The following is a 72,089-nucleotide window of genomic DNA, read 5'->3' as shown; positions in this document are numbered from 1 at the left end:
TCAACGTTCGTCCCCCACAGTTCCCTCAATTTTCAAACTGACTATTCGTTAAAACCTCAAGATGAGTCCAATCAAGTGATCCCTTCTTTTCGTTAACTTGTACCACAAACTTCTTTTCACCCAAATTTGATTCAGTATCTAGTCATCAGTTTCATTATTTCTTCATCCGAGCTTAGTATTCATCTGTAGGGTAGTATCGCTTCCTTGAATGTGCTTTATATCGTCCAAGTTTGAACCGCATGCAACGCCACACTCTAGATAAGCACCATCTCAAAAGTCTTCCTAACATGTATTACTATTCGATGTTAACACGTAGGCAAATCCTCAGCTTTTTTGGATAAGCTTATCTTTTACGACCTTCGGCTCCACTGACCGAGTATAAAAATAAACATGGCTAACATCAGTACTGCCAACATAAAGCTGTCAATTAGACGAATGACTCGTATCAGATTTTATGAAATTGGGTAGTGTTGTAGTTCACATCTGGCAGGAACCTGATGGAAGCAGAGAACGTGAGTTCACTGGCCTTGTGCTTCCCACAGTGCAGGTTATTACTGCACACAGTATTCCACCGGCGCTACCCAGAGTGGATGCTCAGCAGGGCGTCTCCGCCATTCCAGGACGCCGGCTTTGTCCGCAACTGCGCGGTTCCTATACACAGGTCTGCCACTCCGACGTAAGCTTGCATGAAGGGTACCTTGTCTGTCAGACGCAGCACCGTATCCTTGATAAAGGGATGCACTTGCACGGGCACGCGCCTCATCTCTCTTTGTGGTATTCCTTTGTCTGTCGAGAGGGTGTAATGTTGAATATTACCCTGACGTTGTAGTTGTGGCCTTCGGCCTGAAGACTGACTTGATGCAACTCTCCTTGCTTCTCTATGCTGTGCAAGTCTCATCTCTGCACAACTCCCGCAACATACAGTAATTTAATTTGGTAGCTGTATTCAAGCATTGTCTCCAACTACAATTTTTACCACACACAGTTCCCTTCATTGTCAAATTAATGATCATTTGATGCCTCAGGATGAGTCACCAAACAATCCCTCGTCTCAGTCAAGTTATGCCATTAATTTCACTTTTCCCCTGTTCGATTCAATCCCTCCACATTAGTCTTTGGATCTACCCAATTAATCTTCAGGATCGCTCTACAAAACCAATCTTCATCTCTCAACTGTGCACATGATCGACATTTCAGTTCCAAACCAGGCTAAACTCGAGGCAAATACATCAAGAAAAGATTTCCTAATACTCAAATTAACTTTAGATGCTAACAAATTCCACTTTCTCGGAAATGATTTTCGTGCTATAGCCAGTCTACGTTTTATATCCTCTCGACTTCGGCCATCATCTCCTATATTGCTGCCCAAATAGCAAAATTCATCTGCAACTATTACTGTCTAATTTCCTAATATAATTCCATCATCATCGACTGATTTAATTTGACTACATTCCGTTACTATTTCATTACTTTTGATGATGTTCACCTTACAATCTATATCCACTTCGTTCAACTGCTCTTCCAAGCCATTAGCCACCTCTGACACAATTACGTAAGCTTTCATTTCTTCTCCATGGACCTTATCTCCCTTCCTAATTTCTCCTTGGTTTGCTCACAGCTTGCTCAGTCCATAGATTGAACAACATTTGGGTTAGCCTACAACCCAGTCTCACCCACTTCTGAAATACGGTTTATTTTTTATGCCATTTGGCTCTTATAAATGCAGTCTGGTTTCTGTACAAGTTGCAATTAACCTTTTTGTCCCTGTATTTTATCCCTACTACCTTAATACTTTCAGAGAGCAGTCCAGTCAACTTCGTCAAAAGCTTTCTGGAAATTTACAAATGCTACATTGCGCACAACAATTAAAGGGTAACTTGTCCTAAATCCAGTAATTGCCTCCCACTGCGACGCAGAAGTTTGAAATTTGGCTGAAAAGTGCCTACAGTTTTTCTCTGTAATGGCGCAAATGCGTGGTGTCCAGCGACGTCACCCTCGGGATGGACAACGCTTTAAACTTCAAGACCAGTGCTGACACATTGGCACCAAATTTCACTAAAATTCTATCCAACATCACAGCGGAAGTATCGCACGATGGGAAGGTCGTCACACCTTATACACATACAAGTCATAAACACATTACACAGATTCTTAAGTCTCTGCGATGAACGTCAGAACCTCAATGCCTTAGGCTCAAATCACGCTGTCTTCTTTCGAGTAGCCGAGAAAAATATTTCAGACTCATCGCCGCTCAGAATCAACATGAAAAGGCCTCAGGTGGTGGCATAAATTGTGCCAATGAAACCATCCTCTCCCTCGGGACTTTGATTCCTATACACTTCGCTGTGTGGTAAGCAACAGGACGACTTCGCGACAATGTCCGATACTGCTGACACCTCCCGGACGATTCGTGCCTTCTATAAGGACGTAGTCTGATCCCTATGAAGTGTAGTGTGATCGCCATTTTCCTCTGGTAGACATCCTGCGACCACTAGGCAGAGTTCAAAACCATTCGTCGGAACTGAACGTCATCTGAAGTAGCGAGAGGTGTTATGCTTATTTAGTCCTTCTGTTTCCCGTCCGCTTATGGCGTGAACATTAGGGGCGTGGTGTTGGGGGGGGGGGGGTGGAAAACTGACACATCCGCCCCTTAACATCTCCCAGTTCGCAACACCCTCGGCACCAACTCAACTGTGCACCTTTCTGAGCACGGATGAGCACTTTGCAAATGTACCTGTACAAAGACTTTACACCCATTGAACTGAATGATACTCTGCTGCTAGTCTTGTCCCTCCTTGCACCCATACAGAATCTAACGGGTGTCGAAATTGTTGCCTGCTCTCTGGCACATCATAACAGAGGAAGGCTGAAGGCACATCTGAGTCAAATTTAAAGGTTCTGTGTAGCAATGGGAATCAATTACGGGGTTTCAAATATGTGACCCTCTAATTATGTTGCTCAGTGTATAAATATAGCCCTGCATTTCTGCAACTTGTGTTCTAGAAAAAGTATTCGGGTAAATATTGCCTCGTGTGTTCTTACATTTCTTTGGAGCCCAAAATGATTTTTCTCAAGGTCGGCTTCTACCAGATTATGTTCCCATGTAGTCCAACAGTGGACATTTGTCACATTCGAATGCCCCACAACTCTGACTGTTGAAGATTCGGCCAGCCGGTCAAATGCAAATTCAGAATGAGGCATCATTCACAATCTTTCAGGCGTGTTGATAAAGCAGTTTGACTCTAGCACGCTTCACCTCCATGTCCATTGAATTTTTGAATGAAGTTTGGTTTGGCTTTTCTGTATCCAGAATCTGTCCTTCTCAGTACCATTTCGTTTCGAATTTCTTTACATTGTTCCTCCAGTCATCTCACCTTACCTTCGCTGTACTTCCTATTTATTTAATTCCTAAGTGACTTATACTGCTGTATTCCTACCTTTTTTTAAGCATTTTAGTACTTTTTTCCTTCGTCGAGGAATTGAAGCAGTTTTTCTGTTACCGAAGGTTTCTTCGTAGTTATCTTCCTTGTATATGCATTTGTCTGTCCAATATCTCTAATTTTCCTTATTAGCGAAGTCCATACCACTTCAGTAGAACTGTATACTGTGGTATTCACTGTCACAGCAATTGCAGCCTCAGCAAACTTCAAATGCACCCCGTCATTTCCCAGTACTTCAGTATACCACTGTTGTTAACGTCTATTCTCCCCGATTTTTCTGTTTAACCACAGCCTTCTCTTCATCATTACTCAATTATGGTTTGAGTCTGTATCTACTCCTGGGTACGTCTTATAACTCAGTATGTGGTTTAGGAACCTCTGTCTCACCAATATGCCATCCAGATGGAATCGTTCTGTACGACCAGGCCTTTTACAAGTGTACCCTCCTCCTCTTACGATTTTTGAACAACATATTTCTTGTTACTACTCGTATTTTACTACAACACTCTACTAGTCTTTCTCCTATCTCATTCCTACTGTAGAGCTCACATTCTCCCGCAACACCTCCAGTACCCTCTTCTGCCGCAACTTTGCAATCTCCCTTGATCAGTAGGCTAAAACTTCCCTTTACATACCGAACTGCCCGTTCGGTGTCCTCATGTAATTCTTTTATCTCAGCATTTTCTGCTTGTGACGTCAGCAGGTACACCGGAACTGTTGTTGTTGGCGTTGGATTCCTTTCGTTTCTGAAGAGAATAACCTAATCGCCGAAGTGTTCGAAGTGACCCATCCTCCTTCCTATTCATAACGAATCATACTCCCTTTAAACAGTTTTCTGCTGCTGTCGATATTACCATATACCCGTCTGACCAGAGATCCTTATATTCGTTCCATTTCACTTCACTGGCTTCCAATATATCTAAATTCAGTTTTTTTTTTTTTTCATTTCCCTTTTCAAGTTTTCTAGGTTATAAGATCACGAAATGGTACAAGGACGTCCCATTACGTCCAATGCTGGGGTGCTTGCCAATATCGGAGAGCCCTGGCAGTAGTGACAATATGTAAGGGAAAAATGTGGTTTGTGGTGGGGAGGGTACTCAGCTTAGGTAGTTCTTGCAGCAATGTTGGCCATCGTACTGCGGTGGTGTAATGGTTACCATTTTTGCCTAGCAAGCAAGAACGTTCATTCACGTTCCAGTATACAGAATATTGCTCCTCCGTTTCATATTCAATCTTTCTCTCACTGTTACTCCCTCCTACCTCCCCTCTTGGTATTGTTTCTTCGGATATGCGAATAGAAAAGTAATCTGGACATTGCTTCTGGCGTGTCGTAAAATCTGTCAGGCGCCGACGACACACGGCAACACTCCACCGTCAGGTTGGTTGCTAGCTCAGACTCTTCGACTACACGACGTTCCCGCTCCGCCATTTGCAGCCCGACCTGCAGAGGGCCTTCGCGTGCACCGGACCAAAGCACAGACGGCGCGTGAAATAGCAATACAAGTCGCTCCTGCCACAAACCGTTTGCTGCATCCGCCAATGAACGCGCTGCCAATCGGGAGGAGTCGTACCACCGCTGTACGGATATTTAGGACCGCGTCCGCACCGATCACGGCAGTTGCGATGCCGCCAGCCCGAGGGAAGAAGTCTATTCCGGATCCAGCGCCGCCTCGACTGCATGGCTCTTTCACCGCCAAGGGCCCTCGGCACCGTGCTTGCGGGCCTGTTGGTGTTCTGTCACGCTTATCTGGCAGGACTGTAGATAGTGTGACCTCGTACAGATTGTAACTTGCGTGTTAGCTTGTTACAACATGCTCTGCTCAAGGAGAGCGACGACTTAAACATTTGGTAGTCAAACTAGTGGAAAACGAGCACTGACTGTAGAAGCTTTCATTGTATTGTTTCCTCAACCAAGACTTTTATCCGAAGTACTTACGTTTAGTTGTGAACTTATCTTCCTATTAGGAACTAGTTAGCACGTTTGTTACTTGTTTGTGACGGTCAACTAAGAACATTTGTGTTGAACTCGTTGTGTTTTTAAATATGGAGATCACCTACATGCCCGTGTGATTCTTGTGGAAGTGTTCGAAGTCCAGGATACTACAATTGGCGACGAGAACGACATTTAAACGAACTTTCTACGCAACTGTTGCTGGTAGTGCCTGTGTTCAGGCAGTTTCAGCCATGGCAACTAATGCGGAAGTAGTGGGCTTAACCCAGCCAGTGGTCATAATAATGCGGAGGATGCAGTACAGTAACCAACTCCTGGTGGAGCAACTCGCAACGACCGCCCAGTCGATGCCGGAAGTTACCGGACTGTCAGCGCCACGGGACGCCTCCAGCCGTAAGATCCGGCCGCCGTAAGGTAGATCTTTGGTCGTGCTACACTGCTCGGATTGAACAGCACTTTATGGTTCATGACATCCCGGGAGAGAGACAACAGTTTCAATTACAGGTCACATGTTACGTGGATTAGCCAACGGTCTTGACGCAGTGGTAACACCGGTTCCCTTCAGATCACCGAAGGTAAGCGCTGTCGGGCTGGGCTAACACTGAGTGGGTGACCATCCTGTCTGCCGAGCGCTGTTGGCAAGTGGGGTGCACTCAGCCCTTGTGAGGCAAACTGAGGAGCTACTTGATTGAGAAGTAGCGGCTCCGGTCTCGGCAAGTGATATACGGTCGGGCGAGCGGTGTGCTGAACACATGCCCCTCCATATCCACGTCCAGTGACGCCTGTGGACTGAAGGTGACACGGCGGCCGGTCGGTACCGTTAGGCCTTCATGGCCTGTTCGGGAGGAGCTAAGTTTTTAAGTTATGTGGATGTATGTTACTTAAATGCAGAAGCTTCTTCACGTTCACAGCTGGAAACTGCATTGGTGAACGATAAACACACATCTCAATACTTTTGGCATTCTAGGAATTAAAGAAATATTTAAAAATGTAGCTTGTACAAAAATGAAAGTTTGTTTCAGAGTAAATATTGCTCCTTTTCATGAAGCAAACCGAAAGTAAGGCAGCGAATATTCTAAACATGTGCTGTATGAGCATTATTAATATTTATCGTATGGCTAATACAGACAAATCAAAAATTAAATTACATATACACATGTACATATTGTCACACAAGGAACTTAAGTTTGTTTTTCCAACTTTACGCTGGGTTGGAGTCTCCAGATTTTGAAGTAATTATGCCGGCCGCGGTGGCCGTGCGGTTCTGGTGCTGCAGTCCGGAACCGCGGGACCGCTACGGTCGCAGGTTCGAATGCTTCCTCGGGCATGGGTGTGTGTGATGTCCTTAGGTTAGTTAGGTTTAAGTAGTTCTAAGTTCTAGGGGACTTATGACCTAAAATGTTGAGTTCCATAGTGCTCAGAGCCATTTGAACCATTTTTTGAAGTAATTATCTAATGCAGACAGGTCATTGGTTAGAATCTCTTCTGTTGCCTTCATTTCCTGGTGTCGGTTAGAGGCAGGTCATCAGCATAGAAGTATTTTCTGGACGAAGTGTCAGGTAGATCATATAGATACAGGCTGAACAGTAATCGTGAGAGAACTGATCCTTGAGGCAATCCGTTGTTCAGCAAAAGTGATTTCTTACACGAACGTATAAACGTGCATATGTAGCTATCCAGTTTCTCCTGCCCCTAAACTGAAACTTAGCGAGATGGCGCAGTAGTTAACACACTGGACTCGCATTCGGAAAGACGACGATTCAGATCCTCGCCCGAACATTTATATTTACGTTTTCCATGATTTCTCTAAACCGCTCAAGGCATATGCCGCGATGGTTCCTTTGGAAGGACAAGGCTGATTCCTTCCGCATCTCTGCAACTTTTCGAGTTCGTGCACCGTCTCTAATGCCATAGATGTCGACGGGACGTTCAACCATAATCTTTTTTCCCTCCTTCCTTCCTTGTAAACTGAACAGCTCAAGAGCGTAGGGAAAAGTCGGAGTACTCACTTCAAATTCGAAATGCGCACTGCTGTTCACCTCTTCCTGGTTTATCACGCTACTTGTCCTTATTTTATTACATAGGTCGACACTGTGATAATACAGGTGACCCGCCGTCAAACGACGTAAATTACGTATTCACGTAATTATGAAGTTACCGCCTATTAATAACGTAGGGCACGATACATCAAGCCATTGAGCGACTGCCGAAGATGTTGAACGATGAATCTAATGTGATTCTTATGTAAAGAATATACATAAGGAATCAAAGGAAGTGATAGGCAACTCTATCTCAGGGTGGTTCTGCCTAGCAATACTGAATATCTAACGAGAGAACACATAACGTTTTCCGTCGCTTGACAATTAGTCTGCCTCTGAAAAGAAAGATTGCAATACTCATATAAAGTTATAATTTTTATCATGAGATATTACTGTCATAACATATGATCAGGTCTGATACTGCAATTAAATTCCACCCACATATTTCCAGAAATATACCTTACATTTTATCTAAAGGTATGGTTCATAGGAAGTTGTGTGCTTATTCTGCAACAGCCAGACAAAAAAGAAGGCGTCACAAAATAACGAGAATAAATTAATTACAGTGTCATTTGTCTTACAGCGTAAGATAAAGAGGGTTCGTTTCGTTTGGTCTCCTTACCAACAGTTTCTGGCTAAACCTTCCCTTTTTATTATAATTTTAATATTAAAAAATTTTCTTTACACAAAAAAGCAAAAGCATAAATTCACCACATATCGCAAGCCCGGTACAAATATATTTCTAGAGGTATGCTTTCCCCTCACACTTTAAACAGTTATGTGGGCAATGCATATATGCACTTCATGCATATAATGTTGTAGTAGGGCAAAGTCGGAGTGCGCACGTCCTACTCATAATGCGTCCTGTTCACCTCGTTCTGGCTTATCACGCTATTTGTCCTTTTTTATTATACAACTCAGGCGCTGCGATAATACAGTTAGCCCGCTTGGGACATCCTTGTCTTTGGCCACACGTGTTCTTCGACTGGGACGGTTGCCAACTGACTGTAGGGATAAGGGTCGACGCAAGCCAAGGGTAACAGCAGTCTGAGAGGGCGACGTCTGATATAGCAACATAGCACCATATTCGTTCCTCACGGTTTTTATTTCAGTGTGCTCATTCATACTGTGTCTAAATATTTATTAAAAACCATTCAGCACCCAAGATCGCACGAAATATTTCTTTGTTCAAGAAAACCGGTTTCAACAGAATAAGCGATCACCTTCAGGTCTTAAAACCTTTTGTAGTAAAACATGTTCATTTTACGCTGACCTCACGCAGATGATGTCAAGTAGATAAAAATAGCACATTATAACTGCACGCAGAAGATGTCAAGTAGATAAAAATAGCACATTATAACTGGATTGACATCGCTAAAATATTTAAAACATAAAGCACCTTGTGTAACAGACTACGCGGCGCAGAAATTTGAAATTTGGCTCAAAGGTGCCTACAGCGTCTCTCTAAAATGGCGCAAACTGTGGTGCTCTGCGACATCACTCTGGATCGAGTCCACTGTTTAGAGTATGTCCAGCATACGCAGACAGCTGTACTATTGTGTACCGTGTTTGTATGATGGAGTAAGCAACTGTAAACAATATGCACATGCAGAAACATAAGGACGTGAATGATTATTGATGTTATTTTGTATTCAATATAATGTACTTCATCATGATCAAAAGCATGAGTTTCTTATTATTAATTACAAATGCAAAAGTTGTTTATGGATAACAGTAACGTGTTTTATATACGTTCGACGAAGTATTGAAGCGATGTTTTTATTATTTAACCTTTTTGTAGAGGGAAGTGAGTTTTTTTCCTCCATACGATAAATCTGTATTGTTTTCTATATTTTTACTACAATAACCCTGGGTTTCACTTCGCAAATCAACAATTTTCGAATAAAACATGAATTACTCATTCGAAATTTCGGTTTTGCTCTAAATACTGCTTATTCTTAAGTAACAGACATGCGGATAACTATGTAGAACAAACACATTCTTTGCGTTACCCGACCCTTTACGTATTCTTACTCAGTTTCTAGACGGTTCACTGCTTCCGGTTTCTAGGGGCACCTAGTAAAACATCGACTGCATATGTTATGGAAGCGAACTATACGAGGTAAAGCCTGATTGAAATGCAATACACCTAACTTAAAGGTAACGCAGGTACGACCTTAACTGACCAAAGATATTAGGAGAACTACTGTAGTCTGCGTTTACTTATGGTAGTCTACGGTAGCCTACGGTAGTTTTACGACTCTAATTGCATTCGAAGGCACGACAGCAGTCAACTTTGGAAATATTTTCATTGTGTTACCTATTTGCAGTTGCGCACTAATCCGATGCGAAGTTATTGAACGGATGATACGCCTACATGTTCTGAAACTCCTATACCCTAGTGAAATTGCGCCATTGTGCGTAGGCCTATCATACATCGAAAGTTGGAGAGCCGCACTCTCCACTGATACGTTTCATTTTGCTGTGAATCTTGTAATTATCCCACAGAAATCTTCTGAAATGCCAAGGGTATTTAAGACTAACACTGCATTTGGAGGTAAGGCGGAAGGTACGCTTCTAATGTACCGACTATTAGCGTTTTTCCAAACCTACCACAAAATGTCGGAGGGTGATTTTTATTTTCCTCTATTCGAAGTAGCGTACATCACGTGATCACGGAGACTTCCACAACCATTCTTGGCATATTGCCTACAGAGGTCCGTTTCAGGTTCTTCGACCAATTGTACTTTGACTGACATGTAAAAGGTTCCACCGGAAGGTGTCCCAGGCATTCTTGTTCCCCTATTGCTCGTGTGGGACTGAAGCAGAGCTCGTGGGTAGAAATGAGCGACAGTATTGGCTGTATATTCCCAAAACACATCATTGAGATAGTGTACAGACCGCCCAAGAAAGTCAGTAGGTTCCCGGTACTGGTCAGAGGCAAACGGGACTCCCTCGCAGCGCCAGAAACTTACTGCACAAGTATATCGGAATAACGGCACCATCTATTAACAACGGGATGGTGAAAATTACAAGAGATTGAAGGCTGCGACAGACGCTGAAGTTAAGTGTGTTTGAACACGTGTTGAGTAATGCGGAATACTATTAAATCATCCGAAATCCGAGCCTTATCTATGTCAAGATATTGTAGGATTAGTTTGTACCAACACACAATGCGGGTTGTCCTCCGACCATGCCACAGCGCGTTAGTGTAGTCATCTCCCGCAAAAACGTCTTCATTCCACCACAGGTAATAGTTCTGTAAGGTTTCTGTCCACTCTACACACTAAAAATGAAGCAGTCTGACGTAGGACTTGATATAAAAGACAAGATTTTCGTAAAACCGAGACACCCCAAAGGAATTTGTCGACCTAGAAACAACGTACGTCAGAGTCTCAGAAAAATAGGCAAGCTTTAGGAAAAGTTGGGTGGTATATAACGCGTACATGAAACAATTGTAGAAACTGTAAAGGAGGACCTCTTGGAGAATACAGTTAAGTTGGTTCAGATGTATTTAGATTGCTGTATTTAAGCACTTACGAAGAGGGTTACACAAGAGAGAGTAACGTGGAGAGCTGCACCATACCTGTCCTCAGTCTGAAGTCCACAACAACAGCAACAGCAGTCCCAGTGGAAACAACAACAACAACATGAAACAGAAGGGAACATTGAGAACTGAAGACCAAATGACAAGTGCTCGACTAAATACAATGTAAGACAGGGATACAGATTTTCTCCCGTGCGGTTCTACCTGAACATCGGAGAGTGTGATGGAAATAAAAGAATGGTTTATGATTGTAATTCAGATCAAGTGACAAAGGATATCAATGACAGGACGCGTTAATGACATTGTTATCCCCAGTGACTCTCAGGAAGAATCTCAGGACCTGCTGAATGGCGTGAGCAGTCTATTCAGCATGTGATGCGAATTGAAAAACCCAAATTCCGAGAAAAGTAATGAGGGATAGCAGAAGTGAGTTTAGCTTAAAGTTAGTGTCATAATTGAAGACCTCTTAGCAGATTATGTGAAGGGAAACTTATACTTAGCAAACAGAATAACACATTAGAGACGAAGTAAGGAGAAAAGAAGCACAGGCTGAAAGGGTATTGGCCACTAAAAGAAATCTACTAGTATCAAATATAGTCATTCATTTCCGCAAATGTACATTTGAAGAACACCCCTTTATGGAACGAGTCACGGACTGTGAGAAAACCGTAGTCCTTACAATGTGGTGCCACAGAAAGATGTTGACAATTATAGTGGGGTGACAGGATAAGAAATGATGCTCTCCGCATTATCTGCGAAGAAAAACATATCTGGCAAACACTGGATGGAAGCAGGGACAGGTTGACAGAATATCCACTGATACACCAGGAAATAATTTTTATTTTGTTATCGAATATAAAGGTTATTCTCTTGCTATTCATTCATTACTTAGCTGTATCTACTGTGTTTTATATATTTGTTATCGACTGCTACGACTTCACCTTCAGGAAATTTCAGAACTATGACCAATGTGATAGACCATCGCAGTTATATCCTCTCAATGTACGCCAGTCCCCTTTGGTTACGTTACTGATGGGTCTGTTCGATATTAGACAAAAGCGCCTCCCGATAAACCCGCAGTTGCTTCAACGTCAATAGTAAAAACAAATAAGAAACAGTAAGCATAGACGATTAAACGAAAGCCGGCCGCGGTGGCCGTGCGGCTGTGGCGCTGCAGTCCGGAGCCGCGTGACTGCTACGGTCGCAGGTTCGAATCCTGCCTCGGGCATGGGTGTTTGTGATGTCCTTAGGTTAGTTAGGTTTAAGCAGTTCTACGTTCTAGGGGACTTATGACCTAAGATGTTGAGTCCCATAGTGCTCAGAGCCATTTTAACCATTTTTTTTTTTTGATTAAACGAAAAATACTGAGATAATAGAATTTATTCTGTATAGCATAATATCGAATTCTATAACTTATTAATTTTTTTTTCTATAAAATCTTTTAATCATCCTGATCTCAATAGCATATTATTTTAAAATTTTTACTAGATTCGGTTCTTATACAACCATCTTCAACTGTGTGAAAGTAAAAAGAAACAGAAAATTGCCTTTAGGGAGTACTGAATATGTGATGTCCCCAATTTCCAGCATTATCGGAGCAACTAGGGTACTTTGACCTCCGTACTATAAGGTACCATACAGTGCTAAAACGGTAGTGGAAGACAGAAACCGAAATACAACCAAGAAATAATTGAGGTTCTTTGGTGTATGAGCTCTTCTGAAGTGGATAGGTTAGCACAGGAGAGTTAACTGTGATGGGCCACATCAAACCGGGCAGAAAGACTGAAATCTATGCTTGTTCTCTTAACATTCGTATTATTCAGCTGTGGAAGCTGATCAAGATTAAATGATATATTTTCTATAATAATATGCGAACCAGTTAAATAATACATTGCCAGTGAAAGCTGCAATGCTTATTTCCTAGATATTGATTACATATTTATACTGTGATAGCAAAATCCTCGGCTATGCACAACGCACTTACACTAACCAGAGTGATGTTTTGTAAGACTACTAAGACATATAATCAACCAACCAATGAATCAGTGGCAATATAGTCAAAGACCACAATTACAATGGTCCCATCTTTTTTCAGCGTAAACCACTTCAACCCTAGATTTCGACACTACCTTCCTCAAATTTCCCTCAATTTCGAGGCGTCTTCCTGTGTCCATCTTTTTCTCTTCTCTTTTCTTTTGCCAGTGTATCTGTGCTTAACTCGAAGGACTACCTTCTGCATGTTAGATTTTCTATGAAGTTCAAGCACTGAGTAAGCAATTTTGGCAAAAATAAATCCACTAAAGAGCCTATTTTGCTTTAATTTTGTTGCAGATGACTTAGAGGGTAACTACTCGAAACACACAATCCATAGATCCCGAGGACAGAAAACTCTTTGATGTGAAACCGTGATATATGTCGTAAGTCATCTGGTTGTTGTTAAGTTCTCATTACATTTACAAGTGTCTGCAGAAAATTACCCTGAATATAAATGGGCCCTTATAAACTGTGAATAATATCCTGCAAAAGTTTTATTTTAGTGGTAATTAACTCCATTTAAGAGCAGATTAATACAGGGATCACTTGCTATACACAACGGTTAATTAATGGGATTACATTAATACTTAAATACACCTCCGTATCATATCAACGAAGTAACCATTTGGCCTAACAGACGAAGCATGTGCCATGAGCATGCTTGATTCACAATTATATTTAAAATATTTTTCTGCACAAAGACTGAAAACGTTGAGTAACAGAATAAACAGTGAAAGACTCCCGCAAAATCGTTAGCTGCTTCGAAGCTCTCCATGTAAACTTACCTTCTGCAACCTCTATGAACAACAGGAAACGCTGACAACAATCTTGTGCTGAATAAATGAGCACCGACTGTGTGGTGAAAATCCCAGTGAATAATTTAATAAATACGTTTGCTGAAGGCTAATGATCATTGTACAATAACCACTATCGTTTCATTTATAAAGTTCATGAGAACATAGCATATTAAATAATATCATGAAATAGCTGCTATCAATTTAATAATGACAAGGAGCGTAAATAAATTCAGAGCGATAATGTGTAAATTACTGATTGTTGGAATTCATAACACCGCTCACTGCGCACGTAAGAATAGTGAGAGTTACATGAGCTACGTGAAATTCTATATCACTGCCTTGAAAAGGCTTTACTCATCAAACATTCATGAACCTGACGAATAGTTCACCTACGATCCAGATGCATAATAAAGAGGAAACGAGTTCTGGCATACGTGTATAGAGACCAGATGCCTCACAGTATAAAACTTGCTGAACTGTATCGCTCTTAAGGGCTCAATACAGACGTGAATACGTTGCACTAATACACCACGCCAAGCTCCACTTTGCACTCTGTTACCTTATAACTCGTGGCTCCTAGCCAGATAATGCAGGAACCAAATCTCATTTTAAGTTTCATACACAAAACTAAATTCCAACAGCCAGCTAGTTCTTCCGTTTACTTAAATCAGACACGCCACAGCTAAGGCTCTTTGTGTCCCCTGCGAATACTGAACACACATTCTTCAAACAGTCGCGTTGATTTCCTATTCGCAGAGACATACAGCTCGGCAAAGAGCATCGTTAAGCTTTCCATCTCGTCTGAGAAAAGGCTGCCTTCATCGCAGACATAAATTACCTAGCGCAAGTGTTTTCGAGTTAGCAGACGCGGAAAGTAAAACAGAAGAAACACAAGAAATTAACATGCCTAATTTGGTGTAGGAAACAAAACAGCTTGTAGTCATCTCGAAATGGATAAATACAGGTCTTGTGTGGTTTTCAAGACTTTTACGTTTTTCCCATACGCCGTCCTGCGTGAAATGTTGAATGTGCATCCACTTTACGCGCGACTGCTACACATTTTGATGTCATAGTTCACTGGTTCGGAATTCGTTTGTTTGCCAATGCAGTCAAAGAGGACGCCGCACTTAAAATCATTTGACGGCTTCCTGAATAGCAGAATAATATACCATTAAAACTAGTGTCGCAGTCATTTGTATCGGAGGGACGAAATTTTTAGAATGAAATGCATTACCGAGGAAAAATTTTCAGTAATTATTATGGTATACAAAGCGCATTGCGTACTAACGACATATCAAGGAATACTGGCATGTTCATACGCACAGAAGCGAAACAGAAGTGATCCAAAAAGTCCAAAAAATCCCTCCTGGATGTCTTTAAATTATAATCAAAACAGCGACTAGATCAATATAAATTATGCGGTTTCAGCCTCACGAGACAAAAACGCACACACAGAAAATGCAACACAATCATAAATTAATGAGAAGTGCGACGAGAAGAAGACAGTCATAGCAAGTACAAAAATCTTCTGCCTTCTAGGAATACCGCATGTCTCCCCCAATTATTTTTACTTTGGGGAAAAGTTTGCCAGCTCTAAATAATTCCAACACTATGCAATTGCTTCAGTGAAACAATGAAAACGCTATTTTTCCCTGATACCTCTTACAGTGCTGCTAAAAGTGATCCTTTTTAAGGGGGGAGGGGAGGGGTGGAAGACGGTAATTAATCCTTTAACTGGTCTGATGCGACCCCGCACGAATTCGTCTCCTGCGCCAATCTGTATATCTGAGAGTAGCGCTTGCACCGAATGTCCTCACTACTACTTGGAAATCATCCAATCTCTTGTCGTGCCCCACAGCATTTGCCCCCTACGCTTGATTGTCAATAGCAACCATTTTCAGAGTTTTCTGCAAAGATCATTGAACCTGTTGACCAGATCACCTTATTTCCTGTGGACTTTACATCCATTTTCAAGGTATGTTTTCATGTGAGCTCTCTGTATGACGTAAAGTGTACGATCAACTCACGTTAAAGTAACGAACGTCTATGTTCAATGTCAGTATGGAGTTAAGACTCACAAAAGGCAGATGGTAGCACTAGCACTGTAGGGTATATGCAGAGTGTCGGATGGGTGCGGATAAACGGTGCACTCGTTGTCGTAACGCAGAAACGGAGTGATTTATCTGACGTCCAAAGAGGCACGGTCATTGGCTTTCGGGTCAAGGGTGAAAACATTTTACAGATGGCTAAGTTTGTAAGGTGTTCGCATGCCGTCGTGGTTGTAGTACACTGCGCATGCAAAATGGCGCTATCCAGAACATCGCCGAGGCAACTATGGTGCCATAGATGACAGCGGCGAACGGCGTCCTTGGAGATATGCAACTGTTGAGAATCTGACCATCCAGATGAACGAACTACCATCAGCGTCTCCTCAACGACCGTTCAACAAACTTTTATGTGTATGGACGTCTGCAGCAGCTACCTGGTTCATGGTCCCATGCTGACTGTTGTTCACCGGTCACGAAGGCTGGAATCGTCACACCGGAACCACAACTGGACGTCAACTAAGTGGCCGCAGGTTGCCTTTTCAGATGGAACTCGTTTTATACTGCTGTGAGCAGGTGGCCATTGTCCTACACGGCGTGAAATATCGGAAGGATTCTGGCCAGAGCAGGGGGCATTGTGGCTTCGGGAATGTATTAGTGGCATCCCATGGCGATATCATCATTCTGAAAGGCACAGTGGATCAACACAAGTATGCATCACTCCTTCATGCAAGGTGGCATCCACCAGCAGGACAACGCAACGTGTTACGAAGCTCGCTGTGTACGTGCATGGTTCGAAGAACACCAGGATGACTTTAGATACTCCCTCTGCAGCCAATCCCCTCGGACTTAAGCCCAACCGAGAATGTTTGGGACCATTTCGTTTCGGCTGTTCGCGCTATGGGTCCTCAATCGAGAAACCTAGCGCAATTGGCCACGGCATTGGATCCGACATCCCTTCACATCCCGTAGATACCTTCCAGCACCTCAGTAATTCTTTTCCTGCCGCAGAGGGTGGTTAATCAGCCTTTTGACATATGGTCGCGTTAAAGTGACTGAGACAATGTTCGTCTTCTGCACAATAAAGAAACACATGTAATGAATTTTCAGAATAATTGCTTTATTGAGTAACTAAGTGTGAGCTATATCGAAACTGCTTGAGGGATTAGAGCTGTGTGCGAAACCGGGACTCTAATCCAGGATCTTTCATCTGTTGGCAACGCTCTTAGAGAACTTCCTTCTTTTTCTTTCTGTCTGTCTTATTATTAGTCGTTTAATCTTCAACTGTTCTGAGCAGATGGCGCATGACATGTCTCGACATCCATCGATGCGAACTTCAAATGGTTCAAATGGCTCTGAGCACTATGGGACTTAACTTCTGAGGTCATCAGTCCCCTAGAACTTAGAACTACTTAAACCTAACTAACCTAAGGACAACACACACATCCATGCCCGAAGCAGGATTCGAACCCGCGACCGTAGCGGTCGCGCGGTTCTTGAGTGTAGCACCTCTTCGGCCGTTGATGAGAATTTTACTCCGTGTTTTTATTACAGAGGGTTGTCAGTCTCGTGACTGAACACGCTTTGCTATTGAGGCGTCCATATCTATGCCTGCCCTCACAGCTCTGCTTCTCTCTAAAACTCTCTATTACTTTCCGAACTGGACAGGAGCTCTGCATGCCTTGTTGGACTAGTACCTTTGGGACAAAAGACACTGCTGAGAAAATATTGCGCCCCAGCCGAAAGGCCTGTTGTCAGAATGTATTTCTCACTCCACAGTGGGTTGTTCTCTGTTTTGAAACTTCCTTGCAGCTTGGAACTGGACGCCGGTTCGGGTTCGAATCCCACCCCAGAACACAGTTTGATACTGCCAGCAAGTTTCGTAGGTTTTTAAGCCGGTCATGATTCTTTTGGTTGGATCTGTCCAGGCAGTCATCGACTTGGTTCAAGAGAAATTTCGCTCGTTGCATTTGCTTCGAGTGCAGAGGAAGCAGTTAGTAGATGCTTCTTCAGAAAATGAGAACATCTGACGATCTGAGGTAGCCTACTTTAACAAAGAGCAAATTGTTGTTCGTATTGCGACAGGCTGTGATATTATTGTCCAAATGATTATACAGAAGACCTGGAGACTCACTTCGCTTTCACAGATTATGAAACGACATTCGATAAAGTGAACAGAAACTAGTTTTGTAACATGGTGGAGAAAGGCTGCTATACAAGACATTTAAAACAAACAATACTGAGTCTTTATCAGCATGTAGAAACCATATTAAATACAGATCAACAAATGGGAGCGGGCCACTCCTGCCACAGGTCCGTGTCCTCCTTCGGGCATGAGTGTTTGTTGTTCTTGGGGTAAGTTAGTTTAAGTAGTGTGTAAGTCTAGGGACCGATGACTTAAGCAGTTTGGTCCCTTAGGAATTTACACACATTTGAACATTTTAACATTTGCACTGATGGCAGCGACAAGGGTTTAGCCTTTCACCTGCTGTATTCAGTATCTACTTAGACCACATCGTTAGAAAATGAAAAAAGCAAGTCAAGCAAGGTGTCGGATGACTACCGGAATACATCATCATGAGCACTCATCTCTTTGCCGATAACCAGTGCTACCATCTTTAGGAACACATGGTGATTCAGGATGAATGTCACATAATTTGTGAAGTGATTCTACATGTGAAAATAAATCGAAAAAGTCCTACAAACATGTGTTTGATTAACTGGAGTGGTTGAAGACTACATACGTCTATGAATGAATGGATATGAAGACAGGTATGAATACTATATACCGAAATGCTGTGCGCGCACTATGGTGGAGAGAATAATGGTGGACAGGTGACTGATCCATCGTACAAGGGGTCGTTGACACGTGCACTGAGATGAGTTGGGGACTTCCTGAAGACCTCTTGTAGGCTGTATCAGTCATCTGTCCCGCCGTTATATCGTCCACCACAGCACCTAAGCACCATTTCAGTAAGGAACATTCACATTTGTCTTCATAATCATTCATGGATTTGTAAAGTCTGCAACCCGCTCCAGTTCCATAACGTTCGAAAATGGGACACATGTTCATAGGATTTTTCCGGTATATTTTCACTTACAGAGTCGCCAAACAAATTATGTTACGTTCCTCCTGAATCACTCTGTATATTAGCCAATCCCGATCATTACATAATAAAGAAAAAAGACGGATACAGTTGGTGGGAATGGAATTTTTATTGAAAATCAAAGTTAAAATACAGAGTAATATTTCAAGGTAAGAATTTTAGGTGAATTGTCAATAAAAAAAACTGTAAGGCTTCTCCAGGAAGTTAAAGAAGAGAAATCATCATTAATAACTGTCGGAAGTGACAATTGACGATGTAAAAGCTATTATATTACGAAACGCTCAATATTCACACCATCAAAGAAGCCAGGCGCTTCCTGACTTTTTAAAGGAGGTGAATGAAAATTTATTGACGACTGAGAATAAGTATCAGACCGGAATTCGAACCCAGAAGACCTTAATCACCGGTCATTGCACGCAGATTTTTTGAAACGGGATACACCTAGGTCATCTAGCAACTCCGTTTCCTTAGTGCTGATACATCAACAGACATCTTTTAAAAAGCTTTCTGTGATCGTGCATCAGGCTCAAGAAAAGATAATCACATCTATGTTACTAAACACCAAATCGGTCACCCTGTCGCATTGAAACGATTGCTGGATGCTTATCTGATGGATTCCAGGGAAATTAAAAACTTGATTTTCATGTTTCATGTAATTATTGATAAAATTTAAAAATTTAAAATCCTGCAGTAGTTTACCCATTAAGAGGCACACTGAGGAGCTAAAGAAACTGATATTTGGATGCGTATTCAGATACAGAGATATCTAAGCAGGCCGAATACGGCGCTACGGTCGACAACGCCTGTATAACACAATAAGTGTTTGACGGAGTTGTTAGATCGGTTACTGCTGCTACAATCGCAGGTTACGAAGATTGAAATGAGTTTGAACGTGGCGTTATAATTGGCGAAAGAGCGATGCTGCACAGCATCTCTGAGGTAGCGATGAATTGGAGATTATCCCGTACGACCATTTCACGAGTGTACCGTGAATATCAGGAATTCGGTAAAACTTCACATCTCCGAAATCACTGCGACCGGGGAAAGATCCTACAAGAACGGGAACAACGACCACTGAAGAGAATCATTCAACGTGACGGAGGTGGAATCCTTCCGCAAAATTCTGCAGTTTTCAGTTCTGCGCCATCAGCAAGTGTGAGTGTGCAAACCACTCTCCGAAAATCATCTATATGGGCTTTCGGAGCAAAAGGTCCACTCCTCTATCCTTGATGAGTGCACGACACAAATCTTTATGCCTCGCCTAGGCCCGTCAATACCGACATTGGACGGTTGATGACTAGAAACATGTTGCCTGGTCGGACGAGTCTCGTTTCAAACTGTATCGAGCAGATGGACGTGTACGGATATGGAGACAACCTCATTAATCCGTGGACCCTGCATGTCAGCAGAGGACTGTTGAAGCTGGTGGAGGCCTTGTAATGTTTCGGAGGCGCCTGCAGTTTCAGTGATATTGATGTGGGACCCCTGATACATCTAGGTACGACTTTGACATGTGACACGTACGGAAGCATCCTGTCTGATCACGTGCATCCATTCATGCCCATTGTGCATTCCGATGGATTTGGGCAATTCCAGCAGGACAATATGACACCCCGCACGTCCATAATTGCTACAGAGTGGTTCCAGAAGCACTCTTCTGAGCTTAAACACCTCCACTGGCTACCAAAATCCCCAGACATGAACATTATTAAATATATCTGGGATACCTTGCAACGTGCTGTTCAGAAGAGACCACCACCCCCTCGTAGTCTTACGGATTAATGGACAGCCCGCAGAATTCATGGTGTCAATTCCGTTCAGCACTACTTCAGACATTAGTCGAGTCCGTGCCACGTAGTACTACCGCACTTCTGCGTGTTCTCGTTGGCCCTATACGATATTAGACAGGTTTACCAGACTCTTTGGCTCTTCACGTACAATCTTAAAACAATAAGCTGAGTATTAAAGACAGAGACTGTCTTCATGCTTTGAGGCTGTGTAACGCACGGCACACAAATTATCTAGATTCTATTCATCCAGTATTTTTAGAATGACTGTACTTACCGATTTCCAAAAAAATTTACAGATAAATTCGAACCTTTCTAAACTTTTTCTCATTGACAGTTCCCAGAAAATAAAGAAAGGAAAGAAAAATTTTCGCTATTTATGCAGTAACTCTTCAGCATCATGCAAAACGTTGTAATTTATTACTTTTACTACTCATTTATAACTAATTCTGTTCGCAAACCATTTTCAGACAGTATCTACATAGTATCGACATACACCACTGTATATGTCTGAAAAATTGGATCATGGCGCCACATATAATTCAGAAGTTATGACGTTATAAACATTGAGATGTGTGAAAAATGAGCTTTTATTAAAACATGGGGTTTAGTTTGGCTACGAATACCGCTACGCATCTGCATAGGGATTGAATATTTCTGATATTCAGGAGATTAACTATCAGCACTTATGACCGTTTTGTTCTCATGTCATTTTAGTCACGGCATCTTCTTTGATTTTGTCGATCTATTCACTTCATTTCCACAAAGGAAAGACAAAAGAAAATTTCACATGATGTGTCACTATTAAATAACATAGCTCCATGAAACTTAAACCTTACAATAAAGTACACAAGGTAACTGAAACAAATACGCAATGAGGCTAAAAGCAATGACACTTTTATTCCAAGACAATAACTACACCGAACTCTCAGCGATTCACGACAGCCCCAGGATATTACAATGGTTCTTAAGACGGTGTGCGATCACCACGGACAGCAAAGTATATTCTGCAATGTGCTTCTTTCTGACAGCAACGTTGATAATTCAAAAATGTTCAAATGTGTGTGAATTCCTGAGGGATCAAACCACTGAGGTCATCGGTCCCTTCGGTCCCTAGACTACTTAAATTAACTTGAACTAACTTATGATAAGACCAACACACACACCCATGCCCGAAGGAGGACTCGAATCTCCTGCGGGAGGGGCCACGCAGTCCGTGACATGGCGCCTCACACCACGCGGCGTTGATAATTTCCTGTGGTGACAGCAAGGTATATTCTGCAATGTGCTTCCATTCTGACAACAACGTTGATAATCTCTTTTTGTAGTGCACTCCACCCCTACACTAGCGCGGTCTACGACAGCTGCTGGACGTTCGTTGCTCCGTGTCAACATCCCACGATCTCTCGCCAATGCATTTAGTGGCCTTTAAGTCGGGGGAACAGGCAAGCCAGTCCATTCACCAAATATCATCTTCCCACAAGAGCTGTTACACCTGCGCTGTCCGATTCGATCACGAATTCTCATCCCTAAAAATGAAATAAGGCCCGAATGCACCCCTGAAAAAACGCATGTGGAGGAGCAGTATAGTGTCACAATAACGCTTACCGGTGAGTGTCTGTGTTAAAAGTTTTGTAGGTCAGTACACCGACTCAACACTCTTCCTCCCCACACCTTAACACCTCGACCCCAAAAACCATCGTTTTCGACAATGTTACTACACTACTGGCAATTAAAATTGCTACACCACGGAGATGACTTGCGACAGATGCGAAACTCAACCGACAGGAAGAACATGCTGTGATATGCAAATGATTAGCTTTTCAGAGCATTCACACAAGGTTGGCGCCGGTGGCGACACCTACAAAGTGCTGACATGAGTAAAGGATCCAACCGATTTCTCATAAACAAACAGCAGTTGACCGGCGTTGCCTGGTGAACGTTGTTGTGACGCCTCGTGTAAGGAGGAGAAATGCGTACCATCACGTTTCTAACTTTGATAAAAGTCGGATTGCGGTTTATCGTATCGCGACACTGCTGGTCGCGTTGGTCGAGATCCAATGACTCTTAGCAGAATATGGAATCGGTGGGTTCAGGAGGGTAATACGGAACGCCGTGCTGGATCCAAACGGCCTCGTATCACTACCAGTCGAGTTGACAGACATCTAAACCGCATGGATGTAACGGATCGTGGAGCCACGTCTCGATCCCTGAGTCAACAGATGGGGACGTTTGCAAGACAACAACCATCTGCACGAACAGTTTGACGACGTTTTCAGCAGCATGGACTATCAGCTCGGAGACCACGGCTGCGGTTACCCTTGACACTGCACAGACAGGAGCGCCTGCGATGGTGTACTCAACGACGAACCTGGGTGCAAGAAAGGCAAAACGTCATTTTTTCGGATGAATCTAGGTTCTTTTTACAGCGTCATGATGGTCGCATCCCTGTTTGGCGACATCGCGGTGAACGCACATTGGAAGCGTGTATTCATCATTGCCATACTGGTGTATCACCCTGCGTGATGGTGTGGGGTGCCATTGGTTACACGTCTCGGTCACCTCTTGTTCGCATTGACGGCACTTTGAACAGTGGACGTTACATTTCACATGTGTTACGACCCGTGGCTCTACCCTTCATTCGATCCCTGCGAAACCCTACATTTCACCAGGATAATGCACGACCGCATGTTGCAGGTCCTGTACAGTCCTTTCTGGATACAGGAAATGTTCGATTTCTGCCCTGGCCAAATCTCTCACCAATTGAAAACGTCTGGTCAATGGTGTCCGAGCAACTGGCTCGTCACAATATGCCAGTCACTACTCTTTATGAACTGTGGTATCGTGTTGAAGCTGCATGGGCAGCTGTACCTGTACACGCCATCCAATCTCTGTTTGACTCAATGCCCAGGCGTATCAAGGTCGTTATTACGGCCATAGGTGGTTGTTCTGGGTACTGATTTCTCAAGATCTATGCACTCTAATTTCGTGAAAATGTAATCACATGTCAGTTCTAGTATAATATATTTGTCAAATGAATATCCGTTTATCATCTGCATTTCTTCTTGGTGTAGCAATTTTAATGGCCAGTAGTGTAGATGTATTACGTGTTCCCACCTCTGGCCATATAAGGGGGCATCCAGCATTGTCGAACATATTAGATTTTGTGGTCCAGGTGTTACGGTGTTAGGAGATGTATCTCTTCGTGAAAACACTGATCTCCATCTCTTTCAACACGGTACACTCACCGGTCAACAGTACTAGGAACTGATCTCCCTCCACATGTGCGTTTTTTGAGGGTGCAGTTGACCCTGATTTCATATTTATGGATGACAGTTCGCGACCGCATCATAGGTGAAGGAGCTCTTGGAACGTGAATACATTATACAAATGGACGGGCCTGCCCATTCCGCCAACGTAGATCCCATCTAGAACGTGTGGGATGCATTGGGGAGACATACTATAGTACTTCCACATGCACCAATGCACCAACGGCTATACAGAAGTCGTGAACCGCGCTGGTGGAGGAATGTAGCCTGCATAGGAGCACGTTGCCGAACATGGATTGCTGTCTGTGGTGATCACACAACTTATTAAGAACCAAGTACCGCCGTCTGTAATGACCAGGGGACGATCATTTATCACGGTGACTTCAGTGTTGTCTTTGAAGTGAATCTGAGTTCTGTCACTCTCACTGTGTATTTGTTTCACGTACCTTGTGTTCTATACTGTAGTAGTTCTTTCGGTGTATGGTCAAAGTTTCTCCGAGCTTTCTTGCACGGCAGTGATATATCATTATATAATTACTTTCATCCTTACGTTTCCTACACCATTGTATTAGGGGCGTCTAGCTGCAGGTGACAATACTGAGAAAACTTATGTCATTTCGCATTGCTTCACTCATCATAGACCATTCCAAGTATTGTTAGGATATGACATAAACGTGTGTTGTTGTTGGTCCAAAATCATTGTGAGGTTGTGTCTGAAGCGTCGCGATTAACGTAAGCCACACATAAAGTCAGCCGTCTGGTCAGTTAAAACTTATATTTTCCGCTTAGAACATGTCTATGGGCGCGAGGAAACAGCCTGCCATTTAGGTGAATACCTACTAGACACGTATGTTGCAAGATATACACAACCAGTGACGAATAACAACTCTAGTTGTTACAGAAAGAAAAAAGATGGCAATGGATTCGTCAACAAAAGTGTCAACCCTATCAAACACTTCAGAGATGTATCAGGTAACATCTCAAGAACGCACAAACCTCATTCATGTAAGCCACGAGAATTCCGCCACCTGAGCAAAAACGACGTATAACTGCAACCAAACTAAGACGTTTTTATCTGTATGGGGTGAACGAGGTTTTCTGTTTATACAACCTACCAGACACCGTACCTATTGTATAAATGCCTGAATTATACTAATTTCATCGTGGATGGACATAGGAAATCCGTAGTTTGTTTGAGTTTGCGCAGAATTTCGTACTTGTAAGTGCCGTTTCTTCCATATCCTTGAAAGACTCCAAGTTTCTGAAATAACACGTATTCTTCGCAGCTCGGGTCCTTAACGTGATAGAGAACTTTTTGTCTGAACTTGCTCTACGGCAATAAGCGCTCTGCCAATCCGGCGAGGGGAATTTAACTGCTCTCATCAACCATATAAAGCAGAACAATTTCCGCACTGCTACGTCGAGGCGCGTGTAACGAAACTTCATTTGTAACTAGCGGTTGCCATTCTTCCCTGCAGCGTGTCTATTCTCGAGGAGGAGAATGTTAAATTGATGCAACCGCAATGAACAATGCCCTTTGTAGAGATAAAGGTACCACCAGATATGTAAGGCTACGTCAAAGCATTGATGGAATTCTGCGCTTCATGTTACCTAATTACATCTGTAGCGTGACTCACCAGTGGTATTTTAAATCGCCGCTTACAACGATGTTCGAATAAGTACATGTGAATAATTTTAATTTATTTCCGAATCGCTTTGAAACAGAATTTGAAAATTAAATATTGTGAGTGAAGGCTGATTATTGTTATTTGAGTATTTTTAGTCGGAATGTAATAGTCACATGTAGTGGTGAGCAACGAAATATGGGAGTAGACTGCGAGCGAAATACTGTATGTGTGAATATGGCATAGTTTCTTATTACATTCAGTTACCAACAGGGTACAGCTTACGAATCTCTCTGTATTCAGACCGTACATCTTCCTGGACCTGAGCTCATGGTTTTTATAATGTAAAGAAAATCTAATACTCAGTGGCTCAATTGGAGGACTATATAACATCAACAACAAAGTTGAGGTACATACAAGAGATTTCCATTTCAGAGTACGGAAGGTATTGTTTTTTAATAGCCAGTAAATAATCATTGACAAGAGTCGATGATAGTTAATGCAGCCACAGCTGCGATCAAAACCCAGTCCACTACCATCGTCAGTGGTATAATGCCTCTAGACTTTTCGACGTGTTGTGATCTTAAGTTAGATCCACGACCGTAAAGACACTGAAATTAAGGAAAGCGGTGCATGTAACTAGGAGAAAGCTCCGGTTTCCAAGAGATAAAGAAGAGACAAAGGCGCCGTACTAATGGACAGCAGGTAGTCGATTTTCGAGGGGGCACACGAGAAACAGAAACGTGAGTAAAACACATACACACACATACACACATGTGCAGAACGTGATGTAAAGGCCCGTTAGGCAACAGTCTTGATGGACTATTGAAAGAGAACTAATGTAGATAGGCTGCTCAACAATAATACTGCAGACAGGGCGTCGAATCAAGGTGTGCTTAGCAATCGATGAGATGGATTACGGGAAAAAATATACTGGTACGTAATAGGCAAGCAAACTGGCCATGGGCTGGCCGGAGTGGCCGAGCGGTTCTAGGCGCTACAGCCTGGAACCGCGCGTTTAATGATCAAAGTAGGAGCATATGGACTATCAGAACAATTGTGTGATTGGATTGAAGAGTTCCTAGATAACAGAACGCAGCATGTCATTCTCAATGGATAGAAGTCTTCCGAAGTAAGAGTGATTTCAGGTGTGCCGCAGGGGAGTGTCATAGGACCGTTGCTATTCACAATATACATAAATGACCTTGTGGATGACATCAGAAGTTCACTGAGGCTTTTTGCAGATGATGCTGTGGTGTATCGAGAGGTTGTAACAATGGAAAATTGTACTGAATGCAGGAGGATCTGCAGCGAATTGACGCATGGTGCAGGGAATGGCAACTAAATCTCAATGTAGACGTGTAATGTGCTGCGAATACATAGAAAGATAGATCCCTTATCATTTAGCTACAAAATAGCAGGTCGGCAACTGGAAGCAGTTAATTCCATAAATTATCTGGGAGTACGCATTAGGAGTGATTTAAAATGGAATGATCATATAAAGTTGATCGTCGGTAAAGCAGATGCCGGACTGAGATTCATTGGAAGAATCCTAAGGAAATGCAATCCTAAAACAAATGAAGTTGTTCGCCCACTGCTTGAATACTGCTCCGTACCAGATAGGGTTGACAGAAGACATAGAGAAGATCCAACGGAGAGCAGCGCGCTTCGTTACAGGAACATTTAGTAATTGCGAAAGCGTTACGGAGATGATAGATAAACTCCAGTGGAAGACTCTGCAGGAGAGACGCTCAGTAGCTCGGTACGGGCTTTTGTTAAAGTTTCGAGAACATACCTTCACCGAGGAGTCAAGCAGTATATTGCTCCCTCCTACGTATATCTCGCGAAGAGTCCATGAGGATAAAATCAGAGAGATTAGAGCCCACACAGAGGCATACCGACAATCCTTCTTTCCACGAACAATACGAGACTGGAATAGAAGGGAGAAACGATAGAGGTACTCAGGGTACCCCCCGCCACACACCGTCAGGTGGCTTGCGGATTATGGATGTAGATGTAGATGTAGACCGCTGCGGTCGCAGGTTCGAATCCTGCCTCGGGCATGGATGTGTGTGATGTCCTTAGGTTAGTTAGGTTTAAGTAGTTCTAAGTTCTAGGGGACTGATGACCTCAGCAGTTAAGTCCCAAAGTGCTCAGAGCCATTTGAGTCCAACTGGCCATGCTCTGAGATTCAAACCACTGAGCTGAGAAATCTTGTACTGTTGATCCAGTGAAAGACCTGGCCACGAAGAGAATGTCTGCTCTTTAGATCAGAATGTCAGGAAACGTCTGACACAGGTGTCAGCATGCACGATGTACAAAGTCAGCTGGGCTTCCATCCTCATAGAACTGCATATATACATAAATACGTAAATACCAACAACATGTGAAGAATGTCTCTAGGAAATCATAACACACTAAAGGTGGAGGAAACAGATATGGCCTATTGGTCAATCTTTGAGGAAGCCCATCTGCAGATCAGTGTTGGTGGTTCTTAACAGATGCAGGATAGAGATTCTCCACAGCCCATACTTCACTGTTACAGCTACTGGGCATTACGTGTCTGATGGAACTGGCATCATCCGCGAGAAAGATCAACGCAGGAAAGTGAGATGACCATATCGCACTGCAGCATCAGTTGGTTCAACATGATATGAGGCTAGAAACGAGCAGGAGTCTCAGAATGGAATAGAAACAAAAATATCTTAAATGCCACCCTCTCACAATTTTTCAGTATATTGGCTTGGTTCAAATGGCTCTGAGCACTATGCGACTTAACTTGTGAGGTCATAAGTCGCCTAGAACTTAGAACTAATTAAACCTAACTAACCTAAGGACAACACACACATCCATGCCCGAGGCAGGATTCGAACCTGCGACCGTAGCAGTCGCTCGGCTCCAGACTGTAGCGCCCAGAACCGCACGGCCATTTCGGCCGGCTTCAGTATACTGTCGTCATCTTCTTCTTTTTCTTCTTTTCCTTCTTCATCCTTTTTTTCTTCTTCAACCTAAGATTTACTTCTTGCAGGAAACGAAGGTGTTTCTGGAATAATTTCAGTGAGATATTTAAAGATGTGCCCCGATTTCGTCTTTTATTATATCAAATGCAAATGAATCTTTTTCGTAAAGATTTGCCTAAGCGCAACATCAAGCACTAAATCATCACATTTACAGTCGGTAACATTCTGACATTTAGTGGTGCACGAAAATTCTGTCTATGAAATTCTGTCGGCATGGAAGAGAATACTCTGTATGTGTGTGTGTGTGTGTGTGTGTGTGTGTGTGTGTGTGTGTGTGTGTGTGTTTGTATGTGTCGGTGTGCTTGGGTGGGTGGTTGGGTGTATGTGTGTGTGCGTGTGTAGGAGATAGAGAGAGAGAGAGAGAAGACGGATCCACACCTTGTCACACGCTAGTAAACCTCATTATACGTCTTTTTAGAGCATAGAATTTTCATTTAAACCTTACTCGCCCATTAGTAAAGGATTTGTGTTATTTCAGTGACCTGTATGACCTGAATTTGCCTATTTAAATACTATGGAGCTTACAACAAGAAATGCAACCCTTTTTTTCCTGAAATCAGGTTGATTTTATTCAAGATTGCAATATGCTATATTATTCCGTACTATTTTGGTTACAAAAGACTACTTTTTAACATACTCTCCGTTCAATGCAACAGCCTTACACCACACTTCTTGTAGGGCCTGTATGCCCACGTGGTACCAATCCACTGGTCGACGTCGGAACCAACGTCTTACTGCAACTACAGCCTTGCCACCATCAGCACTGCTTCCTGCGGAGTACCTCCTTCGTTGGGCTAAACAGACTGAACTCTAGAATGAGATTTTCACTCTGCAGCGGAGTGTGCGCTGATATGAAACTTCCTGGCAGATTAAAACTGTGTGCCCGACCGAGACTCGAACTCGGGACCTTTGCTTTTCGCGGACAAGGTTCGCAGGAGAGCTTCTGTAAAGTTTGGAAGGTAAGAGACGAGATACTGGCAGAAGTAGAGCTGTGAGTACCGGGCGTGAGTCGTGCTTCGGTAGCTCAGATGGTAGAGCACTTGCCCGCGAAAGGCAAAGGTCCCGAGTTCGAGTCTCGGTCGGTCACACAGTTTTAATCTGCCAGGAAGTTTCATATCAGCGCACACTCCGCTGTAGAGTGAAAATCTCATTCTGGAAACATCCCCCAGGCTGTGGCTAAGCCATGTCTCCGCTATATCCTTTCTTTCAGGAGTGCTAGTTCTGCAAGGTTCGCAGGAGAGCTTCTGTAAAGTTTGGAAGGTAGGAGACGAGATACTGGCAGAAGTAGAGCTGTGAGTACCGGGCGTGAGTCGTGCTTCGGTAGCTCAGATGGTAGAGCACTTGTCCGCGAAAGGCAAAGGTCCCGAGTTCGAGTCTCGGTCGGGCACGCAGTTTTAATCTGCCAGGAAGTTTCAGACTGAACTCTGTTGTTGCGAGATCCGGGGTCTTGGGTGGATGAGGAAGAACAGTTCAATTACGTTTTGTCAGACTGAACTCTGATGTTTCGAGATCCTGGGTCTTGGGTGGATGAGGAAGAACAGTTCAATGACGTTTTGTGACGTCCTTTCGGATGCACAGCCTGGTGTGAGGCCTTGCGTTGTCGTTGGCATTTTTGTGGCGATGAACAGGCCGAAGTCGTTTCTTCAATTTCATGAGGGTAGAACAATATGCTTACGAGCTGATCGTGGCACCGTGAGGCATAGGATCGGTTCAAAATAACCCCTTTAGAGTCCCAAATCACAGTCACCATGACTTTACTGGCTGATGGTGCGGCTTTGAACATTTTCTTCGGATGCGAGGTGCTACATTTGTTGCCGTTTCGTTTCCGGTTCGAAGCGATTAACCCATGTTTCATCGCCTGTTAGGACGTTGGACAAAAAATTGTCACTTCAGCCTCCTAACGCGCAGGGAGTTCTGCATTGATGGTCCTTCGTAGCTCGCTGTAGTCTTCTGTCAGGAGGTGAGGAACCTAGCGGGCACACCCCTGTGAGTGCCACAACTGGTGAACGATTGTCAGCAATGTCACAGTCGCTTCCAGTTCTGCAGCTCGGTGTTTCATTCTGATCGGTCGATCACCTCGAATCAGAGTAATCGCGCGTTCCGACATTGCAGCAGTCACAGCTGTGTACAGCTGGCCGGCACACGGGAGGTCGAACAGGTATGCGCGACCTTGTTGCGATGGTGAGGGACGGCTGGCCCAACGACTCACCGTGCTTTTGTTCAAAAATGGTTCAAATGGCTCTGAGCAATATGGGACTTAACATCTGAGGTAATTACTCCCCTAGAACTCAGAACTACTTAAACCTAGCTAACCTAAGGACATCACACACATCCATGCCTGAGGCAAGATTCGAACCTGCGACCGTAGCGGTCGTGCGGTTCCAAACTGAAGCGCCTAGAACCGCTCGGCCACACCGGTCGGCGTGCTTTTGTTCACTGGCAGGTCTGTGTAGACATTATGAAAGCGATTATGAATATTTGCCATGCTCTGGATTTCCGTCTAAAGAAATTTAACGACATCTCTCTGCTTGGAAAACACCTCCGTTACTGACTCCATTTTGAAGGCTATGTATAGCGCCGCCCGCTATCGAAAATTCGTAAAACTAGATGAGCTAAAGGACAAATATTCGACAACGTCCCACGACGAACTCCGAGTTTTTCAAGCGAAACTGGCCGAGAAAAAAAGTGTTGTATTACTTGAATGCACGTCGTACATGTTTATCTCAATTGCCGGCCGGTGTGGCCAAGTGGTTCTAGGCGCTTCAGTCTGGAACCACGCGACCGTTACGGTCGCAGGTTCGAATCCTACCTCGGGCATGGATGTGTGTGATGTCCTTAGGTTAGTTAGGTTTAAGTAGTTCTAAGTTCTAGGGGACTGATGACCATGGATGGTAAGTCCCATAGTGCTCAAAGCCATTTGAACCATTTTTTATCTTAATTTATTGTGGTTTCCTGGAGTAGATCCTACCAATTACAGCATAGAGTTGTCGGTGGTCCGCAGCTCGTGGTCGTGCGGTAGCGTTTTCGCTTCCCACGCCCGGGTTCCCGGGTTCGATTCCCGGCGGGGTCAGGGATTTTCTCTGCCTCGTGATGACTGGGTGTTGTGTGATGTCCTTAGGTTAGATAGGTTTAAGTAGTTCTAAGTTCTAGGGGACTGATGACCATGGATGTTAAGTCCCATAGTGCTCAGAGCCATTTGAACCATTTGAAGTTGTCGGCGTTTCATAGCATCTGATTAATGTGTGTGGAATTGCCTCAATATGTTAAATTTTAATCGTACATATATCCTATAATCTACAAACGAATCACCTCTGGAAATAAAAGAAAGCGACTTAACTTAATCTTGCAATAAATTGGTCACTTCCGGCTTCCTGTGTAGTGTGCTGGGGAATTTCTCGTAATTGTCTGAAATGATCTTAAAGGTGTTACATAAAGCTGTGTTTCCCGATATCATGAGACATAACTGGCACAAACTGTAGTAGTGATTAAGATTACCACTTGTTTATAGGTGCCTTGTAGTATATTACAGATCCAACAAAAGCTCATAGCACACAATTTCCATGTCTTGGTATGCTACAATTTCCATATCTTTATATGCTACATCAAGAAAAGGAAATAAATGTCAATAACGTTACGAGATTGATAATCTGTCATAAAAAGCGAGGAATCACTCTACGGAAAATAAAATCACCGGGTTATTTACTACCGTCATAATGTTCTGCTCTACTTGTGTACATAAAGAATTTCGACTTTAACGACACATTAATTCTATGTACGTCCATCGAATGTGAGGACGGACTCCCTTACCAAAATCCACGATTTTTCTTTGATTCATAAATAAGAGAGTATTTAATAACACAGGATGATAAAGAAAGATTTTCTGATTTCCAATACATGAACGAAGACAGAGCACTCGGCAAATTTTAACTTACGAGCCAAAACTGTAAGTTTACCTAGACACCAGTTACAAGTACCCCGTCTACGTATTACTGGTGCAGTGTCCTCGCTCGCTCCTTCAGTCTGCTTCTAGACGAGATATCAATAATACAGCAACAAAAGGCGTTACTCTTTCTCCGTTTATTTTGAGGGGGTGACGGATAGGGGGGGGGGGGGGGGGGGGAAATTCATGAGAATCCCATGCAGCACCTATTCCATTAATTTTGAGTGAAACGTGACGTGCATAGCTATAGCAGTGAATGAGATACCTCCACGCAGAGCTTCCGACGAAACTTTATAGACCAATACGTATGTTAGAATCTACCTTCTTTCGTATAGAAGATTTGTGGAACCGATGAATATTTTTGCATCATTCTGTACTTTGTGTTACACGCCAAGTGACAGTTTCCACTCTCAGGCATACGTTCAATCAGGTGCTGGAAGGTTTCTTGGGGAATGGCAGCCGCATTCTTCACGGTGTGTTGCACTGAGGAGAGGTATCGATGTCGGTCGGTGAGGACTGCCACGAAGTCGGCGTTCCAAAACATCCCAAAGGTGTTCAATAGGATTCATGTCAGGACTCTGAGTAGAACAGTCCATTACAGGGATGTTATTGTCATGTAACCACTCCGCCACAGGCCGTGCACTATGAACAGGTGCTCGATCGTGTTTAAAAAATGTAATCGCCATCCCCGAATTGCTCTCCAACAATGGGGAGCAAGAAGTTTCTAAAAACATCAATGTAGGCCTGTGCTCTGATAGTGCCACGCAAAACAAAAGGGGATGCAAGTCCCCGCCATCAAAAAGACGACCACATCATAACACCACAGCCTCCGAGTTTTACTGTTGGCACTATACACGCTGGCAGATGACGTTCACTGGGCATTCGGCACACCCACACCCTGACATCGGATCGCCACATAGTGTACCGTGATTCGTCACTCCACACAACGTTTTTCCACTGTTCAATCGTCCAATGTTTATGCTCCTTACACGAAGCGAGGCGTCGTTCGGCATTTACCGGCGTTGTTGTTGTTGTGGTCTTCAGTCCTGAGACTGGTTTGATGCAGCTCTCCATGCTACTCTATCCTGTGCAAGCTTCTTCATCTCCCAGTACCTACTGCAATCTACATCCTTCTGAATCTGCTTAGTGTATTCATCTCTTGGTTTCCCTCAACGATTTTTACCCTCCACGCTGCCCTCCAATACTAAATTTGTGATCCCTTGATGCCTCAGAACATGTCCTACCAACCGATCCCGTCTTCTGGTCAAGTTGTGCCACAAACTTCTCTTCTCCCCAATCCTGTTCAATACTTCCTCATTAGTTATGTGATCTACCCATCTAATATTCAGCATTCTTCTGTAGCACCACATTTCGAATGCTTCTATTCTCTTCTTGTCCAAACTATTTATCGTCCATGTTTCACTTCAATACATGGCTAGACTCCATACAAATACTTTCAGAAATGACTTCCTGACACGTAAATCTATACTCGATGTTAACAAATTTCTCTTCTTCGGAAAAGCTTTCCTTGCCATTGCCAGTCTACATTTTATATCCTCTCTACGACAACCATCATTAGTTATTTTGCTCCCCAAATAGCAAACCTCCTTTACTACTTTAAGTGTCTCATTTCCTAACCTAATTCCCTCAGCATCACCCGACTTAATTCGACTACATTCCATTATCCTCGTTTTGCTTTTGTTGATGTTCATCTTATATCCTCCTTTCAAGACACTGTCCATTCCATTCAACTGCTCTTCCAAGTCCTTTGCTGTCTCCGACAGAATTACAATGTCATCGGCGAACCTCAAAGTTTTTATTTCTTCTCCGTGGATTTTAATACCTACTCCGAATTTTTCTTTTGTTTCCTTTACTGCTTGCTCAATATACAGATTGAACAACATCGGGGAGACGCTACAACCCTGTCTTACTCCCTTCCCAACCACTGCTTCCTTTTCATGTCACTCGACTCTTATAACTGCCATCCGGTTTCTGTACAAATTGTAAATAGCCTTTCGCTCCCTGTATTTTACCCCTGCCACCTTTAGAATTTGAAAGAGAGTATTCCAGTCAACTTTGTCAAAAGCTTTCTCTAAGTCTACAATTGCTAGAAACGTAGGTTTGCCTTTCCTTAATCTTTCTTCTAAGATAAGTCGTAAGGTCAGTATTGCCTCACGTGTTCCAGTGTCTCTACGGAATCCAAACTGATCTTCCCCGAGGTTGGCTTCTACTAGTTTTTCCATTCGTCTGTAAAGAATTCGTGTTAGTATTTTGCAGCTGTGACTTATTAAACTGATAGTTCGGTAATTTTCACATCTGTCAACACCTGCTTTCTTTGGGATTGGAATTATTATATTCTTCTTGAAGTCTGAGGGTATTTCGCCTGTTTCATACATCTTGCTCACCAGATGGTAGAGTTTTGTCAGGACTGGCTCTCCCAAGGCCGTCAGTAGTTCCAATGGAATGCTGTCTACTCCAGGGGCCTTGTTTCGACCCAGGTCTTTCAGTGCTGTCAAACTCTTGACGCAGTATCGTATCTCCCATTTCATCTTCATCTACATCCTCTTCCATTTCCATAATATTGTCCTCAAGCACATCGCCCTTGTATAGACCCTCTATATACTCCTTCCACCTTTCTGCTTTCCCTTCTTTGCTTAGAACTGGGTTTCCTTCTGAGCTCTTGATATTCATACAAGTCGTTCTCTTATCTCCAAAGGTCTCTTTAATTTTCCTGTAGGCAGTATCTGTCTTATCCCAAGTGAGGTAAGCCTCTACATCCTTACATTTGTCCTCTAGCCATCCCTGCTTAGCCATTTTTCACTTCCTGTCGATCTCATTTTTGAGACGTTTGTATTCCTTTTTGCCTGCTTCATTTACAGCATTTTTATATTTTCTCCTTTCATCAATTAAATTCAATATTTCTTCTGTTACCCAACGATTTCTACCAGCCCTCGTCTTTTTACGTACTTGATCCTCTGCTGCCTTCACTACTTCATCCCTCAAAGCTACCCATTCTTCTTCTACCGTATTTCTTTCCCCCATTCCTGTCAATTGCTCCATTATGCTCTCCCTGAAACTCTGTACAACCTCTGGTTCTTTCAGTTTATCCAGGTCCCAACTCCTTAAATTCCCACCTTTTTGCAGTTTCTTCAGTTTTAATCTACAGGTCATAACCAATAGATTGTGGTCAGAGTCCACATCTGCCCCTGGAAATGCCTTACAATTTAAAACCTGGTTCCTAAATCTCTGTCTTACCATTATATAATCTATCTGATACCTTTTAGTATCTCCAGGGTTCTTCCATGTATACAACCTTCTTTCATGATTCTTAAACCAAGTGTTAGCTATGATTAAGTTGTGCTCTGTGCAAAATTCTACCAGGCGGCTTCCTCTTTCATTTCTTAGCCCCAATCCATATTCACCGACTATGTTTCCTTCTCTCCCTTTTCCTACACTCGAATTCCAGTCACCCATGACTATTAAATTTTCGTCTCCCTTCACTATCTGAATAATTTCTTTTATTTCATCATACATTTCATCAATTTCTTCGTCATCTGCAGAGCTAGTTGGCATATAAACTTGTACTACTGCAGTAGGTGTGGGCTTCGTATCTATCTTGGCCACAATAATGCGTTCACTATGCTGTTTGTAGTAGCTTACCCGCATTCCTATTTTCCTATTCATTATTAAACCTACTCCTGCATTACCCCTATTTGATTTTGTGTCTATAACCCTGTAGTCACCTGACCAGAAGTCTTGTTCCTCCTGCCACCGAACTTCACTAATTCCCACTATATCTAACTTCAACCTATCCATTTCCCTTTTTAATTTTTCTAACCTACCTGCCCAATTAAGGGATCTGACATTCCACGCTCCGACCCGTAGAACGCCAGATTTCTTTCTCCTGATAGCGACATTCTCCTGAGTAGTCCCCGCCCGGAGATCCGAATGGGGGACTATTTTACCTCCGGAATATTTTACCCAAGAGGACGCCATCATCATTTAACCATACAGTAAAGCTGCATACCCTCGGGAAAAATTACGGCTGTAGTTTCCCCTTGCTTTCAGCCGTTCGCAGTACCAGCACAGCAAGGCCGTTTTGACTATTTTTACAAGGCCAGATCAGTCAATCATCCAGACTGTTGCCCCTGCAACTACTGAAAAGGCTGCTGCCCCTCTTCAGGAACCACACGTTTGTCTGGCCTCTCAACAGATACCCCTCCGTTGTGGTTGCACCTACGGTACGGCTATCTGTATCTCTGAGGCACGCAAGCCTCCCCACCAACGGCAAGGTCCATGGTTCATGGGGTGGGGGGGGGGGGGTTTACCGGCGTAGTGTGTGGCTTATGAGCAGCCACTCTACCATGAAATCAAAGTTTTCTCACCTCCTGCCTAACTGTCATAGTACTTGCAGTGGATCCTGATGCAGTTTGGAATTCCTGTGTTATGGTCTGAACAGATGTCTGTCTATTACACACAAGACCCTCTTCAAACGTGGGCGGTCGCTGTTAGTCAGCAGACGACGTCGGCCTGTACGCTTTGTGCTGTACGTGTCCCTTCACGTTTCCACTTCACTGTCACATCGGAAACTGTGGACCTACGGATGTTTAAGAGTGTTGCTACCTCGCGTACATACGTATGACACAAGTGACACCCAATCATCCGACAACGTTCCGAGTCTGTGAGTTCCGCGGAGCGCCCCATTCTGCTCTCTCACGATATCTAATGGTTACTGAAGTCGCTGATGTGGAGTACCTGTCAATAAGCGGCAGCGCAATGCACTTAATATGAAACATCTATGTTTTGGGTTGTGTCCGGATAATTTTGGTCAGATAGTGTATGTGTAAATTGTCTTTAGTTGCACTTTGGGGTAGGCAATTGGTCAGTCAACAGACCAACGCAGGTGGGTAACGCTGCAGATGAATTGCAAGTAACATTTAAATCGGCTGATCGCATTATTAAGGGTAGAAAAACTGAAATTACTTTTAAAAGTACTCTTCTCTTTTGTGCCTGCAACAAACTGATGAAGCGATATAAATTCTGGCATTCTTCCATTTATGTTCAACAAACACAGAGCATTATAAGGTGGCAAACTCTTTGCACAGAGTGTTTCACTGTTGCTATTACAGTCTGCTGTCTTCTGACTACAAAAACAGCTGTGACAATGGTACATTCGTAACTGGAAGTATTGACTGTGTTGTTCCAGAGACGCGTAATGTCTCCCTCATCTGTGTGCGTACCGTGATTGAGATCTGAACGGTACATTTGCGAAAATGGGTTCCATTAAAAGCTTTTTTTTCTAAATCCACTTTACAAGACCTAGAAGCCTGTAACAGGAGTGTCTTGTTATGTTTCTGACTCATTAGCCAGCTACATCTCAGAGAAAACGAGCATGGCGCCTGAAGAGCTGACATCCGCAGGTGCCCGCAGCAGTTTTCGGAAAAAATCAGTTTCCGGTACGTAATTGGAAAACTTTTTCTATTATTCCCGATTAGTCTCCATAGGGGAAAGTAAGGAAATGGTGATTGAAGCTTCATCATTAAGCAAAAATTAGCAGTTCTATTTATTCTTTTCTTGTATGTTTCGGACGACCAGTGGTTTATCGATATTTGCTGGTGCATCGTCGCAAAAATTTTATGCTCTGTGATGACGCAACTTAGCGCCGTTCCCTCACACTTCATGGAATTATTTTTTAGTCCTCCTTACATTTTGTCGTACCTCAGACGACTTATCAAACCATTCTCGTTTAATATCTACTATCGTTCGTTAAGTTCCTTAGGGTATATACACATTTTTACTGTACAGAGGGACAGGAAGTTTCCTCTAGAAAACAGTGGTGTGAAGTATTAAAGCAAAGTGGAGAAATAAACTTCCATAGGAAAATCATACTCACCTCAAAGCAAATTCAGTAGCTCTGCAAAACAAGCCAAAGGTCATTATTCTTATTAATGAGGTGGAAATTAAAATTAAAAAGGCTCACCATATAACTTAATCTCCTACATTTCTTGTTAGAATAACATGCACAGTCCCGTAACGAAATACGTACACAAGCGACGTAATTATTTCAGTGAACGAGCCACCATCCAGTGTAGAGAGGAATTAAAAATGTTTTGCAGTTTGAGATCTTAAGATAATTCGTACGTTTAGAGATGTAGCCACGAATTCGTGGCCCTTGACTTAATTTTTCTTTAAATAGTAATCAGCTATTCTATAAAGTTGCCTCACTGGAGACGCCTAGTATTTAGGCTACAAACCTTGAGCCATATTGCCTCATTCCCGGTTTTGCAGACAATATTCAGTGTTTCTCCACGTTAGACAACAAAGAAGTGTTACGATAAGAGTTCCAAATAACTGCGAATTTCTTGGATAAACTGCTCAGACAATAACTTTATTCTCCAATAGATAATCACAGATTTTGTAAACAGTACTCGCATCATGCTTAACATAAATTCCAGTGTTTAAGTCATTTTTAAATCCAGTATTGTAATTTTGCTTACCATTATTTCTCTTGATTGCGGCAGAAATCTTTCTGGATTATTGACGCACTATGAAGCTTCATGCAAAAGACTAATTAGTTACTACTGCAAATAGAAGACATAGGTGAATTCTGATCACCAAAAATTCCTGAAATTCAGCCGTAACCAAATTTTGTCCTTTGCCAATATTCCGGCTGTAAACATTCATCTGATTGCTGAATTTCCTTAGTGTTATGGATCAACTAATATACCGTGAGAACACTAAGATTTACAGCGTGATTCTTTTCTTGTTTTCCGAAGGGTATTCAACGCTACGCCAGACTGTTGACAGATAACTGAGAAACAATGATGCCTAAAATCTTCACAGCGTCACTGACATGAGATTGGGTAAATGAAATTTTGTCTAATTGAACCCAGTAATACTGATCAGTGAATGTTCAACAGAAGGAAAGTAATATTTGACGTCCTCCATGAAGGCATTGCACGTACGCTAATTTTTCTCAAGATAATTGGGTTGTTATGGTCTTCCGTCTGAACACAGGTTTGATGCAGCTTCCCACAGTAATCAATCACGTGTAGATCTCGTCATCTCTGTACAACTACTGAATTTCGTAGTTTCTCTTCCAGAAACTATGTATTACTCTAAAATGACCATCCAAGTGCTCGCCATATCTGTTGGAACCCAAAGTTTTCATTTCTCCTCTCCAAACCTTAATTCCATTTCCGTAACACCTTTTGTTTTTCTTTACTGCTCAATGTACACATTGAATACAACAGAAGATAGCTTGCAGATTTATCTCACTCCCTCCTCAACTACTGCATCCCTTTCATTGTCGTTTGTCTCTTATAACAGCTGACTGGTTTCTATAAATGTTGTAAATAAGCTTTTTCTCCGTGCGTTTTATCTCTGCCACCTTCATAATTTCAAAGAGTGTCGTATAGTATTTATTATCAAAAAGCTTCATCTACATCTATAAATGCTGTAAACGGAGGTTTGAATTTTTCGTTCTATCTTCTAACGTAAGTCGTCGGGTAAGGAACCAGAATCCAAACTGACCTTGCTCGAATTCGGCTAGACTTGAATTATTCTGAATTTAAAGAGATTTGTGTGTAATTATAATGAATCAATGATAGAAAAAAGGCGCATTTCTATAGTTCTTAAGAAACGAAATGCTTGTGCTGAATTTAACCGGTGGCGACTGTGATTTGTAGTCGAAACTTTCGAGATATTCAGGGGGACTGGTAGGTGAATTGCCTTTTTGTACAGGATCCTAATTTGATCAGGTGCAATAAAATTCGTAGCTCTTATACTACATTCAGTGAGTTAAATGTGAACTACGTGCTTCTTGGAGCCTTATTGCCAGCTACGAGGTCTACCTGTTGAGGAACAATTCGTCTGAAGACAGAAATGATATTGTTGTAGTTTTCATTTACATTTTCTGTACGTGGCAACATAATGTTTTACTTATGGGTGAATATACATGAAATAATATTAGTTTTCAGACAATCATGAATCTGTATTCGTTGTGGTTCGATTGTAAGAAATTGTGTCGTACAAATTAAGAAACCCGATGGTATTGGGAGTTTGAAAAAGGCGTTTGCCGTCATTAGTGCAACTTAATGTTTAGAAATGATATGGTGGGTTTTGTAATATGTTCTTTACCCAGTGTTATTAGTTAAATAGTTATGTTGTAATACAGTATGATAACAGAAAGGCATTATTGAAAGTGGAGCACAGATGAACTGCATGTAGCTGTAACAGTATATCTCAAAGGGGATGATAGATTAAAAGAATGTGTACGTTTATAAAATATGCTTAAGCCAACAGTTACTAAAAATGCTGACAATAAAATAAAAAACGTAAATTGTCATATAAAAACATTTTGGTTGCGTAAATTGTTTTCAGCGAAGTTGAAAGCTGATTGGAAGAGTATATTGGAGTATTTGAAGAGATGATGTTCGGTTTAATGATGTCGAACACGATAAAATTTGCGTTCTACATTGCAAAAGAAAGCGCATTTCCTCACATTTTCAGTGCAGAGGATGCCACGGCAGGCAAAAAGTGAGCTGAAAGTGTCCATTCAAGAAATACAGCGAAATCCAAGTGAAATGCTGAAGGCACCAAATAAAACTTTCAAGGCCTAACCAGGGAGCATGTGTGCTGAGGAGCAGTTCATGCTATAAAGAAAAAAAAGAGATAAAACGTTTTATTCCAGTGCTTCAAAAAGTGATGTAAGAACTAAAACAGGGATCATTCCTTAAATTTAGAGTCAGGGTCGTAGTTTATAAAGGTGGTACAATTTATACGCCCACTGGTACAAATTAGGAAACAGATTCCTAATTTGCACGAGCTGTAAGTATTCAGAAAAACAAGTTTCATGTGCTTATTTTTATTACAACTTCCAGTCTTTAATCAGATATGATGAACAACATCCTATAATTGAAGATGTCATTGTTTAAATTTTTTCGTAATTTACTCCTTAGGCTATAGTAAATAAAATTTCAAAAGTAGTACGATTTAGGTAACTCTCCCATTTAATGTTATGGGAGCCACATTAAAGTAGAATGGAATATAATCATCCTTGTAAAAAGTAGAAATATTTTATGAAAGTTAAAATCTGTTTACTGTGTGCAAGGTAGTTGGCCTTATAAAATGGTGAGTTTTCATCAAAACCGTAATACTCCCCTTCGTCCTCGCTAGTTTCTATGCAGTCAGGCAACGTTATTAATTCAGGACTGGATGACTATCGTGAGTTAGCAATTATAATGGGAATAACTATTCGCTACTCATATTTGTGTGTCATCTCTGTAAGCCAATAACTTGTACTCAGTGTGCACAGCTTCATACGGTGAAACTTGTCAACAAATCACATAGTTCTAAGAATAATAAGCACGACTTCTAAGAACAATAAGCACGTCAAGGACATAAGAGGTCCGTCACATATTCTTCCACCACGACCACATGCCCCCTAAGTTATTAGCAGTTAATTTTAATCGTGGTAACAGAACACATCTTTTCTACGTAAATTTAATGAGCCCTCGTGCGCCTGTCTAAAATGAATTTTGGGGATATTATATTAACTTTACGTAAATGGTAGCTTGTGGCCAACCACGACCACGTGCTCTCTAAGTCAATGGTAGTTCATACCCATCCAAATTTCACATAACTCATCGAATTTTCTCACCCACCTTCATGAGACCTATTGCGTGCTTCCTCGACCCTGTGATGCTAACTGTAACAGGTAATGAAAGAACAATTAGTAAGCGAGATCGTTACGCGCATATATGGACGACTTTTGACCATCAGGGGTTCTACGTTTTTTGCCTTTGTATGTGGTAGTGAAGAATTCATGGGGCGCACCAGTTCACTCTCCCCTGTTGCTTGGGCACTAAGCTCTTGATTCTTCCATTCTTTCAATTTTCTTTCAGCCGGGTCACTATCTGCTAGTTGTTGAATGCATCTCTGGTGTAAGTCAGGCATGCAAATCTGATTTTGTTGACCGTCTAGTCCTCCATACCCTGATGAAACGGTCTACATCTACTGTTCTAATCATATTGTTTATGTTCTGTTAGGTATATGATAAAGCCTGAATGGAAGCCGTAAAAGATGTATGTAAAGTAGTGACAGGATCGTGGTATATAACAAGTCAGTTCTGTAACTTTCAATGAGATAAAGTTACCCACACCATTTAGCCACTTCCTTGTCCCATCATTTAATCGACTCATGAAAGGGACAAGTAACGGTTTCGAGCTGTATAGGAATTGATAAGTATAAGAAATACTGACTCCTCACCTCGTATCTAGTATCTGCACTGCCCACGACGTTAACTTCTTGTCGAACCCGTATGCCGATCATGTACCCAATGAAATTCTTAAGGTATTATTCCGTTGTGTGACAAAGATTTTTGTTAAATCATTCTTTTGGTTTATGCATGCCAATTATTGCATCATTATCGCGTCGATCAGCATACAAGTGACCAAAGAGCATGCGCATCGGTCGTGTGTGGCTGAAAACGAAGAGACAGCACTTTCATCGAATCTGTGTTCATGAGATTAATTTTCCCTCCAAGAAAAGAACTCACAAACGTGAGAAGTTTTTCGATTTTCGTCCATTTTCTTTTCTATAAGGTAATCTTTGAGGTCATTCCCTTTGTATATCTGTTCTATACATTCCTTCCACCTTTCAGCCTTCCCTGTTTTTCATTAACAGCTGCTTGCCATCAGAGCTATTGATAATCATACAACTCCTTCAATTTTCTCCAATGGTTTCTTTCAGTGTCCTATAGAGAGTATCTATGTTTCGTATTTTCATTCATTCTTCTACAGCTTTGCATTTCTCCTCTTTGCATAAATGCTTTGTCATTTTGAACTTCCTGTCTCACTAATGTTAGACGTTCGTATTCTCTTTTGCCTGTTTTTTGAGCGTTTTTATATATTCTTTTCAGTTAAATTCATTATTGGTCGTGTTAGCCTCACCTTTCTGTGGGCCTTGTCTTTGTAGCTAGTTGTTTCTTTGCAGCCTTTAGTTTATCCTCTGCCGAAGTTACCCATTCGTCTCCTACTTTACTTTCACGTGTTTCAGTTAACAGTTGCGCAATGCTTTCGTCGAAACTGTCAAGTATGTTCGGTGCTTTCAACCTATCCAGATCCCACACTCTTAATGTTCAATACCTTCAGTTTTATGCTGCGGATTATATGGAATAAACTATGGTCAGAGCCAACCTTCCTTCATCATACTTCAGCAAAGTACTAGCAACAATTAGACTGGGCTCAGTGCAATATTCTGCCAGGCGGCTTGTATGTCACCAATACATCAATAAATACAATTATAAAGGACAACGTTTCTAAGTATTCCATCTATTGTAGTTTCTATACCAGCTGCAATGAATTAATATGACAATGTTCTATGCGCTATTATAGTTGGACCAAGAGAAACCTATATGACGAAATACAAAAGACACATCCTACGATTACTTGGGCAACGGTGAACTCGTGATCTCTTTGCTCCCCTTGCGAAAAGGAAAGAAAAATGTGGTCTGCAGAAAGTTTCGCGCTGTCTTGCGTTTCCCATTTGCGCTGTGTACACCAACAGGTTCCGCCAGCCGCCTTGCGGAGCACGACACTGCACCGAGCTGGCCTTATCGCTAGCTGCCACCCGTCTTCGTAGCCAAAGCCGCTTACGCACTCTTTTGCCGTGGCACTCGAGTCGGAGGTAGACGGTATGGAGAAAGTTTTCATCGCCGTCTGGAAGCCACCACAACAGCAAGGGAGGTGATAGCCCAAAGTCCCTGATCACCACTGTTAGTTAAACTCTAGTACTCATGGAGCATGGGCATGTTTTTGCATGGTTTGCACTACGATTTTGGGACATATAATGTGTTCAAACACTATGAATTACCTCGAAGGAAACGATCTTGTGACATACAGTCAGCACGGATTCAGAAAATATCGTTCCTGTGGAACACAACTATTGCTTTATTCTCATGAAGTAATGAATGCTGTCGACAGGGGACGTCAAATTGACTTCATATTTCTAGATATCCAGAAGGCTTTTGACACCGTTCCTCACGTTCTGATCAAATTGTGTGTCTATGGATTCGTAATTACCTGTCAGAAAGATCACATTTCGCAATAATTGACGGGAATTAATCAAGTAAAACGGAAGTGATACGCGATGTTCCCCACGGATGTGTTACAGCCATTCTGCTGTTCCTAATGTGCATGAATAATTTAGAAGACAATCTGTGTAGCCATCTTGGACTGTTTTCAGATGATGCTGTTATTTACCTCTAGTAAAGTCAGCACAAAGTCAAAACCAGTTCCAACATGATTTAGAAAAAGTATTTGTATGGTGCGAAAAGCGGCAGTTGATCCTAAATAACGAGGAATGTGAAGTCATCCACGTGATTTTGAAAATGAATTCATTATATTTCAGCTACACGATAAATCACGGAAATATAAAGGCTGTCAAATCAAATAAATACCTACAGATAACAACTAGATAATGTTGTGGAAAAGGCGAACCGAAGACCACGTACACTGCTGGCAATTAAAATTGCTACACCACGAAGATGACGTGCTACAGACGCGAAATTTAACCGACAGGAAGAACATGCTGTGATATGCAAATGATTAGCTTTTCAGAGCATTCGCACAAGGTTGGCGCCAGTGGCAACACCTACAACGTGCTGACATGAGGAAAGTTTACAACTGATTTCTCATACACAAACAGCGCTTGACTGGCGTTGCCTGGTGAAACGTTGTTGTGATGCCTCGTGTAACGAGGAGAAATGCGTACTATCACGTTTCCGACTTTGATAAATGTCAGATTGTAGCCTACCGTGATTGCGGTTTTATCGTATCACGACATTTCTGCTTGCGTTGGTCGAGATCCAATGATTGTTAGCAGAATATGGAATCGGTGGGTTCAGGAGGGTAATACGGAACGCCGTGCTGGATCCCAGTGGCCTCGTATCACTAGCTGTCGAGATGACAGGCATCTTATCCGCATGGCTGTAACGGATCGTGCAGACGCATCTCGATCCCTGAGTCAACAGATGGGGACGTTTGCAAGACAACAACCATCTGCAAGAACAGTTCGACGACGTATGCAGCAGCATGGACTATCAGTTCGGAAACCATGGCAGCGGTTACCCTTGACGCTGCATCACAGACAGGAGCGCCTGCGATGGTGTACTCAACGACGAACCTGGGTGCACGAATGGCAAAACGTCATTTTTTCGGATGAATCCAGGTTCTGCTTACAGCATCATGATGGTCGCATCCGTGTTTGGCGACATCGCAATGAACGCACATTGGAAGCGTGTATTCGTCATCGCCATACTGGCGTATCACCCGGCGTCATGGTATGGGATGCCATTGGTTACACGTCACGGTCACCTCACCTTCGCATTGACGGCACTTTGAACAGTGGACGTTACATTTCACATGTGTTACGACACGAGGCTCTACCCTTCATTCAATCCCTGCGAAACCCTACATTTCACCAAGATAATGCACGACCGCATGTTGCAGATCCTGTACGGGCCTTTCTGCATACAGAAAATGTTCGACTGCTGCCCTGGCCAGCACATTCTGCAGATCTCTCAGCAATTGAAAACGTCTGGTCAATGGTGGCCGAGCACCTGGCTCGTCACAAGACGTCAGTCACTACTCTTGATCAACTGTGGTATCGTGCTGAAGCTGCAAGGGGAGCTGTACCTGTACACGCCATCCAAGCTCTGTTTGACTCAATGCCCAGGCGTATCAAGGCCGTTATTATGGCCAGAAGTGGTTGTTCTGGGCACTGATTTCTAAGGATCTATGCACCCAAAGTGCGTGAAAATGTAATCACATGTCAGTTCTAGTATAATATATCTGTCCAGTGAATACCCGTTTATCATCTGCATTTCTTCTTGGTGAAGCAATTTTAATGGCCAGTAGTGTATTACTGGCAGAGCACTTCGAAATGCAACAAATCCAGTAAAGAGACTGCCTCCATACACTTGTCCGTCTGCTAGAACACTGCTGTGGGGTATGGGATCCTTGCCAAATAGGACTGACGCAGGACATCGCAAGGTATCGAAAACTGGGAGCTCGTTTATCGCGAAGTAGGGCAGAGAGTGATACGGATATGTGAGTCGGAGAGGCAAGAATTAAAACAAAGGTGGTCTTGGTTGCGGATAGACCTTTCCACGAAATTGTAATTTCCTAGCTTCTCCTTCGAATGCGTAAATATTTTCTTGACGCCCAAATACGTAAGAAGAAATCATATTCGTAATGAAATAAGAGAACGCAGAGCTTGCACGCAAAAGATTTCATGGCCGATAAGTAATGTGAAACCGGTTCGATGAGCCTCTGCCGGGAATTCGAGTTTGAACTGTCATGCAGATGTGGTTGTTATAATGTTGGTGGTGATGTGTGCAAAGATTGGTGACGTTAACGTCGAGGGCCTCTTAAAGATGGTCGTGAGGAGTAATTTACGCGCCGTAACTGGAATTAACAATTATTATCATAGTTATTAAAAACGCAGTACTGCAACGTAGACGAATTTGCCATCACCACAAACACTATTCATTTATTTTCATTGGCGGGAATGGAATATACTATGATACTCCACGAATACCATGATCCTATGATACCAAAATCATATTCCAGCGTTTCCGTGTCTGTGGAGTATATTGATTAACAAGTTATCTTTATGCGAGCTTAATTTCTGTACAGAAGCAAGCCCTACAGATGAAAAACTATGTGAGAACTTGGTGGCGCTTGGGTTTGTCTAACTTTATTCGAACTACTCAGATGAAGATAGTGGCACGGTATGCTATTCGTTGAGAAAGGTCGATTCATTGGCCTGAGAGACACGGGAATATCATACCGACATATCGCACAGAGAGATGGCTACAGTGAAAAGACTGCACGACGAGTGGCGACGTGTAGATGGCAGTGTGGACAGACGTGTGAATTCCTAAGGGACCAAACAGCTGAGGTCATCGGTCCATAGACTTACACACTACTTAAACTAACTTAAACTATGTTATGCTAAGAACAACACGCGCACCCATGCCCGAGGGAGGACTCGAAATATACCGGAAGGGGCCGCGCCGTCCTTGACATGACGTCTTAAACCACGTGGCCACTTTGCGCGGCGACGACAGTGTGGAAACAAGCGTCAACACAGGTGCTTCCAGAAGGAATCGTAGGACTGTACGACTGGCCGCGGCGAACACAGGGGTGATAACCTGAGCGCTGTTGTCTAAACAGCTATGAATGTCATGGAGGACCAGAGAGAGATGAGTTTCGCAATACCTCTAGTTGCGGAATCCACGCTGAGTTTTACAGAGGAGGTTTTAGTTAGCCAAAAACATAATAATACTTGACCAAAAATATGTTCCATAATTGTGTAACAGATCAACGTCAACGATATAGGTACATAATTATGTGCTCCTGTCCTACGATCCTTCTTGAAAGCGGGGTTGAGCTGCTCTTTTTTCCAGTCGCTAAGTACGCTTCCTTGATCCAGTGATCTACGAAAAACTTCCACTAAAATTAGAGAAAGTTCTTTCGCATAACATTTGTAGAATTTTATAGATATCTCACGTTTGGAGAATTTCCTGCCATAGCTGAAAGACACTGTGAGGTATTGCATTATCCTGCTGGAATATGCTACTTGGTATCCTGAAGAGAATCGTAGCAGAATATACCATTCTTGTCATATACCGGGGAGAATTTTGTTTCCATTCAGCAATTATCAGATCACTCCTGTTGTTGTATCCAATATTTCCCCACACCATGAATCAAAGAATGGGTTTCGAAAATCGCTGTTTCCAGTAGCCTTTCCCCAGTCCGTCTATGGACACGATACCTTCAAATTCAGAAGCGGAACTTATCGATAAGAACCACAGAATAATACCACTCACTGTCTCATTTTACTCTGGTTCTACACCTTGTTAGTCTCAGTTGTCTGCGGTGTGTTGCCAGTGGTAAACGAATCACGGAACGTCGTGCTTACACCACCACGAACCTCCGACCGGATTTCGGCGGTTATCACCCCTGTGTTCGCCGCGGCCAGTCGTACAGTCCTACGATTCCTTCTGGGAGCACCTGTGTTGACGCTTGTTTCCACACTGTCGTCGCCGTAATCCGCTAAATTACAGGCCTGTATCACTAACGTCGATCTGCAGTAGGGTTTTGGAACATATATTGTATTTGAACATTATGAAGTACCTCGAAGAAAACGATTTATTGACACATAGTCAGCACGGTCTCAGAAAATATCGTTCTTGTGAAACACAACTAGGTCTTTATACTCATGAAGTAATAAGTGCTATCGACAGGGGATGTCAAATTGATTCCATATTTTTAGATTTCCAGAAGGCTTTCGACACCGTTCCTCACAAGCGTCTTCTAGCCAAACTGCGTGCCTACGGAGTAACGCCTCAGTTGTGCGACTGGATTCGTGATTTCCTGTCATAAAGGTCACAGTTCGTAGTAATAGACGGAAAGTCATCGAGTAAAACACAAGTAATATCCGGCGTTCCACTAGGAAGTGTTATAGGCCCTCTATTGTTCCTGATCTATATTAACGACATAGCAGGCAATCTGAGAAGCTGTCTTAGATTGTTTGCAGATGATGCTGTGATTTACCGTCTTGTAAAGTCATCATCAGGTGATCGAAACGACTTGCAAATTGATTTAGATGAGATATTTCTATGGTGCAGTAAGTGCCAATTCACCCTGAGTATAGAAAAGTGTGAAGTTATTCACATGAGTACTAAAACAAATCAGCTAAATTTCGATTACGCAATAAGTCACACAAATCTGAAGGCTGTAAATTCAGCTAAATACTTGGGGATTTCAATTACAAATAACCTAAATTGGAACCATCACACAGATAATATTGTGGGTAGATCAAGCCAAAGACTGCGATTCATTGGCAGAACACTTAGAAGATGCAACAGCTCTACTAAAGAGACTGCTTACACCACGCTTGTCCGCCCTATTCTGGAGTGCTGCTGTGGGGTGTGGGATCCGCGTCAGGTGGGACTGACGGATGACATCGAAAAAGTACAAAGAAGGGCAGCTCGTTTTGTATTATCGCGAAATAGGAGAGATAGTGTCAGAGACATGACACGTGAATTGGAGTGGCAATCATTACAACAAAGGTGTTCTTCGTATCGACAAGACCTTCTCATGAAATTGCAATCACCAGTTTTCTCCTCCGATTGCGAAAACATTCTGTTGGCATCCGCCTACATAGGGAGAAATGATCATCACGATAAAATAAGAGAAATCAGGGCTCGCACAGAAAAATTAAAGTGCTCGTTTTTTCCGCGTGCCGTTCGAGAGTGGAACGGTAGAGAGACAGCTTGAAGGTGGTTCATTGAATCCCCTGCCAGGCACTTTATTGTGAATAGCAGAGTAATTACGTAGATGTAGAAGTAGATATAGCTTACCTAATATCGGAACAAATTTACGAGTGGATAGAAACCTTTCTTACAGACAGAACTTAATGGAACAAAATAGACTGATGTAAGGTCAGTTTCCTGAGTACCCTAAGGATGTATGATAGAACCGTTACAATGTACTGGGTGATCAAAAAGTCAGTATAAATTTGAAAACTTAATAAACCACGGAATAATGTAGATAGAGAGGTGAAAATTGACACATATGCTTGGAATGACATGGCGTTTTATTAGAACCAAAAAAAAACAAAGTTCACAAAATGTCCACCCCATATTGCTAGACGCGTTAAAGATCTCTTGCGCGCACCGTTTGGTGATGATCGTGTGCTCAGCTGCCACTTTCGTCATGCTTGGCCTCCCAGGTCCCCAGACCTAGCTCCGTGCGATTATTAGCTTTGGGGTTACCTGAAGTCGCAAGTGTATCGTGATCGACCGACATCTCTAGGGATGCTGAAAGACAACATGAGACCGCCAATGCCTCACCATAACTCCGGACATGCTTTACAGTGCTGTTCACAACATTATTCCTCGACTACAGCTATTGTTGAGGAATGATGGTGGACATATTGAGCATTTCCTGTAAAGAACATCATCTTTGCTTTGTCTTACTTTGTTACGCTAATTATTGCTGTTCTGATCAGATGAAGCGCCATCTGTCGGACATTTTTTGAACTTTTGTATTTTTTTCGTTCTAACAAAACCCCATGTCATTCCAAGAATGTGTGTCAATTTGTACCTCTCTATCTACATTATTCCGTGATTTATTCAGTTTTCAAATTTATATTGACTTTTTGATCACCCGGTATATAAGTGATCCAATAGAAAGCATCGGAAGCTCTCACTTTTAAAGAACTGTAGACGCTTCCTACTATATCATTTACTTGGACTGTAACGTTCCTGTCTATAAGAACTGTCCCGTTCTGTCCTCTCCTGTCTATAAAAAAAGTAGCAACGCCAGAAGACAATATCGATTTGCAGAATGACAAATAGAGGAACGATAAATTGTACAGGACAGGCAGTTGACCTTGAACGTAAATAAATGTAACGAATTGCGCATACATAGGCAAAGAAATCCACTGCTGTATAACTACACAGGGCAGCTGACCATGAACGTAAATAAATGTAATATATTGGGCATTCCTAGGAAAGACATCCATTACTGTACAACTACACTATTGACTAAAAAGTGGTGGAAAGAGTATTTACCGTAAAATATCTATCAGTATCTATTCAGAGCGACCCGAAGCTGAATGATCACATAAAACAAATAGTAAGAAAAGCAGACGCCAGACTAAGATTCGTAGGAAGAATCTTAGCGAAATGTAACTCATCCAAGAAAGAACTGGCTTACGAGGCGCTTGTTCAACCAATGCATGAGTATCGTCCATCAATCTGGGACCCTTACGAGGACGGCATGATAGAAGAATTGAAAAAGATCCAAAGAAGAGCGGCGCGTTTCGTCGTAAGATCGTTTAGTCCGCTCTAGATCGTTACAGGGACGCTCAAAATATTCCAGTGGCGGACGCTACAAAAGAGGCATTGTGAATCACAGAGAAGCTTGCTTTTGAAATTTCGAGAGCACAATCCAGGAAGAGTTGGACAACATTTTACTTTCTCTCACATGCATATCGCGAAATGACCACTACGAGAAAATTTGAGAAATTAGTGCTAATATAGAGGCTTACAGAAAATCATTCTTTTAACATGCCATTTGCTAGTGGAACATTGATAGGAGATCAATTATTGGTAAAAGAAGTACCCTCCGCTACACGCCGTTAGGTGGCTTGCCGAGCATGATGTACATGTAGATGAAGAATGTATTCGTGCATGTGGGTCACACCTCATACCAAGCTTAATAGCTGATATCATTTCCGAACCGAATGGAAGTTTAGTCACCTCCACATGGTTGATAAATATCGGACTGGTGTTTCACGGAGTAACAGTTCCCATTTTCTTCAGTGTATTTGATACGGAAACCGTCGAAGCTGCGTCCAGGCAAAATGTTTTCACCAGGCAATGAATCAATTGCAACGTAAGTGTCGCCACAAACACACGTAGCTTGGTCGACCAAGTATATGTACACTTCTGACATCGTGGGCGTGGGAGCGATCTGTTGTATTAAGAACACTGAGTAAATTCTCAACTGCCAAGATCGCTAACTTAAACGATCTTGGCAGCTGAAAATTTATTCAGTATTCAACCCCTATGTGGATGCACGTTTTGACACTTGTAAGGATGGACTATAGGATATCCTTTGATGCGACCAAATACTTGAACATTATCGATTATAGCGCTTTAATGCAGACAATGCGGTCTATATTGCACGCTTGTCGTCGTTGGTTGAAGTGTGCGCTGTATGCATGACTAATTACACTAAATTCCATTCTTAAACAGTTGTTACCTTGCAATCATAAATTCTGCAACGACCTGCGGTGCAATATGACGCGGGCTGTGACGCTTTAAACAGTAGAGAAGCTCAACATTGTATGAGGAAGAGGAGATTTCTTTTTCAAAGTAATTTGTTTCGTGACTGATGGTAATGCAGCGGCTCAGTGGATACGTGACGCACTACAAACCCGAAGATCTCCTGTTTCGTCCGCAGTGAACACTTACATCCCCTTACAAAAATGATTCATGTATGTGACATATAGCGAGCTACACCATGGTTCATGGTCCATATAAAATTCTAGAAGCTCATGTAACAGACTGGATAAGTTAGTTCGATAACCAAGGATATACCACTCTAACAGGACAATTTTTAATAAAGAACATGTGACGCTACAATGCAGTCCTTGCTATGAATTTTTTCGCTTACTTAACACATGAAACAGTTTGTATACGGTGTATTGTCTAGTGTAAATATGTTTTGTACATACTATGTTTAAAAAAATGGCTCTGAGCACTATGGGACTTAACATCTATGGTCATCAGTCCCCTAGAACTTACAAATACTTAAACGTAACTAACCTAAGGACATAACACAACACCCAGTCATCACAAGGCAGAGAAAATCCCTGACCTCGCCGGGAATCGAACCCGGGAACCAGGGTGCGGGAAGCGAGAACGCTACCACACGACCACGAGCTGCGGATTACTATGTTTAAATTATGTAATATTTAACACTGGCAAGTCAGGGCATATTTAGTTAACGTTGAAGTCAGAGAGATTGTTTTGACGTGCCGCTGGGCGCGGGAGCGCGCCAGCGGGCTGTAGTAGCAGTGACGCCGTGCTCGGAGTAAGACGTACAGTCGAGTGCTGGTATTCCTAGCTGTGTCACATCTAACGGCTAGTGTGTGGACCTAAGTACGACGGGAAAGTAATGGTCGGCATATCTGGAAGAATGGCCGTGCAAGTTATTATGGATTAATGGGCATAGTGCAGAAGAAACTAGGGCTTAAATGTGAAGCGCACTGTGAGCCCAAGTCGCAACAGTAAAAGCCCGCTGCCACATTGCGTCGCCGCCGTGGCCTTCGTCGATCCACCGACAACGAGGGAAGTAAGATCTACGTAATTTTCGTAGGATAAAATTGTAGAAAGCTTGCCAGTGACTGTGCTTTTCTCTGAATTTAAACAATTAATAAAAAGCACTTTATAATCGAAGTGTTGCAGTTACATTCCACCCGACAATAACACCAAGTAGGTTCCTCCCGATCATTACGTTATTGAACCGAGTGTTTCACGCCATTATCAAGCGAAAGTATGTCAATTATCAAATTAGTTGCATAGACAGTGAAGAGTAAATTTCACACTGTTTTGAACGGTTGGTTATCGTAGATAATTGTTGCACTTATTAAGCTCACGCCAACCGTAGTAACTTAATAAGACTGAAATAATACATTTGATTATCAAGATTTATTTCAATGCATATTCAGCTGAAGTTAGTTCAAGGATATTTCATGAAACTATGAAGCTTATTCGACCTGACAACCGCCCAATTAATGAATTATTATCATTCAAAAGATAGTTAATCAATTATTGGCAATATATTTCATTATCAGTAGATTAAACTGTGCAAAGTACGTAATTTTAAAGACAGAATGGAAGTCCATCATTCAAAATCTCGACAGATCTGTGTTGTCAGCATTGCACTTAGCTGACAAATAATGAACAAAATAGTTATCAAATACTTATTGAAAGTTAACCATTAATGTTTAAGTGTAATTAGATTGTTATGACATTATTTTATATGACTACTGAGCTTAAAACAGCACTTACGTAAAAGTTCCCGTTCAAGCTGCCGCGCTACAAACAGGTAAACTTTATTTTTGACACAATTATTCACGTACTTAACAGTACTGTCGCTCATCAGTTGAGCTGGCGACAGATTTTTTAATTGCTTTTACAACTTAATCATTTCTTTCGGCAAAATTTCCACTGGCAAAATTTATTTCCAAATTATTTCCATTATTTCATTTACCGATCGTTATTGAATGAAATTACTCATTCAATAACGATCAAGTTATAACGTCTCCTGTTTCCCGCGGAATAATCATTATTTACTTCGGATTCGGATGCCTTATCCCGATTCGGGTCAAAATTCATAATTCACGGTCATTGTTAACTTGTAATTTCGCAAATCCCGGGAACCAGGGGGTGTTATGAGGAGTGGTGCTTAAACCAATCCTTAGGTTGTGACATCATTGCGTTTTATTGATTTTACTGGACTGTATCAGGAAATCATAAATTTCGATGTATTTCTTCCCATATTCAAATCTAATTTGGAGGTATTTCATATCCATTGAATTTTTTAATGCAAGGCGTCCAAAGCTACATCCTTTAATTGTAATGTTTTCTAAATCCGGATTTAAATGTAAACCAAACTTCAGTTTGAATATTCCTCTATCAGTTTTTGCAGAATACGTTTTACATATTCTTCATAATAAGCAATCATAATCTGCTCACTCGGATCAAGATTGTACATCAGGTATATATTTTTGTGTTTTTCAATGCCCATATTTTCACTTATCTGTATGTAGTTCATGGTAGTAATTTTAACTAATATTATCAGCAAAGTGGAAGTTTAGACGCAGTATTATTTCAAAACGGTTAACTTCAAACAATTTTGACATTTTGTAGTCAATCTTCAGGTATATTTTTGCATTATTGTACTGCTGCGAGTTATAATTATATTACCTCAAGTGTATCTGAAACTCTGAATTGCCTAAAAACTTTTTCATGTGGAGAACATATGGCAGCAGAACAGAAGATTGTAATGTAAATTTTCAATTTTCTTGACCAACAGAACTCTTAAACTGAATATTACGTTTCCCATGTTAACCTATGATACCAATATGTTTTCATTACTATGTATTTTACAACAATTTGAATTCAATTAATATACGCAATTTAGCTATGTTTTTTTTTTTTTTTGGTAGTACCGTCGTTCTACGTTGAAGACGCATGCTTTGTTTATTTTTTGTTACATCTTTGCAACCTTCTAGCTGCTAGGTTAATTTCTTTATCGCTGCCATCCTGTTAATCGTGGCTGCTCCGCTGTCTGTTTGCACCAAAGAACAGCAACGTTCAGTGATCCCTTTTTGTGGTCGAAAGGCGTATCATGGGCCGAATTTCATCGAAGACTTTCGGTACAGTACGGGAACAGTGTTTACCGCAACGGAGAGTCTACGAATGGTTTGAAAAATTCCGAAATGGTCGCACAAGTGTTACGCACGATGAAGGAGACGGGCGACCGTTTATCACTACAAATGAAGAAACCATTGAGCGTTCACGTGAAATGATTCTCTTAGACAGACGATTAACCTTTGATGAAGTGGCACATCGTCTGCAAGTTAGTCACGGTTCTGCCTACGAAATCATCCACAACAGACTTGGGTTCCATAAAGTTTGTGCAAGATGGGTCCCAAAACAACTCACACAGTTGCATAAACAAATGCGCTTGGACGTCTGCAAAAACATTTGGATCGCTATGGTAACGAAGGCGACAACTTTTTAAACAGGATCATTACTGGTGACTAAACATGGATCCTCTATTACGAGCCGAAGAGTAAAAAGCAGAGAGTGGAATGGAAACATCCAAATTCGACGTGCAAGGAAAAGTTCAAGATCCAACCGTGCGCAGGAAAATTTATAGTTACGGTTGTATGGGACGCACAAGGTCCAGTACTGCAACATTATGGGGAAAGGGGCACAACATATAAACAGCATACGTTACTGTGATATGTTTACTTCCAGGCTAAAGCCTGCGATTCGAAGCAAACGCCGTGGATTGCTGTCAAAAGGTGTTATGTTGCACGACAATACCCGTCGGCATACTGATGCCCACACTGCTGAAACGCTCCAAAAACTGAAATTTGAAGTATTGGATCATCCTCCTTATAGTCCGATCTTCCCCCTTCTGACTACCACTTGTTTGGTTCACTCAAACAGGCATTAAGGGGCCGTCGATTTGCCTCGGAAGAAGCAATGAAAGAAGCAGTGCATTCCTGGCTCGCAGCTCAACCGAGAACCACCGTTTATGAGGGAATCAGGAAGCTTGTACAACGATGGACGAAGTGCGTTGAATCGCAAGGAGACTATGTCTAAAAATGGTGTTCTCGTAAGTTTGATATTTGATTACAATATAATTACTTACCACTTTAAGAATACTAATTGACTTACCCTCGTAGTACTGCCTACAAAAATTTGTCGTCAATAAAGTAATAAATAATCTTGAGGTTGAAGCTCTTCTGTCCGTGTTTACTGTCCGTGTTTGCTAACAAATGAATTTGTTTCTGCGGCGGGTCTGCATGGGGGAGAACAAAATTTTATCTTCTCCGCTATTAAACAGACATATTTTGCTAAAGTTCCAGTATCGTCAGTGGGCTTTTATTTCCTTTCTATTAAACAGGTAATTACCCTGCTTACTAGGAACAAAATAAAAGTCCACTGATGATGTTGAAACTTGAACGAAACATGTCTGCACAATTCAAGAAAAAAATGTATTTTCCTCAAGGTGGACCTCGTAAACAAAGCATTATTTATTAAATAATACTTACGGCGGTAAAATGAAATTCTCTGAATTAGTTGTTCGGGTGTCGATTATTGAAGGCAAGTTACATCGTTTTATAAACTCGGTCGTATTGTTTCCATACTTCGTTCTAATTGGATCGTCACTAACAGTCCAACGACAAATATATTATATCGTCATTAAAGTCATTTAACACCTGTGGTAGTTTCCTTAATTCCTCTATAATTAGAACAATCTTTAACGCTCTGTTTTTAAACAGAATTTATTATACTCCTCTGGAACTACGTTACTTCCTGGCAAATATGTACCAACAACTTCTACAATAAATTCTGGGAGTACGGTTATTTCACTCTTTCCTAAATCTATAGATATCTCTGAGATCAGAGATTTTTTCACGTTTGTTTTCCGTAACGGTCTTTCGCACTCCTCTCTGTTTTCTGAATGTCATGTTCCCATCTTTTCCATCTATTATAAGTTTTGGCCAGTGTAGCTGACAATCTTATGTACTAATCGGAGGCCATTTAATATATCTCTCTTGTTTTCCGATATTTATAAAATGCTTCCATCATAACTTTTATTTTCATACATACCTACCTAAATGTTGATATTTTCTTCCCACACACATTTATTTATTTTAAGTATTTTTCGTATGTTTGTCCAGTGTACTGAATTCACATGGTAATGTGCGCGTTTTTTTTTCCATTTAAATCTTAGTATTGCACCTCTGATGAGTTTCGCTCATGAATGCTATCCGTTTCCCGTGAACAATAATGAATAATGCAAAAATATGTAGTTATACTTTCCTAAAAACCTTTCATTGTCGGCCTTTATCGAAACATTTGTCAGTCTTTTATACACCATATTATTGCTTGAAAACAGACTATCTAAGTGGGTAGACAACGTAACTAATGAGAAAGTACTGAACAGAATTGCGGAGAAAAGAATTTTGTGACGTAACTTGACAAAGAGGAGGGCTCGGTTGTCGGAACACATCCGTTATATCGTCAGTTCACTTCTGGAAGGATGTGCGGACCGTACAATTTGTAGAGGGAGTCCAAGATACGAATAATGGTAGCAGTTTCAAAGGGATGTACGTTGTAGTGGCTTTTTGGAAATGAAGAGGTTGGGACAGAGTAGCATGTACAGCTATATTCTCGCGTTCCTCTGTGTAGTATGTGTATCTAATCGTTTGGAGCTCTCAGCAGACAAGAAGTCCATCATCGTCTTCCAAAGTAGCGACTTTGTATTACTGATCGTTTTTCCTTTTTTTAATATTCGTTCCTATTTAACAAAATAATTTTCTTTTTGATAGTTTTCGCGCTTTGGCGGTATATGAATTAAACTAAAGGTAACTACTTTTGTCAGAGACACTGTGCAATTTGTGAAATTTAATCAATGGAAATGTTAGAACCATAGAACATTACTACGACGTATAGCAGAGGCTATCAGGACCTTGGAATGAAAGTGAACAAACGAAGAGAAACTGCGTGCATACGGACAGTGGCATGACTTGGTCACGGCAAAGTGGCTAGCGTGGTGTGGATCCATCAAGTGATGGCTGAGATAGGCACCTTTCATTACCTTGTTCCACGACCGACTGGGGGGTGGGCTGCACGCGCGTCTCTAGCATGGTGTTTGTATTAGGTGAGCCCTTTCGCCTGCGCACTCCACGGCTAATATGCCCAATAATCCACTACTAGCCGTTTCTTTGCAGTCTCATAGCCACGTGATTTTACCAAAAGAAAGAATAACATCACGAAGGGAGACTAGTAATGATGGGGAACTGTTTATAGTAAAATTGTTTACGTGGCAAACGAAACTTTCGCCTGATTTCGTACCGTCCCTCCCTCTCCTCCTATGTAGCACTAATCTTTGCCACCCATACTAATTACAACAGAATTTCTTAATGACATGTTCCCCTCTAAGCGTTTCCACAATCGACTAACTGTTTTCTGACACCTCAGTGCACGTCTTACTGAAATCTACGTTCTTTTGATAAACCTGAACGTTATGAAATAATGTGCGAGAAATATTTTGCGAGGTCTGCTGTAGACCTTTGGTTGTAATTGCTTGCTCTGAGGAAACCGAAATGGAGCGTTTCAAAGAACTCACACACATGGCGTTAAAAAAAAGGTATTCCTTTTTTCAGAGGTGGAAGTATTTACCAAAACAAGAAAAAGTCCAGTAAACACAGGTTTTAAAATACCTACCTTAAAAGCCATAAGCACTTGCTCATCTGCGCCACCATGAAACACATCTTTGCTGTTGTGAGCTTTTGCTATTACGAATAACCTACAGAATGTAGTAAACAAATGAAATCACGTTATTCTTTCCATATAAAGCAGCAGAGTTTCTATTTTAATCTGCTTGCCACTACATACGACCTGCACTCGTGAGCCTTCACTAAAGGAAGTGCTAAATATCGTGACCATTTATAGTAAGCCATCTCCTCTCCCACATCTTAGGGAGTCAACCACACTCAGAAATCTCCATTTTGGTCACGGATGCACTGGCAGGCATTTATAGCACGTTCCTAGTCCCCACAAGTAGAAATCCAAGAGAATAAGGTTGGGGTAATGATCGGGCCACCAAAGTGGATCTCCACTAGCAATCCATTACCCATCAAATGCTGTACTATCAACGGACACCATACTGATTACCTGCTTTAGTGACAGTACGCACGTTCATGGCGCATGTAATTGCTAGCAGGTTACATTTTAAGCATTGCTGTTTCACAGTAACGGGAACTTGTATTGTCATTTACGTACTCATTTGTACTACGTTCTGTAGGTCGTTCGTAATAGCAAAGAAGTGGCAGTAGAAGAAATATATATCACAGTGACGAATATGAATAAGTGTTCTTAGCTCTTGAGGCTTAAGGTATGCGTTGTAGAACTCATGGCGACTGGACATCTGTTATTGTTTTATTTCTTTCAAGGATAAAATGTGGGATACGTTTTCTCTCACCCTGTATTTAGTTGAATCCAAGTAGGCATGGCGCAGTACGTTACGAGAAGAAGAGAGGGCGTAGACAAATGGCAGAAAAAGCTCAGAATCATGAAATACAGGCTTCGTGTAAAATAGCAAACACCTGATCAAATATGACTGTCGCTATGAAGATTAGCAGCGCAACAGGTAATAATTTAAACTCTTATTTCTATCGTTCTTTCATCGCACTTTGCAATAAATAATGAGCTGCTTCAGTCGGTGACGACTATTTTCAGATTTAAAGTACAGAGCCGTAAATAGACGTAAAATTTTCTATTGTAAAACAATGTCAGTGATAGTGTGCTTGTATTGCCATACAAGACAGCTCAGATTTTTTTAACCTGCCTTTATGCTAGTATATACCAATAAGAAATTTTGACGTTGATTATTACGGACTGGAAACGATCATCATTTGTTGTAATCTTAAGTCAAAGACTGGAATAAAAAATCTTTTCTGAAGAGAAGTAATATCATCGGTCTAAACGTTGTCCACGATCCACTGTAGGTTATATTTGTGAACACTAGGCAGATTAATTGTTCGTAGAAGTATCGATCTATTACTGCATAATCAAAGGTTGATGTATATTCCCTATTGTTTCAGGTAAGTCTTGCTCTGCGTGATATCTACTACGCCAGTGGGCTGTAATCACTCTAGGAATCCACGGATACTTCAGTACTTGGAGGTCACGGTAAGTTGTTGTCACGTCTACGAGCTGAACAATGTGACTTTATTTATTTCAACCTTCTGATTGTTAAACAGCGGGCACTCACGTTCTGGTACAGCCGCAACCGTCGCAGCTGATGATAATCTTGACGAACTCGTCCGCAGTGACAGATGATCATCACTGGTGTTGGAGAATATAGCTTCCTAACTTTGCAACAAAAGTTTCCATAAGCCAAAACATTCCACTATTCCAAATATTAACGAATTATAAGCATGTTATCTATAACTAATAATCTCTGGAGTTACGGCTCATAATGTCTACCAAAACCACAGTTATGCTGCGTTCATTTCTATAAATCAATAGAATATCCCATAGATCATTGATGTTGCAAAAATTATCTTCTTTGGAATGAATTTTCAGATAAATTTATCAGTTTCAAGTAGACTGATGATAATTCCTCATATCTCTTATGCATTGCAGACAAAAGGTTCTCGATGCAGTAATCCTTTATCCAAATTAAACTATCATGCTGTAGTAGTTCACAGAATTCTTAATAATTTTTACACTGAAACGTCAAAGAAACTGGTATAGGCATGGGTATTCAAATATGGTGATACGTAAACAGGCAGAATACGGCGCTGCAGTCGGCAACGCCTATGTAAGACAACAAGGGTCAGGCGATCGGTTACTGCTGCTACATTGGCAGGTTATCAATACTTAAGTGAGTTTTAACGTGGTATTATAGTCGGCGCACGAGCGATGGGACACAGCATCTCCGTGGTAGCGATGAAGTGGGGATTTTGCCGTACGACCACTTCATGAGTGTACCGTGAATATCAGGAATCCGGCAAAACATCAAATCTCCGACATCACTGCGGCCAGGAAAAGATCCTGCAAGAACGTGACCAAAGACGACTGAAGAGAATCGCTCAACGTAACAAAAGTGCAACCCTTCCGAAACTTGCTACTGATTTCAATGGTGGGCCATCAAAAAGTGTCAGCGAACGATCCATTCAACGAAACATCATCGATATAGGGGGCTCTCAGAGCCGAAGGCCCACTTGCGTGGCTGCGCGACACAAAGCCTTACGCCTTTTCTGGGCCCATCAACAGCGACATTGGACCGTCGATGACCGGAAACATGTTGCCTGGTCGGACGAGTCTCGTTTCAAAGTGTATCGAATGGGTGGACGTGTACGGGTATGGAGACAACCTCATGAATCCATGGACCCTGCATGCCAGCAGAGGACTGTTCAGGCTGGTGGAGGCTCTGTAATGGTTTGGGGCGTGTGCAGCTGGAGTGACATGGGACTCCTGATACATCTAGATACGAGTCTGACAGATGACACGTAGGTAAGCATTATGTCTGATCACGTGCATCCATTCATGTCCATTGTGTATTCTGACGGACTGGGGCAATTCCGGCAGGTCAAAGCGACACCCCACACGTCCATAATTGCTACAGAGTGGCTCCAGGAACACACTTATGAGTTTAAGCACTTCCGCTAGGAACCAAACTCCCCTGACATGAACATTATTGAGCATATATGAGATGCCTGTTCAGAAGAGATCTCCACCCCCTCGTACTCTTACGGATGTATGGACAGACCTGCAGGATTCTGGGTGTCAATTGCCTCCAGCACTACTTCAGCAGCTGCGTGGGTTAGTCCCGTGGTCTGACGCGTCTTGTCACGGTCTGCGCGGCTTCCCCCGTCGGAGGTTCCTCCCTTGGGCATGGGTGTGTGTGTTGTCCATAGCGTAAGTTAGCTTAAGTTAGATTAAGTAGTGTGTAAGCTTAGGGACTGATGAACTAAGCAGTCCATACCACGTCTGCACTTCTGCGTGCTTGCGGAAGCCCTACACGATATTAGGGAGCTGTACCAGTTTCTTTGGCTCTTCAGTGAAAATATTAACATGGCTTGTCAGTGGGTGGTACTAAATAAGAATGACGATACTGATTTATCTGATTATTTCGTGTGTAATTATGCGCAACCCCGCTATTAATCATCGTTGCCGTCACGTTTCTCAGAAAACTTCGAAACTCATACGTCATCAACATCAGAGAAGTTTTCATACATTTTTGCACGACTCGACTGCATATGACCGTTCCATGTGAAACCTGAATGACGAATGCCGTCGGCTTGGAGAAAGGCATGTGATCAGTGTTGCCAACTGGGGAAATGAAAACGCACCAAATCCTTCTCTAGAAAGCACTATAAAAGCACTAGAAGTAACAAGCACGGCTGTAATTCAATGCCTGACCTGCTATGTAAACAATGTTGGCGAAGTGAAATTTGAAACTTGAAAGGTGAAACAGTTGTAACGGCCCTAGATGTTATACACTCCTGGAAATTGAAATAAGAACACCGTGAATTCATTGTCCCAGGAAGGGGAAACTTTATTGACACATTCCTGGGGTCAGATACATCACATGATCACACTGACAGAACCACAGGCACATAGACACAGGCAACAGAGCATGCACAATGTCGGCACTAGTACAGTGTATATCCACCTTTCGCAGCAATGCAGGCTGCTATTCTCCCATGGAGACGATCGTAGAGATGCTGGATGTAGTCCTATGGAACGGCTTGCCATGCCATTTCCACCTGGCGCCTCAGTTGGACCAGCGTTCGTGCTGGACGTGCAGACCGCGTGAGACGACGCTTCATCCAGTCCCAAACATGCTCAATGGGGGACAGATCCGGAGATCTTGCTGGCCAGGGTAGTTGACTTACACCTTCTAGAGCACGTTGGGTGGCACGGGATACATGCGGACGTGCATTGTCCTGTTGGAACAGCAAGTTCCCTTGCCGGTCTAGGAATGGTAGAACGATGGGTTCGATGACGGTTTGGATGTACCGTGCACTATTCAGTGTCCCCTCGACGATCACCAGTGGTGTCCGGCCAGTGTAGGAGATCGCTCCCCACACCATGATGCCGGGTGTTGGCCCTGTGTGCCTCGGTCGTATGCAGTCCTGATTGTGGCGCTCACCTGCACGGCGCCAAACACGCATACGACCATCATTGGCACCAAGGCAGAAGCGACTCTCATCGCTGAAGACGACACGTCTCCATTCTTCCCTCCATTCACGCCTGTCGCGACACCACTGGAGGCGGGCTGCACGATGTTGGGGCGTGAGCGGAAGACGGCCTAACGGTGAGCGGGACCGTAGCCCAGCTTCATGGAGATGGTTGCGAATGGTCCTCGCCGATACCCCAGGAGCAACAGTGCCCCTAATTTGCTGGGAAGTGGCGGTGCGGTCCCCTACGGCACTGCGTAGGATCCTACGGTCTTGGCGTGCATCCGTGCGTCGCTGCGGTCCGGTCCCAGGTCGACGGGCACGTGCACCTTCCGCCGACCACTGGTGACAACATCGATGTACTGTGGAGACCTCACGCCCCACGTGTTGAGCAATTCGGCGGTACGTCCACCCGGCCTCCCGCATGCCCACTATATGCCCTCGCTCAAAGTCCGTCAACTGCACATACGGTTCTCGTCCACGCTGTCGCGGCATGCTACCAGTGTTAAAGACTGCGATGGAGCTCCGTATGCCACGGCAAACTGGCTGACACTGACGGCGGCGGTGTACAAATGCTGCGCAGCTAGCGCCATTCGACGGCCAACACTGCGGTTTCTGGTGTGTCCGCTGTGCCGTGCGTGTGATCATTGCTTGTACAGCCCTCTCACAGTGTCCGGAGCAAGTATGGTGGGTCTGACACACCGGTGTCAATGTGTTCTTTTTTCCATTTCCAGGAGTGTATTACAATTACTGTACGTTACATTTCGAGAACTATATCGAACATTATCGCGTACTCGTACGTTTATGTAAGTTACGGATATTGTACTCACTTTAAAAATCGTCATCTTCGCCGGAATCTACCCCGGAAACTGCACTGTCCTTAAACGACAATGGTTCTTGGAGAGAATTACTCTGCAAGCTAAGAATTTTCTTAACTATATCTTTTGGTAATTCATAGTTGCAGCCGGTAATTTGTAGTTGGAGCAACATTTCCTTGCATTTATAAGACCAAATATTATTGCCAAAATGGAATGCAAGGGTCACACTTTCAATGTATTTCATAGTTTTGTTATCATTACATTTACTTGGCTGAAGACCCTGAGAACACCTGCATTCGAATGTAGAAAGGGGAGGATGGAAACTGCAAGTTGCACTATTTCAGCAAATAGATTTTCTCCACTATGTTGTCCGTATGAATCAAATTCCCTGTTACTTCCGTCCATTTTACGTGGTGCCGTTTTTCCACTTATTATCTATTATCGATTAATGCCCGCAGTCGTCACCGGATGCTAATACGGAGGCACATGTGGTCAGCACACTGCTCTGCTGGCCGCTGTCAGTTTTCGTGGCCAGTGCCGCTACTTCTCAGTCAAGTAGCTCCTCAACTGGCCTCACAAGGGCTGAGTGCGTCCCCCTTGCCAATAACACTTGCAAGACTGGTACGGCGACAGCAGTTAACTTCGGTGATCTAACAGGAACCGGTGTTACCACTGCAACAAGGCCGTTATAAATCGGCTGTAACGATGGTTATATTTCTTTAATTTCGATGAAGTTCTGTGGAACCTGCGGTTACGGCCGCCCGTTCAAATACAATCGCCGCCAGTAACGCCACCAGTAACGCCACCACGTTTCCTACAGCCTCCACCGCGGCGTGAGGGCGCTGCCACAAACTACACGCATGACTGTTCAGAGATGTCACTAAAAGAGCACAAAGACGAGAAGAAGCATGCATTGGCACCACCTATTAGACGGAGGGGTCCGACAGCTGATACCTTCCAGTTATTCCAGTAGAAAGGAGGTACACGGCTCGTATTGTCTGTAGTTCAACCATGCCTAGAGTTTCAATACCGCGGTTCGATCGCGTCCGCGTTGTTACTTTGTGCCAGGAGGGTCTGTCAACAACGGAAGTGTCGAGGCGCCTCGGAGTGAACAAAAGCGATGTTGTTCGGACATGGAGGAGATACAGAGAGACGGGAACTGTCGATGACATGCCTCGCTCAGGCCACACATGGGCTACTACTGCACTGGATGACGGCTACCTACGGATCATGGCTCGGAGGAACCCTGACAGCAACCCCACCATGTTGAATAATGCTTTTCGTGCAGCCACAGGACGTCGTGTTACGACTCAAACTGTCCGCTATAGGCTGCATGATGCGCAAAAAGAATGGGTCAAATGGCTCTGAGCACTATGGGACTTAAATTCTAAGGTCATCAGTCCCCTATAACTTAGAACTACTCAAACGTAACTAACCTAAGGACATCACGCACATCCATACCCGGGGCAGGATTTGAACCTGCTTCCGTTGCGGTCGCGCGGTTCCAGACAGTAGCGCCTAGAACCGCTCGGCCACTCCGGCCGGCCATGATGCGCAACTTCACTCCCGACGTTCATGGCGGGGTCCATCATTCCAACCATGACACCATGCAGCACGGTACAGATGGGCCCAACAACATGCCTCATGGACCGCTCAGGATTGGCATCACGTTCTCTTCACCGATGAGTGTCGCATATGCCTTCAACCAGACAATCGTCAGAGACGTGTTTGGAGGCAACCCTATCAATCTGAACGCCTTAGACACACTGTCCAGCGAGGGCAGCAAGGTGGAGGTTCCGTGCTGTTTTGGGGTGGCATATGTGGGGCCGAAGTACACCGCTGTTGGTTATGGACGGCGCCGTACGATACGTGATCGCCATCTTCCGACCGATAGTGCAGCCATATCGGCAGCATATTTGCGAGGCATTCGTCTTCACGGACGACATTTCACGCTGCCTTCGTGCATATCGTGTGAATGACTTCCTTCAGGATAACGACATCGCTCGACTAGAGTGGCCAGCATATTCCCCAGACACGAACCCTATCGAGCATGCCTGGGATGGATTGAAATTGGCTGTTTATGGACGATGTGACCCACCAAGCATTCTAAGGGATCTGCGGCGAATTTCCGTTGAGGAGTGGGACAATCTGGGCCAACAGTGCCTTGATGAACTTGTGGATAGTCTGCCACGACGAATACAGGCATGCATCAGTGCAAGAGGACGTGCTACTGCGTATTACAGGTACCCAAGTGTACTGCAATCTGGACCACCACCTCTGAAGGTCTCGCTATATGGTGTGTGTGTGTGTGTGTGTGTGTGTGTGTGTGTGTGTGTGTGTGTGTTTTCGTTTGTGTGTTGGGGCTTATGGGTGCTCAACGTCGAGGTCATCAGCGCCACGACACACATCAAAAGAAACGAATTTGGACAAACTTAATAAAATTGAAGCATACACGCAAAGAAAGTGAGAAAAGATGAAAAACGCTGTATAAGAAATTAAAACGTAAGGAAAACGAGAAAGGACCGTCAAGGATGCCATAGGTAATTGTCACTGGCTGGCCACTTACGTAAAATATGGGTAAGCCAGTCACGCTGTGAAAAAATTAAGACCCTCTCCCTAAAATCTTGGTAAAAAACATTTTACAAGTCACAGAACTTTAAAATTTTAACCACACTCGTTTAGTATTACCTAAAAGAGATGGCAGATCTGCCGGCAAGTCAGCCACGGCCCACTGGTCAGAAAATAAAACCTAATCCAATAAGCCGTGGCGCACAGTGACCAGGACGCCACAAGTACCACGCATCCGAGGATCCGCTCGCCGGAGCAGGAAGCTATGCGTCATAGGACTGTGCTCTATCAGAAGCCGAGTGATGAGAACCTCGTCCCGTCTACGTGGCTGGAAAGAAGTACACCACACACGCGTTGTGAACTTGACTAAACGGAGCTTATTGTCAGTCATTTCCAGCCACTCATCCTCCCATCGACGCATGACTCGTGAGCTCAACAGCGAGGTGAGTGCGTGCAGGGGCATGGCACACTGAAATACTTGGGACGGAGACACGCCTCCTTGGCTGCGAGATCTGCCCTTACGTTCCCAGTAATTCAGGCGTGCCCTGGAACCCAGCAGAAATCCACCTCCTTCCCCAGTCGTTGTAGTTGGAGAAGCGTATCCTGGATGGTCTGCACTGTTTCATCAGCTGGATACAAACGTTGCAATGAGTGAAGGGCACTTAGTTTATAGGGACAAACAACAAATTTAGGACGGGAAGAGCGTCTCATCTGTTCCAGTGCCGGCAAGGTCGCAGGCAATTCTGCATCAAAGACAGTAAACGCTTGAGGCAGTCAGACCTTGAGGACACGATCCGGAAAAACAAAAGAGCAACCAATAGAATACCCCTGTTTCGTCTCATCAGTAAAAACAGCTACGTAGTCGTGATCATCAGCTAAAATGGCAGAAAATGTTGCATTAAAAACGGAAGCAGGCGTGCAATCTCTCTTGTACCGCACCAAATCTAAAATCACTCTCTTCCTCTCCCGTAACCAGGGTGGCAGGTGGTTATAACCCTGGATTTGGGGCCGTACGGACTCCACACCGAGGGACTGCAGCACACGCTGGACACGGATCCCAAACAGTATCGTGGCTCGGGGACGGTGGGGAAAAAGACGGTCCAGAGGCGGATGAGCAATAGTATGGCGAGCAGATGAGGTTAGAGCTGCAAGAAACTTACACACCTGGCGCACAAGGAGGAGCTGCCGCCGGATGGTTAGTGGCGATGTCCCAGCCTCAGCACAGAGGCTGAGTATGGGACCGGTCCGATAAGCACCCGTGGCCAGTCGAATCCCCGCATGGTGGATAGCGTGGTTTTCATGAGCAGTAAAAAGGGCGGAAATTATGTTTATGCATATCTCTATTCCAATTTTCTCTACAGGTTCCGGAACTCTCGGAACCGAGGAGTTGCAAAACTTTTTTTGATGTGTGTATTTCGTCGCTGCCAATGAGACCCAGGCATCCCCTCTCGGGATCTCCATCTGTGGGTGTAATTAAGTTCGAACATTCATGTACCGTCCCTATTTTGTGTGTTTGCTAGTTGAATAACAGTTAAAGACTTCCGTAATGGCCAGGGCTCGACATGTTCTAGACAAACATTGTATTGAAGAATGACAGATTCATAAATTTTTTGTATATGTATATATTTCTACATTCAATACTACATTGAACATCTGACGCTGCCACTACAGCAACAAAGTTATATATAATTTTTGACTATTAGATATTAAATGTAGAATCAATTAATAACTGAATTCTCTGTTCATGAATGGCATCCGTTCCTCTCTCCTGTATCTACTAATAAACCACACAGCGTGCAAACGAAGTCAGTGCAGAACCAAGTGCACTAAAGCTTTTTAATTCAAAAAGTGCTGACAATTTGTTTTACTTATAAACATAAACTCAGAATACTTGGGATGGTGGGACCTAATGAAGAAAGCATTACAGCCAAAGGCTCCTATTTACTGTGAGACGGCCCTGCGCACAATAAAGTACAGCATTGGAGCCTTTGTCAGGATCCTTGTGTCATCACACATCATAGATATGTATTATTTTTGTCATTTTTTATTGTATTAATTATTTCCTTGGCTTCATGCATCCATATGCAAGCAGTAACGGCTGGTTAAGCAGTGTCCAGATTGGAGTAAGTCGAAATCCGTGTTACTGATGGTCGACATTATCAAACAGTTGTCGGAGCTGCGATACTGATGTCACGCCACTTTATCGCGTTAATTATTTTTTCAGACAGGATGATGGAGATGAAAGTAATTAGTCAGCAGTTCTGCTTTAATTGAAATTTTAATGTAAGATAAATTCTCTGAGATCGTGACATACCACATTTTTCAGATGTTATGTATTTTCTATGATAGGTGTTCCCGTACCAAACGAGGCAAGAAACATAATATTTTTTGCCTGTAATTGGCTATTTTAACTTACAGATTCCACTGTGCGTCACCCTGACAACTTTTTTTTCTGTGCCATTAAAAATGTTTCAATTGTACTTAGAAAATAGAAATCCATGACTCACTGTTTAAAAAAGTATAGGATAGGGCTGTAGTACAGAAGAGGAGTATTGTTAAACCGTCATTTCAGTGATAGTATTTCACCTTCGAAAATAGATAAGACAAGTCAGGATATATCACCTTTTTCAGTAACTCTGGTGGTCTGAGGAAAACGAAACCTGTAGAAAAGCACAGCACAGCACAGCGGCTAAGGAAGTGCTTTACATTTATGTTACTATCCCGGTTACTTTTTGATGAGAGAATACGGAAGTTCCTCCTCTAGAAATCCATAAAATTATCTAAAATTGTCAAGAAAGAGAATATTTATACACTTCGTGCTGGTACGAGGGGAGTGGGAGAGGGGGCAAGAAGTTACAGAACTATCACTCTTTAACGATCATCAACTCTTTCTACGCTGATAATATTCTTCATGGACTCACAGAGCTGCCCCAGAATATAATATTATTTTCAGAGATATGGCGAGGTGCTAGAATGTCACACCGTAAGTATAATTACTGCTGTATTTCTGTATTAATTCTTTCATATAGGCTTCTCTGTCGCTCATAAAAGAACTTAATCCCCGTTACGCAGAATTCTTGATTATAAAGAGGTTCATTTGCAATCTGACAGATGGATCACGTAATAAGTCTTCAACATCATTCTCCTTAAAATTGGTCTTTGATTTACTCATACACTGTATTTCTGAATAGCCATGAGCATTACATTTTGTTATGTGTCTGTAGCTATCGATCTCTTTCCTGTAGTTTTTCCTTTATTGATTTACTTTTTAGAGCTTGTTTGTTACCTTCCTTTCTGTTGTTAATGAAACTTTGTCTTGTATTATTATCAGGTACCTAATTACTACTATATCATCGTTTTTTCTTTTTCTTCTTCTATTACTGCATCTTCTGTTTCTATTATGACATTCCCATTGTCTGTCTTTGTTAATGTTTCCTTGTTAATGTTGTATTTAAGATCCTTCTCTAACAGCGGACTGTTTTCCTATGTTAAAAATATTGTTAGGATTGTTGTTATTCAGAATGATAATACAATAATATTTTAATATTCAAATAGCATTTTCAGCCAGTACTCCCACAATATATTTTATTTTTATGTAAACAACGCTGACAAATCATTAAATTTTAAGATTTCGACACACGATCGAAGGCTTTTTGTTATTGGCCGAAGCTTTGGTGACGTCAGACGCTAGGAGTAAGACGAAGCTATACGTGTTTTATAGGAGTGCTGATCGAGGTTATAAGTATTTTTCCGTATTTTTCTGCAAGTAGTTTCTTTACAGATCGAAAATGGATTTTTAAGTAACAGAGGAAAGGAATTTTGTAAAGGTTGTTAGTGGAAGCCTTTTGAAAGTCGATGCGTTTATGGTGTCTTCGTTCTACATAAACAATCCAATTTTTCATGTTCCGGGAAGAAGAAATGTGAAAACTGCATTACGTGGCGACTGGGACGGGAGTTCTGCGATACAGCAATACCTTTCAGAATTGTATTACAACTGAGGGTATCTAGAATTGGATTTTTCTTCAGACAGTGCCAAAAATACTCCCTAGGCCAATTTTTGTAAGTCTGCACAAGAAAAACAATGGCAACTTACTTCTTTTCTGAGTTTTCAGATTTTGAGACTGCGTAATTACAGTCATGGGGATCTGCAGAGCATCATATTGTTTTTCTTCAATAGCTTTACACGTTATAGCTTCTCTTTTTTTCCCGGTCATTAAGTGAAATAATCGGGAAATTATATCCATAAATATGCAATTGACGCAGCAGAGCCTTAAAGTACCTGTTCTCCTACTGTATATTTAACTGCTGCCGAAACACTATGATTCAAAGTGCTTAAGCAGGACCAACATTCATTTTGTCGTAATGTCCTGGTCTTATTACGTTTCCTCGTAGGTTCCAGGAATTCATCAATATTGCTCTTTGCCAAAATCGTACAGCTTTACAACAGGCTCAGTGCAGATAGTTAAAGTGGCAAATAATTGTCTTCAGCGAACTGCTTGGGAAGAACGTGGTTGGGAGTTGTTCGATGGTTTCTCTGAATCTTCAAAATAAGAGCTACATGAAGCATGAAATACATTTGTCTGACGCCACCCTTGTGATCCATCTCAAATTAATCAGGTGTAAAAAGAAGATAATAAATGAAAATCAATATTAAAATGTAATATAATATAGAATTGAAAAATGTATTATGAATAAAGTAAACTTAAGAAGAGAGTAGTACCAAGCGAAGAAAAGAAAAAAAAAAAACTTCCTCTGAATGAGGATCGATCTTGCAAACATTAGAAGTCCAGCACGCTAATCATTAAGCTAAAAGCGAAAAGGAACCAATATTAACTGTTTACTTAGACCTAAATGATCATCATAGAAATATAAACGCTTAGTCACTATCATCTCATTTGGATCTCTACAGCGAGTTTCAACAACATGTTAAGCATCTCGTCATTCCTTGGAACACTCAAACATTTTTTCAGTTTTTATACATGTATTTGCAAAATCCTCCCCCCCCCCCCCCCCCCCATG

This window comes from Schistocerca piceifrons, chromosome 8 (assembly GCF_021461385.2).
Source record: "Schistocerca piceifrons isolate TAMUIC-IGC-003096 chromosome 8, iqSchPice1.1, whole genome shotgun sequence".
NCBI classification, from domain to species: domain Eukaryota; kingdom Metazoa; phylum Arthropoda; class Insecta; order Orthoptera; family Acrididae; genus Schistocerca; species Schistocerca piceifrons.
The sequence above is the reverse complement of the archived record's forward strand: the minus strand, read 5'-3'. Positions refer to the sequence as shown.